The sequence below is a fragment of the Phalacrocorax aristotelis genome, chromosome 9 (assembly GCF_949628215.1).
Source record: "Phalacrocorax aristotelis chromosome 9, bGulAri2.1, whole genome shotgun sequence".
NCBI classification, from domain to species: Eukaryota; Metazoa; Chordata; class Aves; order Suliformes; family Phalacrocoracidae; genus Phalacrocorax; species Phalacrocorax aristotelis.
In genome coordinates this window covers 2,397,676-2,469,764 of record NC_134284.1, presented here as the reverse complement: position 1 = coordinate 2,469,764, position 72,089 = coordinate 2,397,676, and the positions used below count along the sequence as shown (strand labels likewise).

The window sequence follows — 72,089 nt, the reverse complement described above, 5'->3', positions numbered from 1 at the left end:
AAACTCCGATATTTCCCCTTGAAATTCCATTGACTTATCAGCATCTGAGCAACGCCTTTTTCTGCTACTACCACAATTAAGAGAACCACCTTACTAGGCCTGATTCAAATGCTGTTGCAGTCAACCAGGAAAAAAGAGCTAGTCACCAAAGAGCCATCACACTGAAACAAATATCATTTGTTACTGATCTGAGTTATGACTCAGACTAATGGATAAGAAAAAGCTCCATTTCCCATTGCTCCTTAATTATATTTTTTAAAGAAACATTAAAAATAGTCCTGTTTCAACTTATTGAAATATAAAGCTTTTGTTTCCTTCAAGCTGGAACTTTTTACAAAAGTAAGGTCTTTGAAGACATAAAATGATTAAAGACAAATCAGCATTGTTACAAGATATTACAGAATGATTGAAATGAAATGTTTCATCTTCTTTCAGCTCACACATTTTTCAGATTTTCAATTTGTGGACATTATTCAGATTTTTGCCTTTCATCCTGATCCGAGGGGAAAAAATATTTGCAGCTCAGAACTATCTGCAGTAGCAGAAGGGAGTTTCCTATTCTGCTTCAGTCCCATTTGCTTGCTCTCTGTTGTGAAGTTATTTGCTAAGGGCTACTTATTCCTGTAACTTATAAAGGCCTTCTAATGGAAGAGCTGGGATGAGGCAATGGAAGTTGGTAAGTAATTCCTGAGTATGAAGACCAAAGCAGCTCATAACTCGTGCTCCCCCCCTTCCCTTCTGCTCTATTCATTCCCCAAACTGGCATTATTCCTTGTATTTTTTACTGGGCAGACACAAGCAAAGCACCTTGCTAATACACGAGTCTCAGCCACGCTCAGAAACCTTAATGAAGGACTGGTTAAACTTCCTGCAGACTAGGTTTCAAAACATAAGAATAATTTTGAATGCAATTAAAAGTCTTAATAGATTTCCCAAAACCAATCCAGAATAAAAAAAGTTCTCCTTTGGCAACTTGCAAATAATGGAGAAAATTCTGACCACAATGCCTCTGAAGCTATCCCTAGAGTCAAAATGGAATTTTTATTGCTGCATTGCCTTTTTAGTCATGCCACCTTTTAGCACTTTTAGTTCTAGAAGTAAAGGCTAAATCTATGAGCAAAAGTTTCTGATGCAGTTAGAAACAGATTATTCAGCCTGTGTTGTTTATGAACTGCAGGCCATGCCATTTCTTTTTAACCTCTGCATTGCTAAGGTTTCCAGGAAGTTGTTCAGTACTGTGCTATGTATTACCAGGTAATTTTACATGATACACTAAGGGCGGCTATCATTCCATGCTGGTGGAATTCATCTGTGTCCCTGCTTAAGGGTCTCTGTCAGTGACTGCAGTCACATAAATATAATGATGGTGGAGTGGCTCCAAATCAAAGATGTGGCCAGCCAAAACCACATCATAGCTCAGATACCACAAACTTACCTCATCATCAAAAGAATCCCAATAAGAGAAGGTTCATTTGCATCCGATGGTGTACAAAGGCATCAATCAGACGTTATATCTTAGGACCTCCAAACTGCGGTTCAACAAGTGTGTTATTAAAATAGATTCATCATTATCTGCCTTCCAGAGAAGAGCCTGGGCAAAGTTCTTAGTTTTCTATCAGATTACTTCACTGAAGACAAGCATAAGCTGTTATAATTTTAAGACCAGAAGAGCTGCTCACAACCACCCCACCCCATACCTGCGTCCTGCACAAGCAGTGATGTGCCTCTTCTCAGATGCTTACAGTATGATGGGATAGCCAAAACAGGACAAGTAAAGCAGCAGCAAAGTGGTAAAGTGGTAAAGGCCTACCACCACTAACGTGACAAGTCATGGCTGAGCTATAAACAAGTGGCAGGTGTCCTTGCAACCAGCCCAGCACCTTATTATTTCTATGCTGATGAAACCAATTAGCCCTGTATACATACATTTCCACTGTTACTCTTAAAAATCCCTAACCAAAGTTGCATGTATTCGATAATGCAGAAAAGTCCAAATTTAAAGCCTTGCCAGGCTTAGAAAATTGTAGTGTGGTTGAGATAAGTCTCGTTAAAGTCCATGTGTTTATGTGCTAAAAAAGATTTAAAACATAGCTATCTCTTTTTGAGCACACATATAGAAATAGTAGAAAGCAAAAAATTAGTCTTTGGTTGGTTAGCGCCATTAAATCTGCAAACACTGCCATTTCTGGCTGGGAATAGGAGTAACAACTACCATCCTCTCCTTCCTGCTCTTCATAAATCTGTATCCAATGTCCTGCGAGTGAACATGTACAGACTGTATAAAGAAAGGAGACATAAATTTCACAAGTTCTCTACACAGGATATTTTGCTCCCATATTAAAGTCAATAATAGCCATCAAAACCCAAATCACCTGATTTCACCTTTATGCTAAGAAATGTTGGTTCGGGTGATCAGAATCTAAACATGGTATTTAAGACCTGGTATCAGAGTAAAAGGAGTCAAAGGCTAAAAACCAGTGAGATCTGCTTTAGGTCCTCTGATCAGTATCAATATTTTGAATTACATCTACAAGGGACTGATTCCCTGAACTCATATGTATTTAGTTCCCAGAAGTATATGCGGACATTTGCAAACACTCCTCAAAAGATACCAAGACACAAAGCACTTGCAGGAAAGTCTCAGATAACTAACCTCTGTTTCAAAATTACATATGCTTACTATTATCCCCTGAGGTCAGGTGGTAAAATATTAAACAGCAAAACCGATCCGCTCCCTCTCTAACCAAGACTAGCACTTCGGGGTGCTTCAGGAGGATTTTCACCTGTGTGCATGCAATGCCATGTCTTTGGGCATACATGTATAGTTGCATACGTGACATATATGCATGCACACACCAACGTGTGTGTATACAAAAAGTATGCGCTACATATATTTGCAGCATCTATTTTGCATACAGATTTTTTTTGGGTTTATTCTGTTTAAACCCCTTATCAGCTTTTCCCATTCCAGCTTTTTTGTGTATGGTTATATACCTTGTGTTGTACTTTTGCCCTTCCTAAATCAAATTTTTATTAGACATTTATTTCTCATTTGTTTCTGGTCTCAAACTATTCATCTAAATATTTGATACTTTCATAAATATTTTTCCTTAGACTTGACAGCTAGCAGTTATATTGATTCCATTGTATTTTTCCTATAAGGCTTATTTATTAACAAACTAGCCTCAGGCCAATTTTGTATGAAAAATAATCCTACCTTTCTCATGAAATATCGATATGTGTAGGGCTTTTTCCGTAACCTTGACCTCTGTGAAATAAGCCCATGTCCAGTTTGCTGTGGCAGTCACCATGTTGTTTAGTGGATCATTGCTATTAAGGGGATAAATCCAGTGTCTTGGCAGTAAGTTAAAGTATGGTTTGGCAAATATATTTAGGCTTTGATGCTATGAGTTGTCATTTCCAAACACGAGTTTCTGGGTGGTATTTTAAAGTTATGCTGTCTGCTGCTGTTTTCCTGGATATGATAACACTGCATGTGTCTGTTTTGTTAGAGGCCGTGCTTTATGAATACTGCACATTTACTGATCTCTTCTTATGACCCTGTTTCCCCAGAAGTGGAAATGACAACAAATGAGCTCATATTGCAAGGACTCAAGTACCTCAAGGTACCTCGGAGCACAGCCAGGCCCCGGATGGGAGCAGACTGAGCCCGCAGTGGGAGCCATCAGAGGGGAATAACTCACCCCTGTCCTCTCTTGCAACCAACCCTTGGGCTCCTGGATGCTGAAAGCCTGAAAAGGCCATTTCCACCCTCTTAGCTGAGGACTCGGGTGTAAAACTGCATAACTCACTGCTTTTTAAGGAGAACTTTCCTGCATTTCTGCCAGGGGCCACAGATGGGAGGCTGGCTCCCTTGGCTCGCGTGCTCCCCCAGCACACACTACCCACAGCCCTGTGGCTGATCGCTGCCCGAGGGTTTCACTCCAACCCAGCACATTGAGGGCACCCAGCTGTCAGAGGAGGCTGGAGGGGAAGGCCAGCAGCCCCAGGGCTGCCCCTTCCCCTCGGGGCACACCCACAGCAGCAAAGCAGAGCCTTCCCCCCGGAGCTCCTGCTGTCTCTGGGTCTCTTGGGCATTTGGCCTCCCTGCCGGCACCGCTCTCAGGCACGGCATGGCCCCTCACGTGGTTGGTGAGGAGCGGGATGCGGGAGTAGGAGATACAAATGGGAAGGTCACGCTGATTTCACGTTGGCATGTGCTGAAATGGAGAGATGGTGGAAACAGCACTTTCTCCTACATTCACACTCACTGCACTTGCCTTTGTAGCTTTGGGAAATTCTTTCCTCACCTTTCCAATAAAACGTCTACTTTTAGTATAACAAACTTGCTCAGCTATCCTCAGGTACTAAACACTGAAATAACCTGTTTTGCCTTCCTTAAGTCCATTCTGTTTCAATTTTGTATTCTGTCTTCTGGACCAAGGTGAGACAACATCACTCTTCAGATAAGTCCTCACATATTTTGGTGTATCTATTATCTGCCAACAAAGGATTACACGGGTTCCTCTGCTGAGGCAAGGCAGCAGCATCTCAGGTAGGGGAGGCTGAGATTGCGATATGGTGTGGTGGCCTGATATAGGATCTTGAACTTCAGCAGTTAAGAATGGCAGAAATTTTGCTTCAGAAATGGATGTTCAAAGGAATTTTGCTTTGCACAGCAGCTGCAGCCATGAATCTCAAACCAAAGGCAGAGAGAGGAGAGATAAGGCATTCACATGAAACCTCCAAGGAATTAAGATAATGGCATTTCCAAATAATAATAATAATAATAATTTAAAAATCAGTCTTTTTCAACCCAAATTTTCAGATTTAGCCTTAAAAGCACTCCATCAGATAAATTCAGCATTTCACAGCAAGACGACATTTTTCATAGAAGTCTACAATGAAAAAGAATCAGTTTAGAAATATGGAGGTACCGAAACCTCCATCCTCTAGTCAGTTCAAATAGTCAAAATAGCCAGTTTAAATAATCAGTCAGATTAAGCAATACAGGACATTTTTACGTTTTGAGCCTGTGAAATGTAGTCTCACTTTAGTAGCATATTGATGATCTGTGTTTAAATTTTCAAAAACACGAAGAAAATTTATTTTCAAATACTAGATGCTCTCTTACTTTCTGGAAAAAATTTGAGCTCTAATCTTGTGTCATTCTGTCTTGTGAGTTTAATTTTCACACACTATTGTTAACTGTACATCAATTTACAGCTGCAGAAGTGGAGAAAAAAAAAAATTTCAATGCAAAATTTAAAGTAATTCCAGCAAGATTTATATAAAAGACCAAATCATGCCAGGATCCAGCAACCTGAATCTTCAAGGGACTCTGGGGAAGTTCTTCTCCCCATTTCTGCTGCCGCCACTCATGAGCATCTTGGTTTTTCTCTACAAAGTTCATTCCTTGCTCTGCCAAAAGACTGCTGGCAAACATTTTTTTGCATGAAACAGAGAGTCTGTAATTAAATACTTGTAGATGGTTGAACTCAGTGAGTTATGAATGCTCTGGGACATATAAACAATCCTACAACAAGAATTGCTTCCATAATTTGAGTCAACAAAGTGAATGAGTTCTAAGCACAATTTAATAAAGTCTCTAAGACAACATAGCTACACTTCTCTCTCATTAAAATGGTCTTATGAGAATACCATTCTTTCACAATATCTTTTAAAAGGTGGGGAAATCAGCAAGAAAGGAACATTTTTTATCTTTTACTCAAGATATAAGAGTTAATGTACCTCAAAGCACAGCTCAGGCTAAAGAACAAGTGTGAAACCTATAGGAAGTACCAATAATTCTTCTGGAGGCAGGATCTGGATATTTTTGCTTTTTTTTTCCCTCCAAATAATACCATCCCTTATTTCTGCAGATCCTGAGAGACTGTTCCGTTCCCACTTTTGAGTTCTGCAAGTGCTGGAACAACTTGTGTTAGTAGGTCTATGGTAAGGTTGACCAGCTGCTAACTTTTTGATTGTGATTTTGTCTTATGCACCATAGAAGCTTTGCAGCAACAAATGAAAGACACAGGGAATTTTTACACTGTTTGACTGAGAAGTGGAGTGAAGCATTTGTGCATTCTGTGCCATGATAATACAGCTAGGTTGCTTTTTGGTTCCAATACTATCTTTACAACGTGAAGATCTGTCAGTGCTGGACCAGGGTATTTATCTTAGCCAGTCCTTAGCATATTTAGCAATATGTTGCATTGCACAAGTGTAAGTCTCCCATACTGATTCTAGTTTCTGAGCAGCTTTCCATCAGCTCGAAATCTGGTGAGATATTGGCTGTAGTCTATAGGCATAAATGTAAGCATAATGCACTTGCTACTCCCTAGGAAAGCAACATGACTCCAGCCTAAGAGCACACATCAGCTCATGTGGTAGGAAGCTTAAAACAGGTTGTGAAATGTTGAATATTTGGGTTTGATTTAAAAAAATATATTTTGACACTTCTGAACAGATTTTTTTCTAAACATATTGGTCTCTGAAAATGCCAATTTGGGATGAAAATAGTTTTGAAAATATCAGCCTTTTTCCCTAGGAAGGAGTTCTCATCTGTCAACTAGCTGTACCATCCAAAACTACTCAAGGGCAGAAATAAGTAGAAAACACATGTCCTAAATAGGTACCTCTCTGTCTAATGCTGAGCCCAAGGAGTTTAGCTCAAATGGGAATAATTTGGATTGGGCTGCTTGCCTTTTTTTAAATGGCCTAATTTTGCAGCAGTAGCCATGACTATCATAACAACCAAAACAAAGAAAAACATGGATTTGGACTCAGAATTAGTACATTCTGTCTGCCCATGAGGGAGAAGTCCAACCCAAACCTTTGCTCCCAAACACATGCTAAATTTTCAGGAGGTCTGACTGAAGATTCATAGCTTCTAACTCAAGTTCCTCTCTGTTACCAGTAATTCTATCAGATAGATATGGCTATGACAAACAAGCTGCAGGCTTTCGTATTTCTCTAGCAGGTTTATGTTCTATGCCACCTTGGAGTTATTCAGTTACAAAGAAAGAGAGAGAAAGTGTCTTTAAGCCAAATTCTTTGTCCTCATAATTTTGGCAGCATCAGGAGCTTCTGAATTAACTTTGTAGTTAAGTCCAACAGGCCATGCTGCTGTGATATCTGACTTTCCTTCATTACAACTGATCACTGACAGTTCAGTCAGGAGGAAACCTGCGTTGTCCTTTCAACCCAGTGCTAGCAGGCTCCACTGGGTGTCTGTCTCCCTCCTACTTCTAATGCCAGGGCCTGTACAGTGTCCTGCATGGATTTCACTGTAGCAGCTCTGTTCAGTAGTTGCAGCAAAGGACTACCACCCCCCCCCACCACCATATTCAGATATTTACATTCCTTGTTTATAAATGCACTAAAGAGCAGCCAGAAGATCATAAAGGTGCATGACTCACCATCCTGCCTCATCTTTCCTTAAGGTAAGGAAATGTTTTTTTCTGCCTATCAATTAAAAAGAGAGAGAGAAAGAATTTGAATGAACAACAAACAAAACATTGTAGGCATGACACAACCCTGTATGGGTCTCTGAAAGTAAACGTGCTAAATATTGCCTCCTTTTTAAAGGAAAGGTCTTCGATCTTGGGCACACCCAGATTTAAAACTTCCCACCATTGTAGCTGAGGCTGATAGGCAATGGACCTCCTGATTGAGAAGGAGCCTGCTCTCTCTCTTCCCTTCCACTCCTTCAAGGTCTTTTGCCAGGTAGTTTTGTAGTTACCTCTGTCAGTGTTAGATTAATCCTTTCACCACCACCTGCTGGGTCTCTTTGCTTTCTTTTCCCTCTTGAAATAATAAGTATCTTTGAATAAGGTTTTCTTGTTTTACAGTAGGGTTAGTGTTTGGACTGGGGAAATACTTTAGGCAGAAGATTATTGCTCACAATCTGTATTTTCTGAAAGAAAAGTAGGTTGTTTCTTGGCAGCACCATCTGTGAGAAATGGGATCCTCCCAAACATTTGGGAAAAATCCCTACTGCCAGCTCCCACACATCGCATTCTTTTTCCCTCCGTATTGTGTCATCTCTTAAACCAATAACTAAATATGAAGTTGTAGAAAACAATGACGTCAATTGTAAACCTTACTCATGTACTCACCGTCCTGGGTGTGAGGGCCACTGCACTGCGAACATGCCAAGAAGCTGGAGGCACATGTTCCTCACTGAGGTCCCCAGCACGGGGCCTTACAGCTGTCCATGTATGTAATAGCCTGGTACCGCTAGACTACTTCCATCTGCGAAAAGCTGTAGGAAAAGGGCTTATTACATCTGGGAAGAGTGATGCTTCAGATGACAAATCTCATTCAGGTCTGAGATTGTCCACAGTTCAGAGCAAAATGCAGGACGTTATTAGCTGTACGCCTGTAAAAGTTGAGCTGAACGTGGAGTTAAAAGCCCCTCTCTAAAGAAAAGGCTGCTACGCCTTTTGGACGTACTTGGATACTCTTTTCTTCCAGCCTGTGCATGAGTTATTTCTTTTCAGGTAAAAAAGGGAAGTAAGTGATCAGTTTCTGAAGCTTGAAACAGGTGAACTATGCCTAAGAGAGAGATGATGGACACAACCACAGCATAGCCTGTTCCCTCTCGGCTCTTTCCCCTCCAGCTTAAAAACAGCCCAAAAAAATGAAAAAGAACTGCAAGTCCTTGACGTGCCAGGGAATGAAAAGACCAGTTTTTCATTGAATTCATTTTCTACACAGAATTTGAAGAAAAAAATGGAAATTAAATATTTGGAAGAAAGGCAAGTTCTTTTCAGTTCTTCTGGGAAATAGGGAGAAATGGATCTTGAACTTCTTACTTGGAAATGCCTCTTCTGTGAGGAATCAGAGAAAATTTTGAGGGACAAATTGGAGCTGTGATGGATTACTTGAGGTGATGACTTTTCAGTGGAGAGGAGGAAAGGATGTTTTTAATTTCAGGTTCATGGAAAAATCTCATAAAGAAGGAAAAGAGAGGTAAACATGAACACGAAATGACTCAGGGGATTTAAAATGCAATGCAAAGCCTAAAAATGTGACCAGTGACAACCAGGCAGAAAAATGATAAATATAAGTAGTCATGAGAAGCTGGCCTGATATAAATGGCTTTAGGAATCTGAGGGGGAAAAGTACATTACATTCGAGGTGTTTAACCCATGTTCTAAATAAATGCTTGGTAAAGTCACTTGGTTACATATTTCTGTTACTATTTTTATAAATTTCCTTTCCAGAAGCGTCTGTTCTGGACAGCATGTTTGACCTCCTGCATAACTCAGGCCATAGGGTTTCACCCCATCATTTCTGCATCAAATCCAAAACCCCACAGTTGAATTAGAGCCTATCTTTCACAGGGGCAGGACACCCTGCAGAAAAGACTCCAGCTGATGGTTAGCAGAGCTGTGACCAGTTGTGTTTGCTGTTAAAAGCTTCCATCCTGTTTCCAGGCTGAACCTAGCAGCTTTCAGCTGCCAGCCGTTGGGCCTTCATATGCCTTTGACTACCAGATTTAAGAGCTTCTTACTCTCCATTATTGACCTGTCTTTTTGGTGTATTATCCCTGGCTCTCCAAATTCCATCCACAGAATGTAAATGCCGGTGCATTGTAGGCTATGGGAGAGGAAACCTCCCCTATTCCACTGTTGGCACTTTGCAATACCTGGTTCAACAGAGATAAAAAACTGCAGAAGATGATGGTTTGAGGAACAGAACTGTGGTACATAAAAATGTTTGGCCATGTAAATGGCCGTGAGAATCAGTGATGTTTCTGGAACAAGACAGACCTTCTTTATACACTTACTTTATATGAAACATAGCCGATCATGATTACGTAAAATAAGTAATTATATGTGTTTAAAATAAGGGAGGGGATCTTATTTCTTTGACAAAGTTTACTACACACCTATCTATATGCGTATCATTAAAAAAGCAGCTTTTAAAGATCAGTGAGAGAAGGAAAGGTTTGTTCAGCTCTAAACATTTTGTGTTCGGACTTCTTTACAAATGTAGCGGTAACTCTGCATTTGGCATGGATTTGGAGTCTTATTTTACACAAACCATAAATTAGCATATGCATAAATTAGCATATGATCTGTCAAGCATATGATCTGTCAAGTTGCAGCCCAGACTGATTTAAGATTCCAGTCAAGTTCCTTTGAAATAATTTTTGTGGTTTTTGCACTAGCTTCCCATTTTTACCTTTTTGAAACAGAATATAAAGAGTTTCATATGATCTAAGGGGTTTGGTTTTTTTCTTAAAGTTGCATCAACTTTGGGAATAAATCTACTTTAATCTACCTAGAAGATACAAGTCCAGTTTCAGCCACACGTATCAAAGGTTTGCTACTACAGATTTTTCCCTCAAGCAGCTCTATAGTTTTCTTGCTTGTATTGCAAATCTTGAAAAATAATTGTGCTTTTTTTTCTTTTCAGAATCCTACTAGGAAGACAGCTCATGTCTGACAAGAGTATTTTCATCTTGCTGTGTAAAAAACTCTGGTCTTAGTATAAAATAATTACTATGAGCTTATTATTGTGCTTGGCTCAGGTGCTGCAGCCAGTGCAGCCTGGATGGATGCCTAATGACATGCAGCCACGTTGCCTGACAAATTTGTATCCAGCCACAGAAGAGTCTGAAAAAAAGTATAGCGATGAATTCCTGCAGACGGCTAGAGATAAAAATTAAAAGCTGTACGTTAAGAAGGACAGGCAATATCAGGTGTATATAAGATTTTTTTGGTGGTCTTTACTACTAATAGCAAGCATTATCTGGATCTATGAATCAGATACTGTGAAATAAGTTGAACTCTTTAAAGGGAGATATCTTTGAAGTTTCTTCTCATCACTAAAGAGGATTTCTGCTCTATGGATGTCATTATTGGAAGGTGCCTCCTGCAGGAATTTTTCATTATTCACCCCTCGATACCCCCTGCAAGATCTTCCCATAAGCATGTTACCTATTGTCAGTTTTCCCATTGAATGAAATGGGGGATGGGGCGAAAGCCATCCGCTGCCAAAGGTAATCCGCCCATGTTCTGCACCAGTAACAACTGTGGGCAAATCGCTCTTATGGAGCATATGGGATATCAGAAGTAGATCAGATTAATATGGTGGTAAAACACTTCAGTTTTTTATTTATTTAAAAATCTCTCATGTCATCTTCTAACTGTTTTCAGTTTTCAGATCGCTGGAGAGCCTTAACCGATGAGCCCGTTGCTTGTCATCCTTAGTGCTTTGGCAGGTTGCTACAGAAGGAGACATACAGGAAAAGCACAATAACTGCTTTTGCACCTCCAGAGTTGAAGTATTACCATGTTTGTTTACAGTGTTAACTGCTTGCCTGCCAGCCATGGATTGTCTCTGCTACATACCCTCTTGTTAATCCAAAAGAAAACAAGAGCAGAAGAGAACTATTCAGACGTTCCAGCTTTATATAGCTGCACTTCCATTGCCATAAAAACCAAATAGGAATTCTTTCCACAAAATATTTCAGTGAAAAAAATGACGGCTTTGGGGACTATTTTTGCATACCTGGCATCACCAGCCACTGTGGTTTCAATGAACTCGCCCAGGCTCCTTCTCGGGCTGTATGGGCAAGCTCAGCATGAGGGAATTCCAACCATACTGTCTCTTTCAGGCCCTTCTGCAAAGGGATCCTGGCAAACAGCAGGTCTTTTGCTTTCTTCCTAATATGATGTAAGCTGTAAGCAAAAGAAATTGCATTAAAATCTTACCAACTTTTCTCTTCCTTTTTTCTGCCTCCCCTCACAAGGTCCTGAACACATGCTAGAGCTCAGCAGAGGGGTGATGCTGGTTAGAAAAATCCCTTCAGTGTTTATTGTGAGTTACTCCCCCCTGCTGTTGAGCAAATCACTTACAAGCTACTCTTGATTTCTTCACATGGTTTTGACATTTTTAAATATTTGCCTGGATAATTATCTGGGAGAATTTTTGTTCCGCTGTTGTTTGCCCTGATGGTTCAGTCATCATCTTTTGTGTTGTATAGCAGGTCACTTCATTCATGAGAGACCATTTTTTCTGTCTGAACAAAATAACAGATATATTCTGGATAGGAATTTTAAATGGCATAAACAGTTGGGGTAGAATTTAAGGAATTTATGGGATTAAGAAAAATTTTGTGGGGTTGTTGCCATTTTCTTATTACTCACAAATCTCAGTATGGCACCGTAAGTAAATGCAAATTGTGATGCTGCCTTTTATCCATGACAATATGAGCAAATACAAACAAGGAAGAATTTTTTTATTGTAACTTTCTCATCTCTAGCCAAAACATTATTTCTTCACTGCCACTCAGCATTTGCAACTGGATACTTCTGGGATCAGCTTGTTGAAGAGAAGTGTGGTTTGCAGTTTAAAAGTATACAATAATGTCATTTTCTTTTTGAAAGTGGGCTTCTGAGATATCTGAAGAAATATACGGGTTCCTTCTTGGACTTTGTTCATGGGATGTGGGGTTTTGTCAGTTCTCTCACTGCCTGAAGGTTGTGGAATGAGCTGGTTTTGCTCATCAGTCACACCCCAGCAACTTCCACTCGGTATTAGAATCACATCGGCCACATTTCTCAGAATGGCTCGTGGCTGTGTCTTGCCCCACACTGGTTTTCATTAGGAAGGCCCTGTCCTTGATCTGTTTAAGAAGTGAATGACTTTTCACTGTTGTAGTCACAAATACTCACAAGTTCCGACAAATACTGATGCTACTTGTGCACTCTTTTTTGTCATGCAAATAGGAGCAAGACTGACTCCTGTTCCTTCCTTTAGAGGCCTTCTGGTCTGGCAAATCTGAATTTGCTTTGCTCTGCCATTGCATTTTGGATGCTTGTTAAATCCTTCTATGTACTTGAATGTGCTCAGCTGGATTAGCCGTTCTTCGGTTGGTGGTTTTTCTAACTGCTGCGTTTTAATTCTCCTCCCTTTCTAAGGCTTTATCTCCAAACTAAATTTCTCCTCTCAGCCTGACTAGGTTAACTGGACAGTCTTAACCGACCTAGTCTTAACGGCCTGCTTGGAAGTGGACAGCTGACATCCTGGTTGGAAGCCACAGTCCACTGCCTACAGGGATAGTCCTCTGTTCTAGCAGCACTTTGTCACCTCTTTTATTTTTTATTGTGTGTATGGGGGGGGAACTCTGATATTCCTGTTGCCTATTTTTCCCTCTTATGGACAGAGTTTGTGTGAAAGATGGAAGATTTTTTTTATTTATTCTTGAAGAAAGTGCTGACAGCTTCTTTCCCAGGCCAACAATAAACAACACTATCCTCTGCTCTCTCTCGGAGAGGCATTTACTCGATGTGATTCTGTATTCCAAACCAGGAGGATGACGTGGATCATTTGCCTCTTAGTGATGCCTGGTAAATGGTGACTTGGGAGAGTTTCTTTTCACTTTTGCTACATATTATTTTATGGTGATGTCTTTCAGGTCAGAAGTCATCACAAGACTGTGCCTTCTCTTTGACACTAGCTGTGGAATAGCCACAGGAATGCACATCGAGCAAGGTGCCAGGAGGGTACAGACAAATCAAAATGTTTTAGTGAGTCAAAGAAGCTCCTCTGGCTGAAGCAGAAAGTATATACAGGGAGCACATACGTTCGCTAAACAACAATGTGGAAACGTGCAGAACGCGGTAACAGGTTACAAACAGCATCGTGGCTAGAGTGGACGTAATGGAATAAGAAGCACTGATGGCCTTTTTCCTTGTGCCAAAGTTAACACAAAAAAATGATTGATGTTGAAATTGATGATCTCCTAAAAAAGCTTGGGTTTGATGAAACAGGACATTTTGATGACCTTTTATCTAATTGATAGTACTTTGCAATGGTTAAAACAAGCTGAAGTTTCTCGCTTCAGAGAATATTTGACAGAGCAAACTAACATTTTTAGGTTTGATGTCACCTGAGATATTTTAATGACAAATACGGTAACCAGGATATTACCTGACATTCTCAGATTTGGAATCATTCCTAACACCATCCCGTAAGGAAGACTCAAATTTTTATAACACTATGTAGTTCAAAAGCAATTGCTGGCTTTCATTTCTGCTGGGTTTCATTTAGTGTCGGACTTGTTCATCTCCGTTTAGTAGAAATACACACAGATGAAAATAAGCAAGGGATGTGCTATCATTACCATGTTAATCCAAGGGGTTTATTTTTATTCTGTTTTCACTCTCTCTTTCTTAGATACACATTGTCCCAGCTTAGACAAGTGAGCACTACAGTGAAAGGGCCATTCTTTTATTATACTTTGGTATAAGTTTTGTATACCCGTTTGTGACAGACATTACAATTCATACATAAATAATCCTTGCTCAAAGAGAAAAAAATAAAACAAAAGAATTATGTCATTTGCCTCTCCTTTCCCTATTTAGTTAAAATATTAATTCTTTGTACTGCTGGGGTTCCTAGGGACTCCTGAACTTAGCCTGTGGGCCAGTTATGTTAAGCACTAAACAAACATATAATAAGAAGACAATGTCTGTGTCAGAATTTAGGGCTGGGGGCAAGTGCGGGAAAAGCCAATGTATCACCTTTATTGAATATGAACAATAAAACAAATTAATCTGTTCTTACACCATTGAGTATTTTAGCTGATTCATATTTGTAATTTAAATTACAGTTCCTAAATACTCAGTGCTGTAATAAAAATCTCGATATAATTTGAAGCCAAATTTCTTGAAAAGCGTTTGAATGATTTGTGGGCACTTTCACTGTAAAACTTGCAACTAATTCTCACAGCATCTTTAACATATACCTTATCACTGTTTCTGCCTCATCAAAACTAATAAACTCCACGAGCCACGCATAAGCAGCACAGAGAATGAAACGGCTCATGTTAATGATACATTTTTGTAAGTATTTTTCAAAAGTTTTGTATGCTATAGAACTGCCCTCATTCTCCTTTAGCTAACACATAAAGGCAGCTGGATGCTTCTGCATGTAAGTGATGGCTTGAGGCAAATAGTGCCAGAACACGCCGTTGAGATAAATCAGTATTCTTAGCATAGCATGCCTTCCAATTTGAGAAAGCTCTGGGCATGCTGGAATACTTTATTTTCTCTCCTTCACATTTTGACTGGGATTACCTGAAGCAGGAAACCATTCTAGTACCCTTCAATGTTAGTCCATACTTAGGGTCCTTAATATGGATGCTGCCTGTTCCACTTATGCAACATAGTTCAAGGTCCCAGGGATGTCATGGCACCGTAGACAAGCAGTGGCAATTTATATATATATATATACACACACACACACACACACACTCTGGACTGAATGTAAGTACTAGTTGTTACTGAAGACACTTTTAAGAAATAGTTAAATCCCTGGAAGCAGAAAGAGGAAATGGCAGTGACCTCTGGCACAAACACCAGCAATACTAGGTAGGAGAAGACCATATATACCAAGACAAGTCTCATACACAAATAAGACAACACTGGAAACAACACTGGCTCTGAGGTGGCAAAGGGGGAAGAGTGGGGGGTGGAGGGGTGTGTTATTTGATGCCTTCTGTATTTGGAGTAACACGACTGTGCTTTCAGAGTAGCTAGAACTGTTGGGAAGGAATGAAAGAAATAGGAAGCCACTACCGTTGAAGAAAAGGGTGACAACACATTTACAAGTGGCTGCCAGAAATGCTCTGTTGATAAAGAACTTTTCATGCACATTTGATATTTCTGCCTCCTGACAAAAATTTACCAGTGACTCTTTGAATGGAAATGTTCAGTGTTCTAAGCTGAAAGAAGTCATAAATATACCTTTATGACTTTTCGGAAATTTAGTGAAAGCAGAGGGTTTCTATAGACATTAGAGATGATGGTGTAAAATTGGGGCGTATTTTATTTTTCTGCCTCAGATTTCTAAAGATTAAGCTTTTGGAAGAAGGGTCAGTGTGCTAAATAACATGAATGATTATTCGAGTCACAGTTTGCTGAGAGAAGTAAGCTGTATTGCAGATCCATGACATTTCTATCAAAAGCATAGAAAAAATAATGAAATGCTGGATTTTTTTAACAAATTCCACCTTATTTAAATAATTTCCACTTTATTTAATTAAAAAGAGCTCAACAAACCAAAGCAAAGCAACAAAGAAAAGAAAAAATATCGGCTCTGCCATGGCAATGTAGCAACCAAATTTAGATGCCGAATACACGCGATTATGTCATTGGGAATCTATAACTTGAGACCTCAGTGCATTCCAGTCCCAGTTCCTGTTCGGGGGAGATGAGCACTGTGTTCACATACGGGTGTGCCTATATATGGCTGGAAATCCCGGGGCACAGCCTCCCGGCTGGCCTCTGCGCCCGTGCAGCTCAACCCTCCGTCCATAACGGGGACAAGCAGAGCTGCCACAGCTTGTTCTGCCGGGAGCCTTCCTCCAGGAATGTCAGGAATGTCCTCAGCATTTATTCAGCAGGCAGTTATTGACTAAAGACACACAGCAGCAATTGCATGTGTTTCTTTAACACAGAAATCTGTGTCTTTTCAAAATAGAGAGATGTGCTTCTTAGTTATGTGGGTAGGTGATAACTTGTTTTCAATGATATTAAACGTTTTAAACAAGAGATCAGCTTTTGTATATCTATTTTTATTGTTCGCTTCTTGTATACAAACTATTGTGGTCTTTTAGCCCCACTGTAGCAGATATCAATTTCTGAAATAATTTTAATATATTTGAAGCTAACAATAGTCACAAAGATGAATTAATTTTTTCTTCACGTCATCTTGGGGAACGGCAGATCAGAATGATAAGTGATAAGTTTAAAGATTGATTTTTTTACAGGCTTGCTGTTAAAAACAACCAAGATAATAAGTGATTCATGTACGTGCAGAGTGCTGGGCAGTGAGGGAGGACTACAAATTTGCCTCTGAGACAAGTCACGACCCATTCAGAGTGTGAACAGTGAAAAACGAAACAAAAATCTTTGCTTTATTTGAAGAAATGGTTATATTAGAGATAGGATAGATTAAGTCACCAAGAGATGTAAAACCCATAAACAGCTGCATTAGGAAAGTGCTCAAAGAAATCCAAATAAATTTTCAGTGTCTTACAAAAGCATGTTCCTCTGGCTTCCTCAGGGCTTGTTGTAAGTGCTGAGCACTCCAGCCTAAAGGCAAAGGGTCCCGGTAACTTCAACGGTATTAGTATGTGTGTCAAACTAAAGAAGCCCAAAAATTCTCTGAAGATTTGCCACCTTGCAAGTTCAAGCATTTGCAGCAGCTGTGATGCCAACTGCAGTGTATATGTACAGCCCAGAACTCAGAGACAACTGGATAAACTACTGGCCAAAACCAGTTTTCCTGTCCTTTTCTGAGTTGGCATTATCCACAGAGAGATTTTATGAATTAAGACCATATTCAAAGTTAGTGGTTAGTGAGGCACATGTACAGCTTTCCTTTCTCATCTCAATATGTGGCATGTACTTCTAGCATATCACTTCTTTTCACGATGGGAGGCGTATATTCAGTCTATATGGTTTTTTGGTTGTCTGGTAAGTTGACTCCAAGCCTGAAAAGACAAGATTCTGCATAAAAATACATAGTACTCCACCATCATATCTGTATGAATGCATCTTTACTTATGCATTTTATAACTGGAATATGTGTAAGGACAGCAGAGCACAGCGGTACTCCCTGAAGTGGGTACCTACTGCAGCTGCCTGTTGCAGACTATGATGTTTTTGCTTCTTTACTCTGCAACTTCTAGGCTGGTGTCAATTCAGGGGTTTCCTCCCTTGCTCTTGAATCACCAAAAAAAAAACCCAACCCACAAAAAAGGGTCCATGAATGTCTAGTGAAGATTCAGCTATAGTAAATCTTGTTATGACTGAACTGGAATAGCTGTTTTCTTCAAATCCTAAAAAAAGTATCATTACCTAAGGAAGAAACTGGCAGTATAGCTGTTCTCATGGAAATCCTACGGACCTTTACATAAGTTTAGTCCCTACATTTATACATATATATGTGTTTGTGAGTGTGTGCGTGCGTTCTTTGGTGTATGCATATTTCCGTTTGTGCAGAGTATAGCTGAAAGGAGATAGATCACATTTTAGAGGCTTTTACTTCACCAAAGAAGCAGTATATAGTATTCTTTGCTTATACAAACTGTGACCCAAGATCTGACCTAGGGTTAAAACTTCAATGCATATCCAGATAATATCTTTATTTTAACTGGTCTGATACACTGCCAGTTCCACATAATTTGACTGGAAGCCAGATATTTGCCAGATTAGCCAAAGGTGTCTATGTGCCCAAATAAAAATGAAAAAAAAAACACATTTGGCTTTTGGTCAGTAGCATCACATTACAATACAATATACATAAACACATACATATGTATGCCTGTATTCACTGTTCCAATTTCTATATGGTCAGTGGTTTGAGGAAATTGATTCTTACTCCTGGGGTGGAAGTATGTATTTCACACCTCATCTTCACCAGAATTACTCCTTACCAAACATTTCTGATTGCACCGTTTCTTCTGAAACAGTAAAACAGTAGGCCATGAATGATTGAAATTTCACTAACTGAACCACTGAAATAATCAAATGCTCCTTTATTGTTAACTTTTGTTTAGTTTGACAGACCAAAAAGAGGCATTAGGGAACTGGTATCTTTATTTACTTAATTATGAGAGTAGAAGCCAGATTACATCATCTTTGCTGTCTCTTCATTGGTAGAAATTTGTGTAGTTTATCATTTTTTAGATTGCTGAAGAGTTAACACACAATCCTTTATAGCAGAATAGCCTCACGTGTTTTTCATTTTCTGGTATGGAAACTCACAGAAAGATTACTGCTGGAATGTTATTAAAAAGACTGATATGCCTTTGAAGTGGAGTGCAGCCTCTGTCATCATCTTTTACCAAATACAGTACAAATCCTAATTAAACACTTTTCATGAATTTTCTTTTAATAGGCTTCACTTTTAGAACAGGAAAAAGAATGCAAGGTAATGATTTGAAAAGATAAAATACCACATGCTATTTTACAGGAGCTGTACGGTATCTCTAAGAGAACACGCTAACTCTGCAGGAAACCAAAGTAACTGAGCAATAAAATGTGTCGTCACTATCTGTTATGTCTTGGCAAACGTGGAAAGAATATTGCAAAGATCTCACCAGAAATATTCTTTTTATTGAATAAAGTGAAATAGGCATGAGAATTGTCGCTTCATTTTGCATTTCCTTCTGATAACAAGTTGCAAGTTTGTATATTTACCATGGTTTGCTGCTGCAAATCTAGGCACCTCCTTATAATCTGGAAAGAGAAAGAGCTATGTAATGCTTTTTGTGTGTGTCCGCACTGACATGTACATATATCAAGTACCTTATTCTCCTCGTACTCTTCTTCTCAAATAGCTGCTCCTGGCTATTGATCGATATAGGTTGGATATTGATTCTGTATATTGGTAAGGAGTGTTATCTGCTCTGTTATATACACAAAGACACTGATGAACAAGCCAAAGCAAAACAGAGAGTACTGTTGCATCCACCCATATTCTAACTGCACAAGATCCCAGAGGTTTTTTGGGCTGCTTTGGCTACATGTCCACCCAGCTTACACCTCCCATCATGCTGGCTTAACAGAGTGCAGCAGCCCCAGAGGTGCAACTTTACGATTGTTTAATATTCTTAGTATAATTGGGACTGAAAACAAGTCTAAGTACAGGAACAATAAAACTAGACAATGTTCTAGATTTGAAACTAGTTCCAGAGTATGGGTTTCATAAAGGTAGGGCAACACATCTCCTACATATTCACCCATGTAACTGTAATACGAACATAGAAACACAGAATTATGTAGGATGGAAAGGATCTCTGGAGTTCATCTGGTCCTTTGTACTGCTCAGAGCAGGCCCATTGTGCAGTACTTTATGGCAGCATCAGCAAGGCATCTTTTAAATCAGGCCTAAAGGCCACTTCCATGTCAGATCAGTTCTGTAAAGAGTATTAAAGAGTAACTTATTTTCCCCATAGTCAAGGGATCCAGAGGACACAAGAACCTTACTGAAGTGTTACAATACTAATGAGTAAAACAACTGAGAAACTGCCACTGCTGCCATGTTGCTTCTGAGCTACAATATAGCAGATAGGTAAAAAACCAACTTAGCCTGCATCCAGGAGTAGTATACAAGCCAACAGTAAAAATATAGAAGCTCTTTCTGGTTGTTAAAAGGCAAAACAGCAGACAAACCACGTAACATCAGCCTCCTCATGTACCAGATGAAGCATGACTACTTCAAGAAAACAAGGCATACCTCAGATGCATAAACAATAGCTGTCCATTCTACAGTATAGATTATTTTTATATCAGTTGACAGAATTAAAATAATCTATGCTGACTTTGGGTAGGACAGTCACCTTTTTCATTGTTTAGGAATGTTTGGGATACACTAATAATGGTAGAAATCCAGATGATCTTAGACAGTGGCATGGAATTGTAGTTTGTTATAGGCCTTTAATATATTTGGCTGCTTCTCTTCATGTAGTAAAAGACAAAAACAAAAAGGTCCGGAACACAGAGCTGTAAAACGGCTATCGCCTTTAACTGCTGTTTGCGTACAACACCACAAAAAGATAATAAAAAACTATAAAACATCTGCTCTTATATGAGATCTTACTCCAGAAATTGCAAGAGTTGCCCAAAGTTGAAATTTAGTCAAACTTTTTCCTTCTACCTGCTCAAAAGTTACAAAATATAAGTAGAATTGCAAGGATAAAGGGAAGCCACGAAGGTTTTGTCTTGAATTCTTAATATATTTGTCCTTTATTTCTTGGAAATGCAGGAGATCTGGCTATAAATGTATGGTAAACAGCATCCATCTGGTTTCAATACTAAAATGACATTTATATAACATGGATTTACTTTATTACTTAATGGAGGATAACTATGACACTGAAATAAGGAGTATTAAAATGCTGGTTTTGAGGATTAATGAAGAGATACATATTTTTAAAAAGTTGTGTCTGCTATCCTGAGTAAATCTGGAATAGCTGCTGATCCCATCCATTGCTAATGAAGTCCTACATACTGAAGGACTGCAATACATGCTGGACTCCTTTGTTCACCTCAGCTCGGGAGCAACGTTTCTCAAATTTCACATTATGTGGAAATCCAAAAAAGTTGAATGCTTTTAACTTAGCCTATCTTATTTTCTATTATTTTATTTTGTGAGAAGGTATGCACAGCAAAAAACATCTGCTATGCTAAGTGACTGTACTGCAGGTTGTGCTGACGTGACATGTCTCTACCCCCAAGTTTACCTTTCCTTCTTCTCCTATGTTCTTTTGGGAATGATGTACTGTTTTAGTGCTGCCTAACTTATTTTTGCAGTACCTTTGTCCTACCGGAAGGTTAAACAGGAGTAGGAAATATTTGCTCCCAAAAAGCAGAAACTGAAGTTTATAATGTAAGAAAAAAAATTATCTCCCTTTTACTGTGGTTTGTTGAAGATTGTTTTCTTTCATGTTTTATAATAAACCGTGGCATTTAATGATGCCTTCAATAAACATCACTAATATTTTTTTCCTCTTTAGATGCCAATGACTAATGTATTCAAAGAATTTATGCCACAACCACAACTACGGCTTCCCACAAAAACAATTTCTAGTTAAAACCTCCGTTCACTCTAGCATTTATTTGATGATCAGAGATTGTCTGTTGTCTTGCAAGCAACAAAGTGAGCATGTTCATCAATTAATGGATATATTTAGATACCTTTCTTAAAAACTTCACCCCCTTTGTTCGGTTAAAAAGGAGAAAAGAGACTCTTAGATACATCCCAGCAATAGAAGCTGAAAACAGTTTCTTCAGATGACATGCTGCTGATTTTTAAAAATAGTTTGGTAAAATGGGACAGACATGCCAGGGCACTGCAGTTAGGGCCCTGCCAAGACCATGTGGTGCTCTTATTTTCTCTGTTAGAGATCAGTCGTCCTCAGGGTTCATCAAGGCAGGGATAACTCTTACAGACATTTCCAGGCCAAATATATCAGATGTTTGTGGGTGTCGGCCTAGGCCTAAATGATAAAGTGTTGCCATTTGTGAACATCTGATATTCAAACTTGGTGTAATTTATCATGTTAAGCAGGTGGCATGTTCAGGGAGAATGAAACGTCATGCTGCTTCTGTGCATCCTGACCTTTTCTGCCAGCCTTTCTATGGAGGCTGTGACACAGACTAAAGATGTCTTCCCCACCTGCCGCAACAAATTCAGCGCCTCTTCCCAGTAACTGTGTTCCTGTTCATTCCAGTAAATCTGGCAATGACAGAAACAAATCTTTTCCAGTCTGGTTTCCTAGATGCATGAGTGTAGAGGGAGGAATTTAAACACAAACCAGAGCCGTTGACTAGTCATCAGGGAAACATTTTATATACACAGTTAGGATTCCTTTACCAAGCTTGTACATTAGTATATTCAATTTACGCTATGCAGAGCTCACTTCCCAAATGTTGTACGGTCCAGGTCATTTCCCTGACCTTGTTTTCTGTTTAGGATATAGCAAAAGGGTAAAAGCTTCTCATCTCCCATAGTAGCTGACTGCTTCCTTTATGGCAGGGCTGACAAACCTACAGCTCATCAGCTCTTACTTCGTACAAATTACTACATAATTTTGGGGGATATTAACATTAGATGCCACAAAGAAGTAGGAAAACATATGGCCTGCTAACAGTGTTTGAAAGGTTTCTTCAGTCCTCAAGAAGGGATAGGGTCCTCATACATACTCTATGGCAACTCATAAAAAGAATGTGCAAAATGTACAAACCATGGCAAAGTCAGGAGGAGGCCCTGAGGTGTTTGGTACCTCATCCTTAGCCAGGGGAAACTTCGACTGGCTTTCATGCACTAGAGAGGGTAGGTACAGTGCCATTTTATAATCTCAGCTGCACCAGTTCACGCTCCTAAAATTACATTACTTTCAGCTACTGCTAGAATTAGAACTGATTTCAAGTAATAAGGACAATTTTTTTCCCGCATATGATTTCAAAAAGCTTCAGCAACTACTTTAAAGTAATGAGATTTTTGATCCAAAAGAAGCAGAGAGCAAAAGAGTTAATAGATTTTTCCACTTATTTTCATCAAGCTCAGTCGCAAGTAAACTCTCAGTTCAGCTGTCAGGAAGACAGCAGCTCAGTTCTGAAATGATGGAAGGTGGAACCTGTTCATTTCCTTCATGCCTCTTTATGGGCAAAAGTTCATTCTCTAATAATATGACTGTGGAAAAAGTTTGAAATGTTTCGATTGATTCAGGTCTCCCTTGTAAATCAGGAATTTACTCCACTGATACAAACAAAGTCTCAGCATTATGCAATTGCTTAAATCAGACTATAACTGGTACTCTACATTTATGTTAGCCTGAGTAGTCTTACATTACTTTAACCTTTTAATTCATCAGTATTCAGATTTTGCATTGCTTTGCAGGAATTTATATCTAAAAACTGCAGCAAGGAATTTGGTGGGGGGGGGGGGCAGAAGGAGTTAATATTGAAATGCAAACTATTACAACTGAAAGGATGTTCTCCAGCTTCAGTTAGTTTCTGTGATTTATATCCTAAAAATAAAAATGAGTAGCTGAAAATAATACATTACAACAAAACTCAATAACTTTGTCTCTTATATTCTCAGTCTTTGTTGCTTTGCTTGGAGACTCGGTACGTGGAATTTTATCTATAAATCAAACTCTTGGAAATAAACTTGCTGAAATCACAATCAGAGTCAAATATTTATGTGATGATTTTTGTGAGAAGTTCAGTAAATATGTTGTCATCAGCTAGAGTCTCAAGAAAACATCCCAGGTTCTTTTTTCTTCAACTTGGAAAAATATGATTGAGTCATGGACAAGAAAATTATGCTTGACAAAACAGCTACCTAGCAGGTCTGCACAGGAGCACCGTCACCACACTGCCCAGTTTTTAAAAGTTTCATAGTGCTCATATTACTTTGACACTTCCCACAATTCACGCTTGGACAGTCTTTTACAGACCTTCCGCCTTCCTCCCCCATACTGATCCAATTTGGTCCTTTTCATTACTCTCCCCTCCCTATGCTTTTTGTCATTTAACCCTGATGGTTTCTTGCTTTTTATCTTAATCACCCTGCCTTCTCCAGCAGCAAAAATTCATATCCCATTTCCATACCCTTCTTTTATTATCTTCTTCGCATATTGTTTGCCCTCACCCTTTTCCTTCCAAATCTTCCCTTCTCCACCATTCCTGTTCCTACTTCTGAATCTCTCTTATCACCATTCCTCACTTTATACCTACCTGTTTCTCTCGTCATCCCTTCTCTGGCTGTATTTTCATTGCTTGCTGCCTGACTAACAAAATTTTAGTTATCCAGATTTCCTGAGCTTATGCTTTTTAGTGCCTGGCTTTCAGAGAGATGAGATCCATTTCTTTCCTTCTCTGTTTATGGCATTACATTTGCAGCTACCCTGTCTGGCCTAAGGAGTGCTTCTCCCCTCGTGTCCTCTGACATGGATCAGATCTTACTTGTTTAGATACTGGCGTATAGTGCCAACAGCCACATTCCTGGTACTGGCTGATGGATTCCTTTCAGTTCTCCAGCAACCTTCCTCTTGAACAGCCTCTCTTTCCCTACCCCTTATCTTCTGAGGTGTTTGGGTCCTCAATTTCTAATTCCATACACTGGCTAGCATCTGACCAGTGTTCCCAGGAACCACGGCAACATAGGTAAGCACATGGATAAAGAAATAAACAGCACATGTCCTATTTTGTTATGAGGCAACAAAAGCTGCCATTTTTTAAAGTTTTCCTCAAAAGCCTCAGATGTCTATAAGTTAGATATAAATTAGAATTTAGAACACACAGAAAGCATGAGAGATTAAGAAGCTATGTATTGAGCATTTTACAGAGATAGGCAATCTTGGTCCATGCCGGAATCCTCTCAGGTTTTGTGGGTTATCTGAATACGAACACAGACAGGAATTCGTTTTGCATCCTTTACAAACAAGTAGTGAAAAGAAAAACGAAATAGTAAAATTGCAATGAAAACCACTAGTCTGCAAGTCTGTGCAGTCGCCTTCAAAGCTTTAACCTCCTGGTCAGTGGAAACCTCTGCTCACGTTCAGCTGCTGACAAACAAAAGCAAAGAAGATGTCAGACTTTATGAGTGAGACAGGAATGAACGTGGAAAAATATGCAACTCTATGGTCTAAAGTAATGGAACAGCTTCACCGTAAATATTATGATTAGTTCTGCGTATTCCACCTTAAAAAAGGAGATTCCAGGATTATAGCAACTCTAATAAAAAATAAAAGAATAGATAAACTGTTCTTTAAGGTTTATAGCCTGCACAGATTCACAGTGGTTGTTGTCTGTGGGGGGACAGAAACCAGTAACTCCACCAGAACCTTTCCTAAACACAAGCACAGTTCAGTTTGGGTAGCTAGGTCTCCAAAATGACAATTAGTTTGGTGACACCTAAAGAGACTTTGAAGACTTTTTAATACAAAAGGTACTGTATCAATGGAGATTAATAAACTTTGCCTATTGATAATAGTTATCTTAATTTTGTTGTTCAGATTTCCAGAGAATGAACAGCTACTGGCTTAGTGTTTAACTCTGGATATTTACATAAAGCTTTTCCATGTAACCCCTCATTCCTAAGAAATAAAGCATGCCTGTTTAGAAAAATTCTGAGGCACATTCCTTTAAATTTTCATCTTAAACTTTTTCCTTGCTCTCTATTTCTATAACAAAAATACAAAGTTTAAAAGCTCAGCAAACTTATAACTGAGGTGCAGACAACTGTATCATATTTATTCTCCTTGCGTTCCCAATGGTTGTTTCAGAAACTCACTCCTTTGAGAGTCAGAAGCTTTTTGACTTCCAGTTTAAATTCATGCTTTGTTCTTCATATTGTATGTCTCTTTCTTCCTCACTGATGCTTATGCTGGCATAAGAAAACAACTGTACGCCTTCTCTGATTTTGTTTTGCTAGATTTGATAAACTGTGTAATTTTGTTCAAGCCCCCTAAGTTTCCTCCAACATGGGGGAGCAGAACTGGACACATTTTTCATCTTGGATTTGGTCTCCCAGTGCAGCGTGCAAAAAAACATTAATACATTCTCTTGAAAATGCCTCACCTGGTGCACCCTAAGATTGCCTAGACATTTGACTTTTTTTTTTTTTCTGGAGATTTAGTCATCCTGTGATTGTTAATAGAAATAAATTTTTCATCTTCTTTTATTTGCTTGAACATTATCCCAGCCTGCTTGATCAGGCATTTCAATGCAGGCCACAGTAGTTCAGCTCACGTATATTTCTTTTTAACTAGTAGGCCTTGTATGGGAAAGTTGAGGCCTGGTTACTTTCTGTTAGTCACAAGCCCCCTGTGGATTTTATTAATAAATTGTTTGTTGTTGCCGTAAAAACCAAATCACTGACAATATTAAATCACTAATTCCTCTCACCACTTCTTGTCTGTCAGAAGCTGAACTACCAATTCTGCCTGTTAGTAGTTGGACGCTTGTTTTGTAACTGCAACTATATTTTACTGGTAGCAACATAATTAATAGGGTTCTGCTAATATGAAGGTTTCCTTCAACAGTCCCTATGCACTCAGCCTAGCCAAAGTATGTAAAAAATCTTCCATTTTTCCTCTACCAAAATTTGTAAGAACTGATGTGTCAAAGATGCATGAAATTTTATGGATTTTTAACATATAAAAGAGAAGCAAACTGCACATTCCTGAAAGAATCTAAAGGAGTCAAGGTTTTCTTAATTTGCAACATAGAGAAAATAGCCTTGTTAGGTCTGTGTTCATTTCCACAAAAAAAAGTAGTTTACAACACGTCAGATAACACTCCAGACTGCTGAGACTCAGAGTGCCATTTCATTCAATGTCTTCATATACATAAATCATATAATTTTTAAAAAGTCATCACAAGAAGGATCCTAGTAAACATCTGTTGCATTTTGAACTTGAAGTCAGAACAACAAAAACAACAGCACAGCTGTAAAATGTCACTTAAGTAGCAGGCCCATGGATTCCTTTCTAGCTGAGTCAATAAATAGGTAAGGTTTGCACGTTTAATCACAGATTGAAAAGTTGTGTGTGACAAACAGGACCAGTTGCATAAGGGAAGAAAAATCCTACATGACAGGAAGTGATATAAAAGTACATTCTGAGAGTTTTCTGGTTCCCCAGTGAAAGAGTCACTAATTTTCTATCAGGGGAGGTTGAGTCATCCTGTTCTAAGTGAACTGAACTTTGTTTTGGAGAAACTTGTGCCTTGTAATATTTTGTCTTTTCATTTTTCATATCATGGTTTTCCATTTGCATTGGCACTAGATCTGGTATTTTGGAGATAGTGAATAAACTTAGAACACTTGCAATTTGAGCAAAGGAAATAAAATTAATCATGTTCTTTACACTGGGTTTCTGATCTTACTACTACAACAGCAAAGTTCAAAAGCTGGTTAGGTAAGATCCAAATGACCAGGCAGAGTATTACTGGAAAGTAAATCTTCTGGGGTTCGTGCCTAAAAATAAAAATCCTGTTAAATAGTATGTTTAAGTTTGAAGAATTCTCACACTTATAATCTGATTGCATTCCATAGTTCATGAAATTAAAATAACTCTATGCAAGATAAAAATGTACAAAGACCAAATAAAGAAGACGGTACCACAGTCATTGAGAAAAAGGTCTAATGCAACCTCAGCAGTGAAGAGTTTGAACTTCAGTTTCCAGCGGCAGGGGCTCACACACATCCCAGTAGTTGCCATTAAAACTACCTAATCAAAGCAATCTGCACATTAACCAGTATTTTCGAAGACATCCCTAAGAACAACTGTTCAAATCAGTATTGATAAAAAATCCTTGCCCAATAAAAATTGTTCTCTTCCTAAAAAAGTTAGCTTGAGTTTGGCCTTAAAAAATCATACTTCTGTTCCACAATGAAACCTATGGTGGAGAAATATACAGCTGAAGCAAGATCCAAAGGGGCAGAGATGCATTCCCTCTCAGCGTTTAAGCATTTCCTCCACCACTCAACACCGTACTGGTACGGGGCAAGTTTTCACTGCTATTGCCACGTGTTCTTCTTGCTAGACACACAAAGGATTTATGAGGTCTTTCTGGCATGTTTCACCAACACTACATTCACTTTAAAATAAAATAAAGATGTTTAAATAAAAAGTTAGTTTGTCCTGTATTTAAAAAGGCAGAATCTATCATATATTTTATAATTAAACTATGTTAAAAATTCCCTAAGCATTTTTGCAATGTTTAATTGCCACTATTTTTACAGTGCATTTTTCCTTTGTAGAAGGAGAATCCCTAGTACTCTGGTTCTTAGAAGATGATAAACATTGTAAAGAATAGATGTCAGAAACGCTGAAGACCTCCAAAGTCTAACATAGCTTTTTCAAAGACAATTTCCAATCTGTTTTTTAAAATTATTTATTAGGATCTGCATCAAACTTCCTGGCATTCACATGGAATGGGGAGTTTGTAAGTTTAAGTGTTGAAGGTCAGGTTGGATGGGGCTTTGAACAACCAGATTTAGTGAAAGATGTCCTTGCCCACTGCAGGGGAGTTGGACTAGATGATCTCCAAAGGTCCCTTCCATTCTATGATTCTGTGATTCTATGATTCTATTCCAACCCGTTCTATGATTCTATGAAGCATGGAAAAGGACAAAAAAAAAAACCAAACACATCTTTCCACCTTTTGCTGTCTGGGATCAAATACTTCAGGACCAGGCATTATAAATTACCAGTTTGAAACTCAGTATGTAAGGAAAAGGAAAGAAACCTCTTCCAGGTAAGATTTATTATTTTATCCCTTTAAATGATTGATATTTGAAGCAAGCACGTCAAAGATTTGGAAAGTGAAGACTCTCCCAAGTAAACAACTCCCTTTGCAAAAGCAAAGAACTAAAGAAATGTAATGAATCTTCTTTATCACCAATCCAGACTTCCACGCTTATGCTACCTACCAGCCTATACATGGAATATGAGATATCAATAGCAGTTTCCACATGAGGCTGCAGGACCAAATCCAGTGACATCAAAGATAGGGCACATTTTATAACTGAAGTAAACAGATTAATTCTAAGGGAAAAAAATAGGCAGTTGTGCAAATGTCACACTATTAACTATTGTTTCAGCGGAGTGGTTGGGGGGTCCAAGCGATGCTTTGGCAAAGCCCTTGTGTGGAGGGCTAGCTGCCAAGAGCAGCTGTGCAGTGACAAGTCTGGAATGTCCTCTGAGTAAGGCTGGCTGCAAATCTCCGAGGACTCTGAGTGTGGGAGGTTCTTGAATAGCTTGAGAAATATGAAAGCCCCATTCAATAATTAAAAAAAAAAATCATTAAACTTAGTCATATAAGAAGGAAACAGAAAAATAAACTTCTAACAATGTTGCTGTTTATTCACCCTAGAAAAACAAATTTTGTGTGTGTTCAGTATACTTCCTGCAAGGTTCACTTTTTACGACGGGTAGCTTTGTGAGGGTGGGGTTAAACAGCGTATCAAAATTTAGTAAGTTAAATTGCGTTCAGGATTCTGAACTGTCTATAACAAAATACAGCTTCATATTCCTACACAGCATAATATAGTATTCCAGCTTCCTTACTGGCTGGAATTGGAGCTTTCCATATATTTTACAAGTGTTACTGTGCTGCATGAACTCCTAATGCTGCTCTCTGAGCTCAATACAAGGGGTCACTGATTGAGTAATGAGGTTAATCACTGTAACATTGGTATAAGCCTACTTCTCAGATATATAAAAACAACTTCTGTACCAATGTCCTGCTTTGCTATTTTGAAATCTAGTCAGAGAACATGCATTCCAGCCCAAAGTTATCTTCAGAAAAAACATTCACATATCACAAAAGCCTTTTGAAGAGAAGCGACGCAGAATCATGGAGAATATATTTACCTAGACTCTTCTACCAACTCCTATTTTTAACTGCATCATATAAATTTAATTTAAAATAGAAATGAGGCAGCAATGGGGAGGCCCTGAACAGAAATTATTAATGTCACCATGGAAAGAAATGATTCTGGGAACTAGAAAGTTTCTGAAAATCCCAGAAAGTGAATGGACAAAAGTCCATGAGCTGCTGTTGCAACATACTATGGTTTAGATACGTGTGCTTTAGTTACATATAACAAAACATGTCTCCAGCCAGATAATGCTGTAAAAGCTGATACATCTCAGTGTAACCGTACAGCAGATCTGTTGAACTAGCAAGAAAATATATTTGCTTGCTTTACCATATTCCCATGGGCTTTGTAGGTAAGAACCTCTCATAAGTCCTTCCATACGCAAAGATACGTGCGGCACAGGGCATTAACCTGGGGCTTCACAGAGGTACAAAGATGCAACACTAAGGAACAAAACAAAAGCGCGGTTAATGAAAGAGGAACTAATCCAAGCTGTGGTAATCTTCAAACACAGACCAGAAGTAGTCAGGAACAAAGACCCTCATTTAGAAACTGAAGTTCAGCTGACTAAGTTTGAAATCACTAGGTACAAGTATTTAGTGCAGAATGATCTTCCTCCTGTAGATTTCAATGAATTGTTGCACAAAATTGATTTTTAATAGATTAAATTATAGGGCATTCCTCCTACAGTCGATAGAGTGATTTAAGAATTTTTTTTCTATAAAGTTGTGTTCCTTTATGTGGTACAAGACTTGATGCATCGATTTAGGGCATTTGCACATGCATCAGCTGATGTGCGATCTGTTGAAACCAGCTTGTTTGTAACCAGCCTGAGTACGGACACCTCCATCACCACGCAGTGGCCACCAGTCAAGGCTATCAGTGCTCTGTAGGGAGCCGTTCTCTCCCAACTTCAGACTGACAGTAACTAAAAAGGTGTGAGATGTGGCTTCTTTCTTAAAACTGCAACACTGGTTATTTGCACATTTTTTGACTCAGATGTGTTTGTACATATAAGGCTACAGGAGTGTAAAGTTCATTGTTTCCTTGGAGAGAATTGCAGTATTTCTGCTTGTCTCCCCCTCCTATATTCAACACTCAGCTTGGAAGCAGATTAGGAGCTTTCTGTGCTATAACACAGCCATCTGTAGGATGAAGCAAAAGTGTGTATGAATGATGTAGCTGTGGGAACAGCAGCTTGAGAATATATGTCATAAATTGACCTGAACATGGAGAAACAAGAATTGAATTAATGTCGGTTAAATCATTCACTAATAATTCATTCTGCACTGCCTATTGGAGGGTGATAAATGAAAGGTTATCCTGAAATTGTAAAAACCCCATATATTACTGGAAATTAATAATCCCTTTGACACAGGATATTTATAAGGAGCGATAAGAATATCTTGTTAGAAGTGTATATATTGAAAATATCAAAAAAATACCTTTTCTGTGTATTCCAAGCATGATCATTATTTTCTGAAGGCGTTCAGACGCCTTCAGAAGTTTGCAACATAGCCACATCTTAAAATCTTAAATGCAAGAAAATTCCAAGTTATAATATTAAATGTCATTTAATATCTAGTGTCATCCTTTTTTATTCTTTCTAGCATCAGGGAGCTCTACAGGACCTGTTCTAATGGGTAAAGAAACACATTATATTCAGGATGTTGGTCTTCCAAAATATTGTATACAACCTCATCAGCATTGCCAGTTTTTTGGCACTGACGTCTTCATGCAGGTGTTCCATGTGGGAAGTATGTGGTCATAGTTTCAGCTTTGCAGAGAGGACTAATTGACTTTCACACAGGATTTTGATATTTCGAAATCTGGGATGGTTCCAGTTTGGAACAAAAGCCAAACATTTCATAATTATCTGTGAAAGCAATAAAGCTTCAGTGTGGGAGCAGGTCATCCCCTAGGCTTCCCCAAAGCATTGGTCCTGTGAGCACTACGATCTCTTGAGCCAGAGCAGAAAGGGGGATTGCCCTGGAAGGCTGCTCCTGATGGACCTGCTCCGGAGCTGCACCTTTCAGCTGCCGGCCCCCGGCCCCAGAGCAGCTCCCTGGCTGCCTGGCTTCTGAGGGAACAAGGGGAAAATGCCAGTGTCTCAGCAAAACATTTCAATCTGTCTGAACTGGCAAATTCCTACCAGAAAAATGTTTTGTCAGAAGTTTTCCAGTCTGTTCCATTTGTAATTAAAGGCTAGTGTCTTACTGTAAAGGAGATTACTGTGCTGTGTGCAGCGTGCTCCCGGGTAACAGCAACCATGCTGTCATTTCGGTATTAAAAAAGTGTGTGTGTGTGTGTGGGTTGTTCTGGCCCTCTCCATCCCAACTTCAAACCATATAAAGTACCAAGCAAATTTCCTCTTGCTTTAGAATTCCTTCCCATAAATTAAATGAATGCTAAAATTGCTTATAACCTCTTCCACACTGGCAGAGGATTCTAAGAAGAAACTGCATCAGAAATAGTACAGGTCTGCAGCAGGAACAGTAATGAGAATGGCCTGGGCCACAGCAGGCAGGCAGCAGCTGAATCCTGGTCATGGGATTACTTTGCATAACATATGACAGAAATTTTTCTCTTGTGGTAGTGAAGGAGAACTGTTTCAATGCACCAAAAATAATTAAATACAACTTTCGTGAAACTAAGTCTCGTATCTTTACAAACTCTTTATGCCAGTTTATCTTTATTGCTATTTAAGAGTGATGGTTTTGAACATTTGAATGCAGTTTTCCTCCTTGTGAACTAGAAAGCTGGCATGGCCCAGCAGGATGCAGACTGAAAACACGCAAGCCAGACTTGGCCTTTAGAGCCATGCAGTTCCTTGCATGTTTTATTTAACCTTTTGTTTCATTGCTGTTGATAAATTGCATAGAGAAAGAACAATAGAATACGAAGTACACAGATCTTTGGGATACCCAGCAAAATTCCTCGTGGACTGCCTAATGGAATCCTTTTCTTTTTTGTTTTCTGTTAAAAAGTGAAAAATACTGAGATGAAAGTTTTTAAAATAGACAATTAGATTTTTCATCAAATAAATAGGACAGTGAAAAGTGTCTCCTTCTCTTGAAATCTTTTGTCTTTTTCCAGAAATACAGTTTTTATTTTTGGTTTGGGGACTTTTTTTCCCCTGAATGGAAAGTTACATGTATTAATTTAAAAAAAAAAAAATATGCTTTTTTAGTGTATAGCCCTTATCCAAGTTAATGTATGGTGTTTGTAATATATGATGTATATAAGATGTGTAAGATGTATATTGGGAGGAAAACAACCAGTCACAAAACAGGGAGCACCAGAAGACACTCTACATCGAAGGCACAATCCATCTCAGAGCGGGATGGTGCAGGACCTGCTCTCCTGAAATGTACATTGCACTAATTTGTTGTCTACCACAACAGGTTACAGAATCATCCCTTGCTGAGTTGGCCAATACATATAAGGTCACAATGAAAACATATTTCTGCTTGTTTTTCAGACTTCTCAGTGTGGGACATTGGTCAGAGTTGCAAGAGACTGAAATAGACTAACAAAAATAGTGCCCCATTAGCTTGCAATTGCTCACATATGCTTGATCAGAACCTACTTGGCCATGGTCAGAACTCAGTGTTCCTCACGCACACGTACATATTTGTCCCCCTAGGCCACACTTGCCTCTTTCTAAATGCAGCGATAGAGGAGGGGGGGTGAGGAGGGAACAGCATCCCACACGAAAACCAAGCTGAGAGCAGTGTAGTCAGAGCTCTTTGCCAGAGTAATGTCAACAGACAGACAGAGCAGACTGTGGCCTGCAAGTAACAACCTAGATTTGATAGGGTTGCACTACTGAAGTTGTACCAAAGACAAAGATTTACCAGCTTAGACATCTTTCTTCCAGGTACCCACATAACAGCAGATTTATTTCATTTTTGTGGGCAAATATTGTGTGATCCCTCCCATTCTTTTCCAGTGAAGAATATTGATCTGTCCTATCCACTACTTTTCACATAGCAGCTGTGCCCTCTAACCAAAGAAGGTAGGAGGACACTCCCCTGTAGGATTGTGACTAAGCCTGTCAACCCCGCATGGAGCTGTGTGCAAGATATTAAGAGAAAAAATGGTATAAGACTTTGGAGAAGGCTTAGAGCACTTTCCATGGAGTTCACTCACCTCCTAAGCAAACCCTTATTATGTGCCTGAGATGGAGTACTGTGTCCAGTTTTGGGCTCCCCAGTTTAAGAAGGGCAGGGAACTGCTGGAGCAAGGCCAGCGCAGAGCTGCCAAGGGGATCAGGGGCTGGAGCATCTCCCTTGGGAAGAAAGGCTGAGAGACCTGGGCTTGTTCAGCCTGGAGAAGAGAAGGCTGAGGGGGGATCTCATCAATACCTATACATATCTAAAGGGTGGGTGTCAGGACAATGGGACTAGACTCTTTTCAATAGTGGCCAATGACAGGCCAAGGGGCAATGGGCACAAGCTGGAACAGGGGAAGTTCCACCTCAGTATGAGAAAAAACTCCTTCCCTGTGGGGGTGCCAGAGCAGGGGCACAGGCTGCCCAGGGAGGCTGTGGGGTCCCTTCCCTGGAGACATTCACACCCCGCCTGGACGCGGCCCTGTGCCCCTGCTCTGGGGGTGCCTGCTCACGCAGGGGGGTTGGACAAGATGAGCTCCAGAGGTGCCTTCCAGCCCCTGCCAGTCTGTGATTCTGTGATTCTGTGATACAGATAATATGGCTAACAACAATTTGGCTCCTCTTCTAGGTCATATCAAACTACCTCACAAAGCACTGAGGTCTCTCTAGAGGTGGCTGAAGTGGTGATGGTGTGAGTTTGGACTTTGGTGGAAGAATAGTAAATCCCACTCTCTGCCATTCACCCAAACTGGTAGTTTCACTGCTTTGCTACACCTTTCATATCCAGTCATCCTTTAGATTCTTTATGAGTTTATAGTTCTTTTATGTGCTCACCTCGCTGTTTTTCACTAACTTATCTGTTAGCTGCTGTAGCCTGAAGAGTGTCAATCACCATAGGACTAGTGGTTGTGTCCAACACAGGATCATTACAGGACTAACACTATGCTGTAGAAGTTCACAGTAAAGAACCGCTGAGGTGGTTTTGTGAAAGGCTTTTTGCATCCCAGTGCAGCCCCGATGAAGCTGAAAGATAAGTGAGGTTCCCCGCCTTCCAGTAAAATACACTGGAGTAATTGCTAGCTTCTGCACATGAGGTACTATCTCATGGGACTCCAGACCAGCAGGGACAATGGAGCTCAGGGATGACAGAAGTGAGTAAAAGCGGTCCTCTCTATTAGATGAGAGATGTTTAACTGTGAATCCCATTATTTAGACAAGATGCTTTCTTCCACAGAAGTTAAAAGAAATGCAAATATATCACCTCTGTGTCCTGAGATCATCAGAGCTCAAATGTGATTGATGTAAGTCCTAACAGGAGCTAGCTGAAAAAAGCTTATTCCTATGAAGTGCTTGACTTACTGCATTGTTTTCCCAGAAAAGGAACGGTGTCAAGGGAGAGGTATGGTAGAAAGTGTGCTAGGTACAATGTCTAAGTGCTGGTGAAAAGATAAGACACAGGTAGTCTCCTTTGGCCCATCCTGTTTAATGTCAGTGACAATAGAAATGTAATAAAGATTATGTCAGACTAACATGAGAGCAAGTTTGCTCACAGAACTGTGACAGCATGCACAGGGAATCTAGAGCAACAGTGAGTCATGCTGTTGAAAGAAAGCATTGACGGGAGGATTGAAGAAAAGGAAACTTTCTATACAATTTCTTAGCAATGTAGAGTGGGAGGAAAAAGGCACCCCACCCCCCCGCACCCCCCCACCCCCAGATGACGAACTAATGCAGACACTAAAATGGAAAAGTAAGTTTATTTACTGAAACCTGTCAAGCTGAATTCCAGCTTGGCATATCTCTCCCCTCCAGCCGTCCTATACATAGGAGAAGAGCACTTATCCTGTGATATATAGCTGGGGGGTGGGGGGAGAAAAATACAAAAAAACATGGGATAGGGAGATAAAGTACCACATATTTAAACCATTTTGGATTTGTTCCATGAAAAAGATTTTTGGCTTCATGCTCTGAGGCTAAAGCAATGACATTGTCCCCATCTTCCAAAACAAAACAAAAAAATTGAGGACAGTTATGTGAACGTATGCAGCTTTACAATAACTGCACTTCCATTGAACCAGGATCTTGCTACTTAGCATATTGGTGTTTTTCAGGCTATCCAGAAAATTAATGTTTAGAAGAATATATACTATTGATTCTGGCAAATAATGCAAACAGACAGAGAGACACACAGGTTTACACACAAGCACTGATAGGCCTCTTTGCCAGGATGGCTGCCAACTGTGCAGATCCAATTATTTATCACGCTGCCCAAACTTGCTTTCTTGTACAGCCTTCTTTGCCCATCTGAACTCCTGTTTCTTACCTTCTTCTAAAATTAAAAGGTCACCGGGACCAGAACTTGCATCTTTTTTGAGGGGGGTCTAGCAGGGTGAATGTCCACAGAAGGTTACGGCTTGTAGATGCAGTAAAAACATCAGCAAGCAGACCATGAGTTGACACTAAAGCACACATATTCTGACAAGATTTCTTCAATTTTTAAAGGCTATTTAAAACAAAACCAAGCAAAATACTACTCTTCCAATGCTATAAATGACCATACGTTTCTTAAGGTGCCACACATTTTCCAGAAATATGACAAACCTGTTGCGTACTTATTAGCCATCCTTCACGCTCTGGGGGATAAATCACACCTACCTAGAATGTCTGTGGCTTCTAGATAGAAAAAATGTGACTGAAATATGAACATAGTAATACGTGTAAATATCATAAATACACTTTTGATTGTATATTAGAGGATGCCTTTATAAAGCTTATATATTATTTTCTCCAGTTCAATTGTTTATAGCTTCTGGTTTTCAAAATTATGTAAGGAACATCAGGGTGTTAGCCAAAACACTGGAGGTAAGGGCTTCACTGTGTGCACTACATCATTAGTATATTTTAGATGACTTTTTAATTGAGATTTTTTTTCCTAATGGGCATAAGCACTGTTACATTAGGTAACAGCAAGGATTCCCTGACAGGAAATTGCACCAGTGATGAACAACTCTGATAAGAGATTCCTACGAAAGTGATAGAAATCACATTAATGTGATCGTTAATGTGAACACATGAACACTGAAAAAAAATGCAGCTGGCCTTAGAAATTTTTTTATACGAGATGCTAATCTACTGGTAAAAAAAAAAGCATTCAGTAGGAGTCCAAGTCGCTAAAGGCTTGCTATTTAAGCAAGTGCTGCTCCTTAAACATTTGCTGAACACACAGATCCTGAATCCGAGTGTAATCCTCTAGTGTTTCTCCTTTAAATCAAGTCAATCATTCTCTCTTTATCTAGAAAATAAAAATTATTGTGGATTGGACAATTTCCTAAGAGTTTCAGGGATAACAAGAATCCAGATAAACCAACAAGGCAAAGACAAGTGTTTTCTGATTTGTATGGAAATTGAGCACCTGCAGCTTAATGCTGTCTGACATACAAAGATGTTCTGATAGGATCTTTTATTTTATTTGGCTTGTTGGCTGTGATCAATCTAAAATGACTGAATAGCAGCTCTGTTCCTGTTCTAGCAATCCTTTCATGCTTTTTGAAAGGTTGGCATTTTAAAGGTCACGGATGAATAGGTTAATGAATACCTTTATAAAAAAAAAATGTGTTTGTTTAAAGACCTGTGCATCTCTGGAAATCTCAATCACAACAGTACTCTTGCTCCTCTCTCCTGCAGGCCAAACAACCTTTTTTCTGGTTTATTTTTTATCTTCTGTGGGTAAAATTACTTTTTTCTTTTTCACCAAGCCTTGGATGTTGCAACAAAAACTGCACTAGTGACTTTTTCTTATTCTTTTTTGATCTAGATTCTCACATGAAAAAAGCATGCTGTACTTATCAAAAAGATTAGGTTAGGCAAAGCCAAGTATCAAGTATTGTAACATTCTCGTCTAAATTAATTCTCCCTCTTCATCTTGTTTTTTACATCTGTTGAAATATGGTTTCTATTATGGTTTTGGAAGATTTCCATTTACTGTAAGTTTCAGACAGTATTGATGAGGTCACTCTTTACTTTGAATAGCTCTTTGATAGGAAAAAAGAGAGCACAATGGAATATTCAAGAAGAATGGATTGCAATACATTATTAAATTAATCATATGAGAGTTGTATAGAGATGAAACCTCTCTATAGCCTTAGGGCATAGCCCTAGGGGACAGCTGTCCCACAACTCCACATGGCAGTGGGTTCTCATGTAATTGCAACAAGTGATGTTGCTTACTGATAGATAGCAGCCATGGGAATTCTGCCTACCAAGCCGCTGCGTACAGCTGTATAAACCAGATAAGCAGACTGGAGAACAATAGGGTAAGGTGTGCTACCCCCCCACACACCTTTCTGTAGAATAGCTCTGCAGCTAACACTTAGGCAGCAGAAGACACACTCTCATATTGACTGGAAGTGGCTGAAACACGCATGACCCGATAGTCCCCCGAGAGCAGACTTGGATTACAGCCAAAAGCCTTATCTAGGTGTAAGTTATGATTAGACATTCAAGCTGAGGCTTCAGCCAGCTTGCAGTTATGTGCTGTTATTGGAGAGGCCATCACACTGTTTCTGTGTGCCCAGCCTCATCTTTTAACCTTCCTCACTGGGAGCCCTGGAGCAGCTATACTGCTGTGCTGGGTCAGATAAGCTCACTGATTTGTCTAAAAAGTGACTCTTTTTTGAAGTTTTAGTTTAGCATAGGTTATTTATTTATTAATGTAAACTATACTTGAGAACATCAATTGCGTGTAAGCAGAGCCCCAGTGTCGTCATCTAGTAACTATATCCCATGTAGTCAATGGAAACATCTGAAGTTGGAAGTACTGCTGTACCGTATTCCTCGGCTAAAGGATTTTCATGCAGCAAGCATATTTCATACAGCTTCTAATTAATTCACACACTGTGAGGTGCACAGTGAAGGTCCCCTGTCTTCCAGGGCTTATAACTGCTTTATTTGAAGAATCACCTTTTCACTTTTGAGGCAGCCTGGCAGCTAGCTGATGAAATGGCCATACTTGACACTCAAGCTATCATGAATAAAAACCTCTTTTCTTCATAAGAATAGAAATTTGGCTGAAGTGAGTTAGCCAGAAACCTACAACACACTGGCTTTTGAATTATGTGTAAATGGTTAGATTATTTAAAAAAAACAAACAAACAAACAATTAAATCTATTTTCTCTGTATAGTATATTCTTAATATATACTAAGGCAGTTCCAGGAACATGGGTTTGGTTTGTTAAAAGATATTTTATGGAAAATAATTGCTTAATTTGTTTCTTTTTCTTGCCAGAATATTTAATGTTTAACATAGACCGCACTTGTTAAGTACTTTAAATGAACATTGTCTCTAACACTTCTTTCAAAATGCTGTGTAAAAATATCCTGTTACCCTTTGTCTTTTAAGTGCCAAAGTATTTCCATCAATATGTAACGCATGCATATATACTTACACCACAGAAATTGTTTTAGTGGTAAGTTTCACGCACTCTTCAGGATAGCCTGTGAAGGATTTGGCAATCCTTCATAAAAAATAATTATCTTTCTTCATAACAGTAGTGATTTCCATTTTTGTTTGTGGCAGATTACAAATGGATCTTTATTTCTAAATGATTAAGTTTAGACCCCTGCATGGTGAAAACCAGGTATACTTTGGTATACCAGGTATACCAAATTAACTTTGGTATTTAATATAAATCATCAGTAATCTAAATATAGATACACACTGTTAAAGTGTAGCCAAGAAAAGTATATTTAGAGGCATACATTGAAGAAGGAGCATAAACAGGACAAGGATATTTAACACAAAACAAGGCCATGAAGAAGCTCCATCTGTAAAACCGTACCTTTTCTGGGAGACCACAGATCCTTAGGGATGTGCAGATTCTTGAAGTGGTTTGAAAGGAAGGGTGATGGACCAGCTGGCGTATACACAAGCACACCTGCACTGGAAAGAGTTTTAGAGGAAGTGGGATTATTTTCATAATTTAAAAATTTTCAAGATATACATTTAAAGGATAGGGAACTTCCAAGGAAAAATGTTTTATTCCCTTCAAATGATATTATTAAATCCTGAATATGTGCTTGTGTATGTACTAATATACACTCAGAGGTATATACAGTTATGCGTGCCTAGATGTAGAAGGAAATATGATCTTAAGCCTGAAGACGCATCACAAAACATTTTTAGAATAGTGAACTAGATGAGAAAAATTATGAAAGGGAATGCATTTCAGATGAGACAAATTCAGTTTTAAATCTTTTGTAAGTAATCAATACCTGTAGCAGAGGTAAAGGAGCACATAGATTTCTTCAAGAACTTATTCTGATTAATTTTAATAAATGCATGAAATCTAGCTGATTTTTGCGACTAAGCTCCTCTGCGATAGTCATTGGAGAGGAAGAAAACTGGCATGCTTAAACATAAATTTGGCTGCATTAGTAGGAAATCTACCGTAGTCATAAATGGAAAGTATTCAGACTAAAATGTCAGTAGTAGAATATGACAGAAGTCAGTGTTAGAGGTCCAGATTTGAAATATTTACACAAATATAACGTAGAGAGCAATGTGGAAAGCAAAGACTTCCAAGTTTGCAGATAGCACTTAATTAGCAAGTACTGCAAATAATGAAGGAATGTATGGTCAGAAAACAGACACTGAAATGGAGAAGTTTGAGCTGTCAGGTGAGAGAAGCTCTAATTACAAGGCAGTTTGCAAAAGGTGACATGCAGAACATTTTTAATTTTAGACTTTTCCGAAAGACTTATTCTTTAAAAGTTCTAGTAATAAGTAAATACATAGTTGCTGCTGTTGTTTATTTTACTGTTGGGGTTTTATTCAGAGACGTCAGACTTCTAGCTGTCACGGAACTGCAGTCATTCCACTGTCCTTTGCAGGAGCTTTAGCCTAGGTATACCAAAACACTCCGGCTTCTATGGGGATTTTGACAAAACAGAGCCCCAAATCACCATGCGACTATGCCACAAAATAAATATCTACCAGTTAAGTTCCCCATGGTGCCTGATGGTCTGTGTTGCGTGCTCAGCACAGCCTCCACCTGGGCAGTAAGTCGACAGGTAGCTGCTCTCTAAGTCTTGCACACCATGCTGAGGCTCAATCAGAACCAAGGAGGCAGAGGGATGTTCCCATTCCCTCGTCAACAGCTCAGTCCCCAGGTCAGCTACGTTCAACGCTCAACCAAGATAGGTGGAGAAACAGGTTCTTTACTTGTTCAAGGATATTTCTAAATCATAGAAATGCTGACCATTCCAACCTCCTTGTCACAGCAGCCCTAGCTCAGGTTGGCTGTGGCTTTGTTTAGTCAAATCTTGAAAATCTCCAGGGATGGAGATTGCCTCCTCTCCTCTGGGTACCTGTACTGCGCTACTAGCTTGGCTGAAAAGTTTCTCCTTCTAGTCAGTCTGAGCCTCTCAGGCTGCAGTTTGTGCCAACTTCCTCTTTTTTATGCTGGCTACCACTATTGAGAAGAGTTTGACATTTTTCCTAACTCCCCTTCATGTAGTTGTAGGCTGCATTTAGATCCCTTTCACTAAGGAGCCAAGGAGCCCTTGCTTAGCTAACTAAGCAGGTCTTCTGCTGAAATTCCCCATCTTCCTGCGCAACAGGATAGGTTGTTCCTGAGCTCTGAAAGAGTTTTCTTTAAAAACCAGCCAGTTCTCTTGGGCACCTTTTCCCCTCATGGAACCATTTTGCCTAGCAATTCCCTGAATAAGCCAAATTCTGCTCTCCTAGTCTGCTGCTTCCCTTCCCAGGCTTCATCCAGATCCTGGACTCAGTCACGTCATGGTTGCTGCTGCCTGAGCTGCCCTCTCTGACTACATTTGTCACCAGTTCTTCCCTCTTTCAAGCAGCAGGAAAAGTGGGGTTACATCACTACACCAGTTTGTCCCTCTAGAATTTGCACTGGGAAATTATGGATCAAAATAGTCTCCCTAATGTTAATGTTGTTTTGTCTGCCTCTTTATCAAACATGGATAAATTTGGGTCAATATTTAATGAAAACTGTAATATGCCGCTGTAAGCAATATATCATTGCAGATGACTGTCATGCTTAAAAGCTTATTCAGCTGAAATGTAAACCTTAAGCTGTGGGGTCTTTTTCCCAGGGACTTCACTTTGAAGTTCTAATATTTCAGTAAAAGGGACTGTACATACGATTAAAAAGTTCGCATTTTGTTTATGACTTAAAACTGGACTGAGTCAACCTCTGCATATGTCAAAGCTTTCTTGAACATGGCCTATAACTACATCACTATCTCTTTCTTCCTCCAGAAAAAGTAACCTTTTCTTTGGGAGGGGTATGAGAAGGAAGTTTCTGGAGGAACTGGATTGACTCCAAAGGATACTATTTTCTTGCTTCTTTATGAAGACAGGCAAATTCTCCCAGAGAAACCAGACTCCTGTTCAAAATTCAAAGTAGGACTAAGAGTCAATGTCATGTAGTAGTCATAGCCCAGAAGCTGAGAAACATAATTAAAACCCACTTTCACTCTGGGTACATTATTAACCATTTGCAGACCAGTTAATATCCCTGGTACTTTAAAAGAGTGAGAATACCATAGAAGTATCTCTGCCATTGCTTTGAAGTCCTGTGCATCTCACAGGCATTACACGGAGTTCCCCAGCCTCGGAGTGCATTTTGCATTTTGCGTTCACACATTTTTGATTATCATCAAACAGACAAATGACAAATTAGTAACAGGCAACATCCAAAGATAACACAGCTCCTTGCTGTGTTATTCCAACTTTATTTCACTAAGCCCCACTGATTTTGCGAACATGGTAATGCAGCAGTAGACTAAACTGTAGCGTGGACTAAGCAAAGGAAAAACCCAGCATGTGGCAAGTTAACAAACAAGAGTTCTGAGGTCAGCTGGTAGCTCTGGTTACATCTGTGCTGTCATCCTAGCCTAAGGTTTGAACTTACACTTGAGCCCAAATCTCTTAATCATCAGATCTGCCTGCAAGTTAGCTTTTACTTTCTCTCCAGCTGAGAAAGCCAACTGGCTTTCCAGCTAGGGAAATTTAGGCACTACTTTACATCTGTTCTGGCAGCAGAGATAATATGATTCCAGAAAATTTTGTTAGTGAATTTATGACCAACTTTGAGCAGGTCTACAGAAGTTGATACAGGTGATACAGACCTGTTGTGACCAGGCTTTAAAAATACTGAATTTTCCAAGACTTTAGCCATGATTGAGTATGTGACCAAAAACATCATCCACACCTTTTACTTATTACTGTCTATTTCCAAAGACGAGTGTCTTGTCAAGGCTTGAAAACATTCTGCCATGCACATGGGCCCTGGTGTTCTTCTACATCATTTCCCGACACAGCATGTTTCTGCTTTGAAGTGTGCCACAAATATCATCCTCCAATGGATAATGGCTGCCCTCGCAGAAGCAGTAAACAAAACCTAACAAATATCTGGACAGAAATTACTCACCAAACAAATTATCACAGGTTCACATGCAATGCAAAACCTCAATCTTTTAAGTTGATTCTGAGCTCTCACATCCAGACCATGTCTAAGTTTCTTTCCATGTGCTAAGCTAACACCAAGATAATGCCTCCTACATCTGTACACCTGCAACTTTCACCCAGACTCTTTCAGCCTGGTAAGTTTGTCATCTTTCTCTCGGGACCTGAAAATACAGTAGTTTCCCTACTACCGTCTATGTTACCTGTATCGCCCATCTCTTCGGATCCCTCTGCAATTCCTCCCTCCTACATCACATTAAACTGCAGGACTCCTCATTCACTGTCCTGGTTGTTAACTCTGCTCATGATTGAATGCTGCTATGTTTCCAAAGAAGCACATGTGTGATTTTTCTCAAGGTTCCCCCTTGCACTTGCAAGTGTCTCACATGATTTACCTCCAGGCTTCTTCTAGGGCTCTTCTGGGTAACCATACTCAGAGGAAAGTTTGGCAACGCTTGGCTACTTGTGCGCTTCGCCCCTTGCTTTTGCTATTGATCTATAGTTCACATTCCACTCCCCTTTCAACAGTTTTGTTGTTTTATGACTCACAGATTCAAAACTCTTTGAGGTATATGTTTTCTTCTTTTGTTTCATGCTTAGGTAGTATCCAGTATGATATTTTCATTACTAGGCCTTCATATATAAAGAACCATGTGTAGCAAGGAGTTCATGTGTGTAAGCAGAGCATTTGTGACTATTTTGTTCTGGACTAATGCATCAGTACAGAAATTGCATAGTGATATTTGGATTTCCCAGAGATGCAGGAAACCGTAATTCACACAACTCTGAGGATGCAGCCTGTCCTTCAGAATCAGGCTGGCTGCTCGCACAAATGTAGAGGGAGTTAGTTGTGAAAATGCACTTCTTTTTTCAGGAAGAAAATGGTCATTCAGGCTGTCAGTCTGCAGTGGTACTAGGAGTCTTAACTTTAGGCCAGCATGTCACGTGGTGGACACAAACACATCCTGCCCGAGGAACCTACTTCCCGTGGAGAGCGGTGCACTTCAGCTCCACTCAGCACCACATGCTCCGTCGTTTTCCAGGCAAGCTAAGATGCTGAATAGATGTGCAGATGACAATCAGCCGGGCAAACCAAGACCAACAAAGGAATATACAAAATGAACTTCCATCCAGTACTCTTGGCAGCAGCCTGTTTATGATTTGCAAGAGTTGTTGTTAATTCCCACCCTGGAAAATGTCACTATTTCTACAAATCCAAAGAGATGATTTTGCTGGTTGGGCACCTAAGGGTCAAGCCCCTGCCTCCAAGAGTATTTAATCAGTCCTATGGAACTGCTTCATCTGGTCACACCGAGGAAGGCGTCTCCTGGGCAAACCCAGCTGGAGAAGCAGAGCTAGGGATGCCTTCCAACCCTTAGCAGCACTTCAGGCATGTGCCCTGGGAAAGACCTGCACGTACTGGCTCAAAAGGAGCTGTGGTGCTCTCCAGTCCGCTCCCCAGGCTGGAGTGTGGAGAGGCAGGACCCATAGCACACAGGGCCTGCCCACGCTGCCCAGTCCCAGATAATCCTTTGGATCAGTGGGTTTTGTCCTGTTAGGGAATTCCTTCAGTGGCTTGGGTTGGTTTATGGATGGGTGAAACATCCCTTTTTTTTTTTTTTTCCCCTCTTTCATTTTTACCTGAGTATGGAACTAGGAACATTTCAAAACACTTGAAAATGCTCCAGGGCATGAAAATGAATCCCAACTAGATCTGATTAAAAGCACTTAGTTGGAAAAAAAGAATAAATTTTACCCTAGAAATTAAGTGAATTTCTGTATCTTGATCAATCCTAGGGAAATATATGAAACACTTCCAGTCTTCTGATTTACATTAATAACTGGCAGCAGATATCCGCCGTCCCTTACTTCATAATGCTTGAATGAATACTTCTAATCTAAAAATGTGCCCTTGGCTTTTACTTACAGATCAAGAAAATTAATAAAAAACAATGTTGTGTTACTCTATGTTTTTTAATGACAGTTAAAAACAATCTGAAATTCACAAAATGTTCACATCTGAGCAATGAATCCAATAAAAGAGAAAGTGGGTCAAACTAAAGCCATCTAAGGCTCATCCTGAAGTTAATCAGGGTGGATAATATTTTCCTTAGTAATAGTAACTATTTTCCTGTTGATGGAACAATATTATTTTAGTTTGCATGTTTGATTATTGGTTGAAATTATTTAGACTGATGCAAGCTCCAAAAACGACAGTTTTGCACATGAGTTCAGACTGCTAAACAGAAAAAGAAAACCAGAAAGAGGATGAGGGATCAATAGCACAGTCCTGGAGTCCTATGATCAGTAGAAATTTCCTTGAAAACAAATGGTTTTTTTGAGGGTCCTTGCCCTAAGGCATGGATAAGCTGAGGCTGTTTTTAAAAAGCTCTCCGGCAGCTGCCAGCGGAACAAAATGCCTATTGGTCTTAGACTGTCAGTAATGTGGTGTTTTTAACAAGACAGAAGAGCGCATTATTAGAAAAGAGTTTGTTGAACAAAGTGCTTACACCTTTTTACCTGAGGGGCTGTCAGTTTATGATACTGCCTATATCACTGCTTGGCTTTCACAAATAAACTTATATTTGCAGCTCTGATTGCTCTGATTTGATTATAATTAAGCATTTGCACTTTTTTCTAGCAATGGTTAACTAAGACCTTACCTGGGTATGGAGGCAGTTAATGAAAACTACTGCTATGGTATGTACCAATACAAAATTGAAATAAATTAAAATGTTAAATATGCCTTAAACAAACCCCAAAGAACCAAGAATCTGAACAGTTGTCATTCTCAGCATGTGATTTAATACTACTTTTCAGGTGTCTGTACTGGATAGATAGTTTGAGAATAAAATTACTCAAGATCCAACTGCAAAACAGTATTCTGTAATGTAGCCCAGAGTAACAAAATATTTTGCTCTTCTGTTTTATTTTATTGTTGTCTCCTATGCAATGAAACTACTAATTATGAATATCAGTTAACACAGGGAGTCTATTTCTTTCATAGAAGTATCTGTGAAAGGATGAAACACTGTTAAAAATCCGTAAAAAGAAAGTTTATGATGATAGCTTTAGAATACAAGCAAAAATTTCAAACTAAACCCTGAAGTCCTTGTATGGAGTGGGCAATCAACAATGTATAAATAATTTTAATAGGAATTTAACAGTACTGTGGAACAAGTGACATTTCATGGCCAACAGGGAGGTCATTAAATTTTTCCACCCTGAAAGGTTTCATCTGTATAGATTTTCTACCTTTTCTCAACCTTTTATTAATCCTTCCAATCATGTACATTCTTCAACTCCTTTCTACAGACAATACTTTGACCAAGACCAATTGCTTTTATGGACCAGGTTTTGGATCCAGGCTATGTACCCCAGGATCTTTTTATCAGACTATATTTATATGCAAGATTACATTATTTTGTAAAAGCAAAACAGATTTTCAAGTTTGGGACACTGTTGTGTAAGTCTCTGCATATCCAAAGGAAAAAAATATATATATTCTTACAGATTCAGAGTTAGTTTTATTTAATGTGGCTTTAAAAGTCAAAAAATAAGGACCATAGTCTCAGCTACTCATTTGAACTCAGTGAGGACCACCAGAGTGCCTCAGAGGGACCTACTCTTTAGAGCTGCATACGTCTCATGCCTGACTGTAGAGAGTGCTAAAAGCATTATCCTAGACTCAATGGATACATCTTGGATAGTTCAAATTAGATGAGATTAATCCCATCATAGCAGTCCAACATCTACTGTTCAAAATACCCACTGTTAAAACAGCCCCAGATTCCTGCTTTATAAACTGCAGCATCTTTGCAGCAGAACAGGATACATACAGATCTGTTATTGTCCAAAAATCAGCCACAGTTAAAACCATGGGCCACACAACTTTATTTTTATCCGACCAGTACGAAAGTAGATGGGGAAATTCCAAGCATAAACTTTCATGTTTATTTCTGCTTTCAAGCATACTGTATCTCCATTTTTTCAAAAAGTACGGTTAGCATAAAGGTAGCACGGTTTTAAGCTATCCCATTATTTTTGCTAAGTAGACCCGCAGGTCGGTCACACCAGAAATTTGTTTACTAAGCATCATTAACAGTTAAATGTTTTTGAAAGTTCATATGCTATGAAACTTATATTACACTGTGTGATGCTTTACATTCCGCTGCAAACATTCTCGTTAAACACAAACCAGAAGCAAATATTAGTGAAAGATTTTTAAGTCGCGCAAAGGCATCTCCATATATAGAGCATACGACTGATATGATCAGCTTCTCAGAGACAGGGCTTATGTCTGTTAAACAGCTTTTCCTCAGATGTTATTTTATGACACCTTAGAACCGTGTTCTCCCCTTCTTTATATAGTTTATATTTGTGCAACTGTGTGGAAGACAATAGTTGAACTACTGCTGCTTAAACAAGCAGCTCTTTCTGTCTCTGTTGCCCTCTTTGCCTTCCTGACAATCTGATCAGGTCAATCATTTAACCTCACAGTTCAGAGATCAGCTAAGGCTTGCCCTCATTTGACCCATGTGAACAATAATAAGACCCCATTTCCAATCGGCTTTGCCATAACCAACCCGGCTACAATGGCAATTAACTTGGCAAGGTTTAAAGCCACTTTGAAAATTGTTCAGTGTCTGAGGAATGTTAATAGCAGAACAGCTGTTTTCAAGAATCTCACACTTTGTATTTCTTGTGTTAAGAATTTTACTAATTCCTCCCTCATTGTTTGTTCTCATATGACATAAGATATAAACAGATCTACTGACCTCAAAAATGTGTTTTCTTGCAAAGGGAGCAATTAAGAAAAACAGTATTTAGTTAAAATGCCTAAAAAGGTTTTGGTTTGTTTTCTGCATAAGGGTCTAATTTGGTTTCTTGAGTTTCTACTAACACATGCTTTGAGCAGGGGCTTGGACCAGATGACCTCCAAGATTCATTCTAACCTAAGTGTCTTCAGTTGTTGAAGTAAAAGTTGGTTTAGACTCTTTTCTGCTCAGTACAGCACAGGCTGTGAAGGAACCAATTCCAGCTGCTGAACTGCACTAGCCCTGACTTAGTGCCTCAGTTGAGTTCTAACCTGCTGCACACAGGGCTGCTTTATATAAATCAGAAGGAAACCCTACCAGTTTTCCAGTGAGTTACAAAGTTCGGGTTTCCAAATCTAGAAGGTCATGAGAGCCTAACACCTGGAAACCACAGCATTCATTTACACTGCACACTAAAATACAGCATTAAAAATATAAAAACGGTTCCAGTAATAAGCATTCACACATTAGTAAGTTGTCAAGATTGTATTCATAATGCAGCACTGCTGAGTATGTGCATTTTGACAATATTTAGTTACAGGACTGCACAGTACTATTTCCACAGGACTCCTGCCTTCAAGTTCCCTTCATGGTCCTTTGGCATTCAACCCCCAGTTCAAAAAATTAGACTTTCCAGGGACTCAGTACCAGTCCAGGTTCCCCACAGACCTATTTTACTATATCCCAATTCCTGTGATCTCCATTTCCCTCCTTATAGACAGATGCTTCAAGTCTCAGTATTGCCCACCAAGCTCCTTGTCTTAACACACTACTCCTGCTATCACCTCTGGCCGCCTTCGCAGTGAAAACAGAAAGCTTTGTGCTTTACTCTGCTTGAGCAAGGAGACTGGGAATGGTGGTATTGAGGTCTCGCTGCAGGCACTTTTGGTACCAGTCCCTGTCTTGGTCTACTGCAAAACAAGCCCAGCTCAGTACAAGCTGATATCTTGATCAGTACACATAGGAGTCCTTCAGAGCTGTGACGCCAGAAGTCTAGCTTTCCTCTACTCAGCATTTGCAAACTGTTTGGTGGGGTTTTTTTGTTTTGGTTTTTTAATTGTGTTTTCTCTTGAAAGATTCTTAATTTATTCAAGATGCAGTTCCACGTCAACAACAAAGAGCACGGGCTGGACACCTCAGTCACCTGGACACCTGCCAAATTTTATGTTTCTGTTTCAAATCATTAAAATTTCACACAAAAGAGGTCATCAGAATATTTTGATATGGACAGAATGATGCGTTTTCCCCTAATTTTGTTCTTGGAAATAGTCATTTTGACTGAATTTTTCCAGAAAGATTCAGCCTGAGGCAGATACCCAGTATACAAAAATTCAGGCCAAATAGTTAAAGTTTGGCAAAGTTATAAGCAAGAGAAAAATGATTTGTAATGGAACTTCTGGGCAATTTTAATAGATGGTGCCACCAATCCAATCTACAACACATACAAAAGGTACTTAAAATTTTATGACTTTTCTGGAAATCACTAAGTTTTTTTTTCATCTTCCAGAAATAGCTTGGTACAAATTTTCTGGGTTTGCTGTCTTCATGAATACTCCAAGTGACTGCTGCTGAACACAACTAGATATATCGTTGGAAGTGTGAGTTTCATCAAGGAAGGACAAGGATGTCTTACAAGAATGAGCAGGTGAGGGACTGGGCATGCGCAAATACACATATTCACAAGATGGTCCACATCCTTTGCACTGTGACAAACATTTCTAGAAGAAGAAATTACTTTTGATACAATTCAGAAGCAGGAAAGTTTTTAAAATTGCTGCCAGAAACAGCTGGACTAGAGGTAGCACTGAACATTTTTTGCATTCATATGAAGATGGAAGTGTGAAGTTTCATACTACTTCAAGATATTAGTAAAAATAGCATTTTAAGATTATCAGCATCAGTTCTGAAATTACAATTTTTAGGCAGGCATACTTGCATATGTACATACGCTCACTAAACAGAACCTTTTACTCATGTATCGTTTTGCACTGTAAATTCAAGAATACTTTTTTTATAAGATCACTCTCATCTCTTCAAAAAGCAGAGTTTATTCAGGCCTAATGTAACCCTTTTTCCTTATGATGTTGTTGAAATGGAATTTACTTGATTAACTTGTTACATTAGTGCTTAATTTAGTATGAGCAGTAGTCCTTGTACCTATTTTCAGCACTTGTCAGCAAACTGGTTGGTTAATTGCTTTCAGAGACTTTCAGATATCTTGCAATATAAAGTCAATGTAGCAAGCCTAACCTGAATAATTTTTAAGCCCTGAAAAAGGAAATCCATGGTTTATGACCAAAGGCAATGGTCGCATAGTGATTATGCCACTTGTGAACTTCTACTTCGATCAGGAAGAGCAAGCTTTACTGATGAGATTGTTTTCTCACCCTGTCCAGAAACTTCTTGTCTTCTCTGCCATGGCATCAGGTCCACTGATGCCACAATTCCCTACCCAACAGCAACTGAACTGAGACACTCGGTTTGGTTTGCACAGGTCAGGTGGCCCTGAGACAAAGCAAGCTTTCACTTCCTGAGCCTGTGCAGTGTCAGAGTGGCTGAATTTATTCAGTGTGTTCCTGAAACTAGGCAGTCAAAAATAAAAACTTATTTTTTGCATTATTTTCTACACTTAAAAATAGTTAAAATTATAAAGTGGCTAAAGTTTACCAGTATCTACAGAGAAGTACAAGTGTTTCAAAACATTAGTTGTTAAATAACAGAATGAAATAGGCGGCAGAAGCCACGCTCTGGTCATAGTTTTGTACTGTTTCCAAAATTGTGAATAACTAAAACACAACAGTTTCCATTCTCACATCTCCTGTCCTCTTGTAGAACATCTTTAACCTGTTCTCTCCTCATGCCACCCAGCTGGAAAATGTTCTCGTGGCCTCAAGAGACAGAGCAAAGCTTGAGGCGTGCACAGCAGCAGTATGGCTACCCGCACTGGCAGCACCTCACCCACATTGCCACTGCCAGGGCTTGAGTGGATATTGTACTATTTAGGAAAGAAACAGGTCTTTAACCTGGCAGCACCACTGGGAATCAGCTTGTCTTTGTTAAAAATATTAGGAGTTTGGTTATTTACTCCAAAGCAATATGCCCTGAAGTGAAACCGACTTGTTCATGGAAATTAAAAATAAAACAAAATAAAAAAGAGTGGTCTCATGAGCATTGCCCAGGGAATGTTTTGCTAATTGCCTGTACACCACCTGCTGCTTCAGCAGATGAGAAATGGAGTCTATTTAGACAAAAGGCAAGAAGATGACGTAGGCGAAGAAGGATTATCAATGCATGATCTTATCACCAACTCATAAGACCAGTTTGTTGGCATAAATATGTAAGAAAGAGTGAATGGTGCTGCATGTTGATTGAGAGGTACTGGCGGATGTCATATCACGCATGCGCAAAACAACCTTCCAGCAGAGAGCGGTGTGTGTGTACTGAAAGAACACCCTAACAGCGTGGGAGACAGTTACAGCTGGGTCAGCCTCCCGTTCTACCTCGTTCTGTGAATCAACAGGTTTATTTCTGCAAAGAGGGTAAAACTAGGCCCTCAAAAGAATTACAGGAGTGAATATTTCCTGCACTTTCCTAGAAGTTGAACCTTCCCAGTTACAGTTTTGTAGTCCTGTGGATCATTTGCTACATTGAGATTCACTGCCACAAAAGCTTTACTCCTCCTTCAGGAAGACTGAAGAACTTAAGTGCCTAGATTATTGAAAGGGGAAATTAGGGTATGTCTGTATTACATAAAGCAGTGTCGTGTCTGAGGTATCTAGGTTATCTCCAAGCATGCTGCACAGTGCACTGCTAGCTCTTGCCCCCAAAGCACGGCAGCCTTGTTGTCATACAGACTGTGATTCTTGGTCTAGCGTATCCTGCCTAGGCCAGGGAATTTCAGAGCAGTAGTATATTGAAATCTGAAGTATATGAAATCTGTTTTTAGTCTTCTTGTAAAACCACGTTTTTACTAAAAAAAAAACCACCCTGGTGTCTCAGCATTAATTTAATGATGCATGAATTTGCAGAAGTTACATTAAAAAAGTAATATAACCTGATGTTGACAAGGTACTTTAGAATTTATAAAAACCACCAAGGACAGTGCAAGGCAAGGAAATTCCAGTTTGGAAGGGGATCGGGAGCTAAATGACCGAGTTATAAAGGCTCCTCCATGCAAGGAGAAGAATACTGTCGTATTGAAAGAGTATTTCTTGGCTTAGAGGAAGTAGAACTGCATTTCCAAAAAAGCAGTAGCTGCATCAGTGACATAGAAGCCTAGTTATTTGGGGAGTAGAGTATTTTTTTTAAGTTTCAGTTTATTGTCAATAGCTTTGTGATCTCAGTTCTGCTGCTGTTAGAGGGACATCTTACACACAAAATTCCCACTGACTGGCATTCTTGTAGGCAGTTTTAGTGAAGCGGCTCAGTATTGAAGTCCACTTCTGAGGCTTGAGGCTTGTGAGAGTTGCTAGATACAGTCCTCTTTTTTGTGTAGATGTCAAAAGCTAATTACATCCAGGGCTATACACCAAATATCAGAGGTTGGCTAAGGTAGTTACTGCAGGGACATGGAAATAGAAACAATAAAAAGGGGCACTTTCCAAAGACTAGCATCGAACAGAAATTCCTCTTCTTTGGGGACAGGTTGCTATGCAGCGACACATCCTCTGAGTAGAAGAAAGCAAATCATCTTTTGCCTTGCCCACTAAAAAGATTATTCCTCAATCATTTCCCTTTTTAAGTATCTAAAATTAGCATTCATCTTATTTAACATAGATAGCCCTCTTGGGAACAAGAAAAGTTTACTCATTAATGCTGCGTTTTCTGAAAACTGATTTCATTGTCACAATCAGTGAGAGCCTAATGAAAGGGCTGTTTGTGTTGGAGCTAACTTTTAATCTTCAGAGAAGTCTGTAAAAGCAAAGTCCCTGAACCAGCACGAACTCTTGGCAGCTGTATGTTCTTTTGAAAGTGCTGAACATGATGAACTTAGCCTTATGGTTCAGTTTGCTAATAATATTTGCATAAGAAATGAAAAATGAATCTACATCTGAATATAGTCAGTGCCTTTCTGAGAAGGAGAACATACAGGGACGGAAAAGAAACTCGCAGTTGAGTTTTCTGCTTTGGATTGGTGTAATGGAAAATGTTATTCCCCAGTCACCTTCTTGACTCCTATTTATTACACAAGGTCCTCTTGCTTTCCAGTTCAGCTTATGCAGGCTTTCATGTTTCTGCTGAACAATTTCTTAGATACTGTAGGCCAAAAAATTGGATCTGCTTTTTTTTAACATATAGCCAAGTTTAGGCCAGACACTCAGCTGGATAAAACCACAAACTCTCAGAAGACTCAGTATCCCAGAAATTGCATTTCCTCTGTCTACCTACTGATTAGCGAATTGCCACAAGATCTTTAGCCGTGTTCATCTCCTTTGCTTCATTTTTCTAACAACGAAACACCAGAAATCCATATCCCCAGGTTTTGTTCTTGAACAGTGGAATTCTCATAAACATTGACTTTCTGATGTCCGCGCGACACAATAGTTTCTCAAGCTGCATTATTCCTGGATATAACGGAATCACTTTTTCTAGGGCAGTTGAAGGCATTCAGTACTTCTGAGGACTGTATTCAGTAGGAATCGTGGGGAGAAGGGCTTCAGGATCTGGCAGAACATTACACAGTGCTCCGCATCACTTAAGCGTTTCAGATTATGAGCTGACACACATGTTCCTTTTCTGAGATTTCAAAAAGACCTAAAAGTTATGATTGTAAGGCTTAGCTTAACTGACTTTTTTTTTCTTAATCCAGACATTGTTGTAATACATTTTCTGTAAAGAGAGAAAAAGTGTGAATGTGTGGAGTTTTTTGGGGCAGTGGAGATGAAAGGGAAGTTAAAAGAAGCTGACATCCTCCCTGAAGGACTGTTTTCATACTTATTTTAAAGCCTGGATACCAGCACTGGCATTAGTTAGAAGTCATGCATGCCACCAACATAAATAGGCTATCTATTCCTAAACAGGCTCGGGGAGAGAATTAGCCTGAATTTTTGACTCTTCTGTGTGTGTATGTGTGCATGTATGTATGCAGGTGTGCACACAGATGCTTTTTTTTCTGGTATTGCTTGAATGTCGTTTTGCTGCTTCTTGTGAAGTATCTATCGCAAGTACCGTTGGCTGAATTTCTGAAGCAATGGTTAGACATGTAATATCCAATAAGGTTGCTATTAAAATAAAATTGGGAAGGATTAATGAATCAATAGATTTTGACTACAGAGAGTGGGAATCATATGCTTATAGTAACAGTATTGTTTGGTTCTCTTCTTTCTGCTGTTACCTTGGTGATTTTGAAGAGGCGGAGATGGTATAATTTTCCTCAGGTAGGAATAGGGTCATCCAGTTCCCCCTCCCTCCCTCTGTCTGCCTCTCTGCCTCTCATTCATTTCTCTCACTTTTCTTTCTCCTGTTGAGGAAAACTTGTTTTTTTGCATGACTGCCAGGAAAGCTATTATCTACAACAGCTCAAGTGTCAGATCTAGCCTTTCTAGTATTGACAGGATATTTTGACAAGTATCAAGCATGCAATTTCAGCTGGCATGAGGTCAAAATAGTTGGGTACTGTACCTTGAAAATCAGGACGCTGTTTCTTTTTTTTTCTCTAGCTTCTCTGATATGACAGTAGCAACAGTAGTAGATAGAATAAAAAGAGTAAAAAAATAGTAAAAGGTAGAAGTAATATTACCAAGTTACTGAAAAACTACTCAGCATACAGGCATGTCTACTATGCTACAGTCAACATTTAAAAAAAAAAAACCAAAAACAAAAATACCCACCAAACCTACAAAAACTGCCGTGAAAATTTCTGACTAGAATAGAATTAAAATCTCTTGCATATTTTATCAAATACATCTATTTTAAACAGCAATAATTGCACAGGGACTCTCCATTCACTCCAGGGAGGGAGACAGCAGGGCAGGAATGGCTCTGAGAATTGATAGTGAAATATTGGCTTCTCAGAAGTCACTGGGAAATTCCTACTAAACTTCAGTGGGAGCAGAATTTCTGCCAGAAGTTACAAGGGTTCATATAGAGGAATGGCCTTATTTCTACATTTCTTTGGAGACTAATCTGCATTTGTAGTTCTAGTATGCTGGATAACGCAGAAGCAGTTTTCTTGCTGACTCAGACTGTTGGATGTTGAGGTTGTCTAAGGCAAAACCACTCCTAACTCAGGGTAAAAAAGAAAGTTTATTTGCAGGGTAGATTGTTGTCAAAGAAATATAGGAATCTTGCTTCTTCTGCAAATTTTTCTTACAGGTTTAAGACTGCTCTTCCAAGAAATAGTAAGGGGGCTCAGCTATGAAGGGGCTGGATTTCTTTATTTTCATGCACCAGCTTGCACAATGAGGCTAGGAAGTAGTGTAATAGAAGTCATAAAAGCTAATGAGAAGACAGTAGTACTGTTGGTAAGGTGTTCACTGCTTTTTTAAGCAAAAAAATGTAATAACATCCTCCACAATTTGCAGTCTCCAGTTCCTCACCTTAATGAAACACCTTCTGTATGGATGAACAATTTGCCTTTTATGGAAAAACACTTCATAATGACTTAGTTACCAGCACAATAAAAATAGATAGCTGGCTCCATAAAGATGGGCCTCCATAAAGGTGAAGGTTTCCTCTGCTGTAGGAATCCTGAGAGCCAAAGTTTAATCAGAAGGGACAGGCCTGGGCGTGCCTTTTGAAGCTTGTTTCTTTGCTGTTCTGAAAAAGAATGGCACCTTCCCTTATCTAATTGCCTACAGGCATATTTACAAAGAAGACATCCCCCAGCTTTGAGATATATGTGCCTTGTCAGCCACAGTGAGATGATAGATGGTTACTGCTGCACCAGAGCAGCAGAAAGATTTCAGTCTAGGTGCTTAGCTGTCCCTCCACTCTGCTTTCTGCACCAGTTCAGAACCACAAAGCCTGTTGTCTAAGGTTTTGCACTGACAACATTTTCCATGGAAGTAAAGGCTTCACTTCTGTCAACTTCAGGTTGAACAGGAAGAAAAAAATGTTTGGAAAAGAAAACAGACTTGTTACTTTGTCTGTTTTCTCACTCCTTGGAAGACACTTCTAGTAGTTCAAGTTGCTAGGGACCTATGAGAGAAAAAGCACTTTTAAGTGAGGGATAAAAAAAAAGATGCTTGTGGCATGTATTTTTCCATACAGATAAATAGTAAAGCATGCTAAATTACACATTAATGAAATCTGGTGCACCACCATTCTATAAGCTTTGACTGTTAGTTTGAAGTAAAAGGGAAAAAAAAAAAAAAGAACAAAAAAAGAAAGATTTTTTCAGTTTAGAGTTGAAACCATGACATTAATATTCTACTTCAGGGTGACTGGCACAAGTTCTGCAGGACCACGTTGCACATTTTGGACACATGTTTATTGTTTTAGTTTTGCCATAGCTGAAAAGAACTAAGAATAGATATATTTTACAGTCGACATTAAACAGAGTGCTTTAAATTTCACCTGCAAAATATACTAATGCATTCAGTTGTGTGTGAAAGGCCTACTTATGTCTACACAAGCAGATCATGTTTTAGGAAGCTCTTATATAAATTAGCTCTCTAATGATCTCAGTGTACCTGAAGGCTAGCAGGAAGGGGGAAGTATAGCAAATAACCTCATTCTGATCAAATGAATTGATCAATTAATATTAAACAATGTTGAAACTACGTTACTTCTCAGGATATAGTACAAGGATGCTGTTTTCAGCAAGCAGAAGCCTTGCTTTTTCACTATTATTGTAGGGGACAAGTTTGAGGGCAGGATGAGGGATCACAGTGCCTAGCACACTTTCTGATATGCTGAAAGAAATACGACTAATGGAAATACCCAAGGGCACGTTAGCAGAACCCGTGTTCCATCACCAGCTAATCTATTACTCATGAAGAGTAGAAATTTTACATGTTGCACTTCTGAAATGCATCTAGAGAAGAACACCAATGGTCATTACTGAGCCGATGGGTATCAGTGCTGCAGTATACTCATTGCCTTCTGTAGTAGTTCCTTTTCTTGTTTCTCTTTAACCCTTCCAAATTACTGGAAAAGTAATGGACTAAGCAGGCAGTAAGACACAACACGTAGCGCTCTGTCGCTCTGTCCTTAACATAAACACAGAGTTATACCTCTCTGATTACATGGGAAACTCGAGGGAGAGCCAACTCTCATATCGTAGGAATGAAACTTTCATTAAGGCTGATAAAAATGTTGAACCCACATGAAAGCAACTAGAGCCCCTGACCTGAGAAACAAACACTTCTGCCTTTTGCCATTAGCACACCTATGAGAATATTGGCCTATGAGCTCATGAAAGAGGAACTCTGAAAACAGGAGGTCAACAGACTCACAGTCTTTCCTGTTTCCTGCCTCAGAGCTCTCCTGCTGGGGCTAACTACTGCCCCTTACCCATTTCCTGACTTGCCATAACCTAACTCCCCTGGTTTCTCTCCCTGTCATATAAGCTGATGGAGAAGGTCTCCCCCTGGAGTTCTCCTTTATTTGGCTCGTCACGTCTTTGCCAAACTAAACTTTCTTCCAGGCTTCCCCAATTTCTCCTACTGCTCCCAGGGTTTAGCGGAGCCATGAATGCTTGGCTGAGCAACCACTAACTTGACCCAAATCACATTAATATGTTGACTTGACAAATTAATAAGTGTACTGTTCACCATCTCTTTACCTGTTTTTCTTTTTCAAAAGGCTGCCAAATGGCTATCATTAGGTAATGGCAGAGATGCTGATTTCTTCAACAATCCATGTGTCTTAACCTTAATTTTTAGTGAAAAACAGTAAGATTATTAAGGTGTTAAGAGTTATCTTCAAAATGCTCCCAGTCAAGAGAAGACAATTTCGACCATGCCATGTTGATTTGGTATCCACTGTAAAAAGATTGCCTCACACAGTCTCATTTTTAGACAAAAAATGCCCTGCACAACTGACCCCAGGGTTGCTATACACAACAGGGAAGCCAGGCAGAGTATATAGTGTTTTCTCTAGGTGGGTTTAGTTTATCCAGAAAGTATAAGAATGCTGTGCTCTAAGTCTCTGTTTGGTATCTTCTGTGCTTTGAAAGAGATTTTCTGATTTCTAGCTACTGCTGGAATATCTTTGACTTGCTCTATATTCATCAGGTTTCTCTATAGTTGATTATGTGACTTTCTCCTCAGGGATGTTTGACAGGTCTGTAATATGAAACAAATAAAGTTAATCAACTTTTAATAAGAAAATTGTCAATTTTCCTTTCTCCAGAACATTATCCTGGAGGCTAAGGTCACAGTTATGTGGAGAAGAAGAGAAAAAGAGGTAGGCAGTTACTGCCTGGAAGATTAAACTACCTCTCTCCCCACAATTGTCTCATCAATACATACTTAGTTAAACCCTGTGCTCAGCTTGCATTTAGCTTTGACATATGCTACTTCTGTTTAGACCAGAAGCATGGCTTGTGTGCCTAATCTTTCTAGCTATATCAGTTCCTCTAATAAGGGATATTATCACTACCTACAAATCTTGTCTTGCTTAAATCCTTGCACTACAATAGCTACACCAATACTGCATGCAAATAAAAGAACCTGTCAGAAATTACTGTTACCTCTTCTACACAGAGCGTAACAAACCAAATCAAATATATAAAAAATATACTGTTATGATGAAAAACTAACTCATGATTTCACACAACCATATGTTGCATCTCCAGTTACAATGGAAATTACAAGTAATCTAGCAACCTCATTCCAGAAAGAGGGTTGCATGGGTGAGTCGTGTCCAAAAATGCAACATCACAACACTAACAAAAATAGGTGCACGACTATCTCATCACCACACATGATCTAAGACACACTGAATTTTCTGCTAATTCAGTGTCAACCATTGACACAAAACTACTGCTTTAAGTGTATCTTGTCCGTGAGACATGACTGTATATAAAAAGCAGCTTCTTAGTCAGCAGAAGAGTTCTCTGTCTGCATTCAGCATCGGAGCTGCTTAGTTCCCAGACAAAAATAGTATCTGACTACACTTAGTTTCTATAGCACTGCAGAGTTAATTCAGAGATAACCAAATTAAATGAGGGTTCCTTTCTTGTTGGTCCATGTTTGAGTTTCAGGCACAATTACTAAAAGCAATAGGATGGCAGAGCAGTCAACTCAAGTGTTTGTCACCATTAGCACTAGTACTGATCCACAGAAAAGAGATCTTAAATTGGATTTACAAGGCAGAAAAGTACCCTTGGGCTAAGGTTAATTTAGCCCAACTGATCTAAAGATTCAGGAGACAATATGTGCAGATGCTGCCTCACAATGCCATCCTTGACTAAAACCATGTTACTTTAAGAAATGTGTTGTCCCTGAAAAAATTCAGTGTCTTCATTTACTATTTCAAAGGATTAAGAACCTGGGAGAAATGAGGACAGCAAGCAGCAGCATAATGAACCTAGGCTCCAGGAGATCTGATTTCAGCTTTTTTTAGGGTTTTCTGAAGAGCAAAGGGCCTAGAAAAGCTGGCTGGCTTTCAAAGACAACCTCCTGAAAGCACAAGAGTAGTTCATGCTATTGTGCAAGAAACCAGGCAGGTATCTTAGGAGTGAATGAATACTCAGCTAAATGGGGAACCCTTGACTGAGCTCTGTTTTGGGTATATGTAAGGTGGATGATTCTAGCAAGGCTTTATAGAGAGTCAGTCTCCCATAGTTCAATTTTAGAGAGATATAGATTGGACGAGTAAACTACAAAGTGGATGGAAACCCAGTCAGACCACCAGGCATCACTGGTGGCAAGCTGAACAGGAGCCAGCAGCAGACCAACAGCATCCTGGATTATATTAGCAAGAATGTGTAACATTCAGGAAAAGTGACTGTTCCCCTCTATTTGGCACCTGTGAAATTGTGTTTGGAGTGCTATGTCCAGTTGTGAATGCCCTTGTACATACTAAAGTATGTCAAGTGGAGGACCACAAAGATTATCAGGGGATCTGGGAAGTGAAGAGAGAAGCAGAGACAACTTTTGTTCAGCCTGAAAAAGAGATCAAAGGGGAATCTAATTGTCTTCAACTTGCAGGGGAATAGAAGGTGTTACAGAGAAGATGGAGCCAAATTTTTCCCAGAAGTGTATACAGTGGAAAAATGAGATACAATGAATACAAATTACAGCACAGGAAATTCTGCACAGGTACAAGGAAAAAAAGTCTTCACAGTGGAGGTGATAAATCTCTGAAACAGGTTGCTCAGAGAGGTTGTGGAATCTCCATCCTTGGACACATTAAAAGTTCAACTGTATACAGCACTGGACAATCTGCCCTAACAAGTTTTGAGCTGCTTTGAGAAGCAGGTTGGGCTAGTTGACCTTCAGAGGGAAATTCTAGTGTAAATTACCATATCATTCAATGAGTTAAGAGATCTTCATCTCTTCAGCATCTTCTATTGACTATTATAAGCCACTCCCACTTAAGTTGCTGGCTCCTGTGACTCCCATTTGGAGGATGTGATATAGCTCTTACAGAGCAAAGTAGACCTCTAAGTTTTATGATACCAGGCCTCTCTAGAATCAGACCTTTAAGTTTTATAATATTTAAGGTCTCCGAAAAACTATATAGAATATACCACAGCCACTGCTATGCTAAAGCAAATTAAACTGAACCTACTATATTAGCCTGGGTACATGGATTCACAACACAGGGGTTGTAGAATCACACCCTGTACTATGATTTAATTACTAGCACCAATGCTGAGACTGATCTGCGTGTTTGTGGCCATATACCCTCTGGTAACCAGAGCATGGAGATTTAAATCAGCCACAATGGCGAAAAGGGGAAGAAAGAGGACAACTTTTAGTTTAAAAACACAACTTGAGGGTGGTTTCTGTTAATTAAGAAATTGTTGTGGTTGTATCTGTGGGTTATCTTCTGTTTTTTTGGTTACAGAATTTACTTGCTACAAAGTCTTGGCAACCAAAATCAAGTCTGCAGTTATTTTTAACATATTAAACATATCACACTAAACCAGATTCTGGAAGTTTTAGTCATCCTGAGTAGAGTCTAGATGGAGCAACGAGAATCAAAGGCATGCCTTGAGGAGAAACCTATAGCTCAGTTTGAGCCAAAGTGGCAAAATGAGGCTCATAAAGACCTGCTAAGTGAAAGAAGTAAAATCTTGACTAATCAGCTTTACACTATGTGAGTCACTTAACTGCTGGATATAGCAGATCATATTTTGGGGAACATAAGTATTTTGTGTTTTGATCCAGGCCTGCTACCTTTCACCGAAATACCTATGTTTTAAAGTCAGTTTTCCCCATTTCTTTTCTGCATCTTCAGATTACAAGACGATAGTGTGGAGTACCTAAAGAAAAACATTACTTATCAAGATTTTACAAAATCAAAAAGGAAACAGTCTTGGGTTTTTTAATGTATTTTCCATTTCTTACTCGTTGAATTGCCTGGAAACATGAGTGAATCCACCTTTTGTGACAATGCTTAACATACAAACCAGAATACTCTAGCAAGTTGCTTTAAAAAATAGCTTTTCTAACCAATTTTTTTTCCCCTGCATGCTCTAAACAGTACTCTGAGTAGACTGCTGGCTGGGTGCCATTCAGACACGTAAAGGCACCGAGACTGTGAAATTAATAATGTTAATAATTTTATCGGGCATTTTATGTTGCAGCATGTTTGAAAACACTGAAGGAAAGTAGATTAATGGTTCTTTTTATCTAGCTGTTTTTAAAATAATTGCAGCATAAGCCAAGTAAAAGAAGGTTCCCTCTTAGAAATCTATGTTAACCCAACCATTTATCCATTGCTATTCTTAACAAGATCAACAGTGAGTCATAGCTAATTTTCCCCCTCAAAATTAGCAGTGGTATCCATGTACAACCCTTGGACACAATTGGAGATACCAGAGTCAGGTTTCTTTGTGGTGTTTTATAGTCAGACCAATAAGAATAAAGGCATTTGAATCCGTAATGAGCAAACTTTAAAAGTATATCCAACTGGTTTGGGCAATTAAATGTGAATGCAACCATGAATCAAATGTGCATCTTTCTATACAACTAGCCTATTACATATTAATACCACAAGACAGAAGACTTTGTCACAAGAATATTGAACATTGACTGCTGATTAAATTAGTGCATCTGCATTGCTTTGTAAACTGTCCCAAGAGGTAGACCAGAGACCGAAATAAATGTCTATGTATGAAAACCGTCTTGCTCAAAGTAGGCCATGCTTATGTTCCAGAGAGAATGTAGGAAAACCCCGAATACACTCAGTTGCAGCCCTGCCAAATCAAGGCTTCCAGCTATCCCATCAGTCTTTGCAATGATAAGCACAAGCAGAACACCTGAGGATGGTTTTGCCCTGCAGAGTGCTTGGAGTCCACTCTAAACTTTGGCGTTAGCTAAATTTTAGACAATCTAAGCTGAGGCTAAATGCAGACTGGTGGCTACCAAGGATCCTGAAATTCATACCGCAGCTGTGGGGTCAACACACTTTGTGAAGTTCAAACATGACACGAAGAATAGAGGCATAAACCACTAATATAAATGTCCAAAATATATTGAAACAGCAGGGAAAATAATAAAGAAAACTTGGCGCTTCATTTTTCATCTTTTTTGTTCTCTTCTTTCTTCTGCCTTTGGGGGTTTTTATGCTTTCCCTTCACTTGACAGTATAACTTCGTTTAAGCTCATACAGCTATTTACTTTGCTTAGTAAATCAGAAACAACTTTATGAACTAAGTCTTCTCTCATTTAATTTGGCTTCACATTAATGACTTCATGACAAACTCAGTAAGCACAGAGCAGAGAAAGCTTAGTCTAGATGATGCCTAGTCATTTGTTACTGCTTTTAATTGCACAATGTATCAGAATTTGCAACCAGACAAAATAAACTTCCTCTTTTTTTTGGTAGCTTGCTACATTCACTTTCACTGAGACAAATATCTCTGTAAGATCGCAACATCACAGACTCATTCAGGTTGGGAGAAACCTCAGAGAGGTCCCTAGGGTGGCCTTCTGCTCAAAGCAGGGTCAACACTGGATTCAAATCAGGTCATTCATCCCACAGCCTCTCTAGTTTACCAGTTCTAAGGAAAATTTATCCCCATGGAGAAAATTTTTCCCTACGTCTACTAAGAATCTCCTTGTTTCAATTTATTATCATTGTTTCTTATTCTCCCACTGTGCAGCTCAGCCTTGCTCTGTCTTCACAGTAACCTCTTTGTAGGCATTGGAAGGCTGCTATTAAATCTGTCTTGTATGCAGGCTGAACCAGCCCAGTTCCTCAGCCTCTCCTCACTGGGTAAATGCTCCAGCCTCCAGCCATCTCGGTGGCCCTCTGCTCAACTTGCCGCAGTTTATCAATGTTTCTTGTGTTGGAGGCCCATAACTGGATGCATTGTTCCAGATGTGAGCTAATGGGTGTTGACTAAAGGAGTATAACCAATTCCTATGGCTATGCTCCTATTGATAGAGGCCAGTATGTGGTTAGCCTTCAGCCAATAAGCAGGACACACCTCTTGTTCACAAAGGCTAAATCTAGGTAAGACACGTGAAATCTTGCTTGGACATATACCTGTTTTCTGGCTAACCAGAAGGAACCAAAACTTTCAGCATGATACTACATTCACCTTTTTTTCCTCTGGTAAGAATAAATTAAAACCTTTTCAAGCATAGTCTAAGTAGTAGCACTAATGTACCAAAATTGTCTATGTTTTAAAGCATTTGCTATTTTTTGCTAATTAAAGTCTTAGTTTTCCATACATGTTACAATATAAGTCATTAATACAGGAGAGACATGGACTTTACTTTGCTTGGCAAGTTTCAGAGCGTAAAACTCCTTAACTTTATTTTACACCTACAGTCTTCAAGCCTTGGCAGACAGTTTACAATGGGGAGATCTGAAAGTAGGTAAAATTTCTGGCATTAGACTAGAGTGTAGTGTTTAAAGCTCAGATCCAGCGGCAAGCTGAAACATGGTTTGAGAAGGATAACTTTGTTGTTTTTTCTCACAGTATCCCATAGAGTGCGTGCCAACATATATAGAGCCAAATTCTGCTGTCAGCTATACCAAAGTAAATCCAGAAGTACTTCAATGAAGTTCATTGAATTACACTACATTCATGTTTATGTTCAGAAGAAAAATGCTCCTTAATTTCTAAGACAAGCTAGTCACAAGGTGTTATGAACACACAGCCTTTCAAAGCTTAGAGATTTATCAAAAAGGTAGGTCTTGCAGAGTGCTGCAAGAGTTCCTGGGTCAGGGCCGAGACTGTAGATTATCAAGTTGCCATCTGTGAGGTAAGGCAGAACAATTATCCCCGTTCAGAAACTTAGCCAACCTTGGCTGTAGCATGATGCATCACAGTTCAAGCCTCTCTTATGTAGGGTCTGACATGTGAGGGGCTGGCTGAGAGCATTCACAGAGACAGATAGGTTAGCGGTTGGACTCGATGATCTTACGGGTCTTTTCTAACCTTAACGATTCTATGATTCTATACCATCAGCTATGGACCCAAGCGTAGCGTGCACTACCTTCTTATGCCACAGTGACTTTATCATGCCTCTGAGTCCTGAATTTTCTCATCTGCAGAAAAGTTTTCTCAACTAAGAGCGCTGTACTTCTATCTCTACATCCCCCATGAGAAGGTCTGTAACCACTGAGCTATATAGGTTGTAGGTATAGCAGCATGTAGTTATACTAACTGTAAAAAGGTGAGGTAGAAGGGATGGTGTTAAGTTCATCAGCCAGTGAAGGAAATAACCCCATGTTTTAGAAAGGATGAAGAGCATGTGACTCAGCTGAGTGTTGATGGTCTCCCTTTGTGGGTTTGTCCTGTTCCTCGCCCTGATCTGGCCCAGCAGTACTCAGTAAGTTTCATGCTGTCTCACACCCATTGCTCATGTCCCCAGATGAGTCCCTGTGCTGACTTACCAGCACTCCTAGAAGTGCTGGGCGCTCCTTTCTGTCTTGGCCTATCACTTTCCATTCCTCTCTACCCATGAGGAGGTTGTGCCACACTGATCCCCCCCACCCCAGAATGTTCTACTCTCCTTATCCCACTATTGACCACCACATAGATCACAGCATACATAGAGGTCAGGCCAATCATAATAGCATGTCTCTTTTGAACGTGTTTTAGGCAATATACTCTCAAAACGATTGTCGTGAAAGTCTCAGACCAGCAAAAAAAGGACAGTTAGGGAATTGCAGACAGATGAGAAGACAGGGCTGCCTGAAAGAAGCAGATTGCTGCACCATCCTTGTCAAAGACACTTTGCACTGAATCCACTTTGTCCCAAATACCATTCACTGACTTGTAACAACCCAGGTGGCAAACACTGGAATCTTTTGCCCAAGGGCATCCAAGCCTACGCTGCCTAGATAGTGCGCTCATCACCAGACAGTAGGCTGGGCTGAGGAAAGTGAGGACTCTCCAAAAACACTAATGAGCCTGTGTTTGTAGGCAGCCAAGAAAGCAGAATCTGCGGTACAGTCCAGCCACTGACAAGGATGGGGAGTTCGGTGTCCTAGCCTCAGTGCCTGGAGCTTGATCTGCACCTGGTACTCGATATCCATTTGCGTTATCAGGCCAGTGAGCAGTAACCAGAGCAGAGCCCAGGGCTCACTCTCAGACGAGTAGCCTAACCACTAAACCACAGAAATCCTCTCCTCTTAGTGCTTGCTTTCTCTCTGTTTACATTGCTCTCTATACAGTAGAAATACCTCAAAAGAAGGGGCAGAGCTCACTATCTGAGTGATTCACTACCCTGTCCAGGTGACATTCTCGTGGATCTTTCAGTTCAGATGGAGTGCCAAAAATACAAGCAATAGAGTATAGTACTCACCGCGTATCACATTGAGCTGCTTTCTGAGCACATATTATTGATAGATTTGTCAGTAACAAGATTTTTTTTTTAATAGGCTGCTGCAGGAGAGGATGTTGTTAGTAACTTCTAATTTAAGACAAGATGTTAAACTAGCCTGGAGACTTTAACAAGAAGCAGCATTAGTGAACCTGCTTACTTTCAAGGACAGCAGAAGCTGCACACGTGGCTGCTTGCATTAAAGGGCACATATCTTTGAACTCTGGTCCAAGATGAGTCCAGCTCAGACAATTGCCATAAATTAACCTCTGTCTGCAGTTAGACAGCTGAGCTCATCTAAAACACTCATGCAATCAAAACATGTCCCAGAGGGGTAGTTCAGCTTCTTCATCTCTTTGCTCTGGCTTCATCAGGTTGGGACCTGTTTGTAGGTGCAGTGTCCTGCCCTGTTCCTTGTGCCAGCTCTGACTTACTAGTGAGCCAGTTCATTACAAAACCAGCTGAAAACTGTTCATTCTTCTGCTGGATGAGTTTTGTGTCACTTCAGAAGCTGAATTAGCTTTTCACTGGGGATCCAATGAAATGCAGAGCTGGCAGAAGTGAGAAGGTGTCCTATGAGCAGTGGAGCAAAAGGAATAGGGAATTTGGTGCTTTGGAAAAACCACAGCATTCCAGAAACCGCTGCATTCTACTGGGTGCTTAAATTGAGAGTTTTTACAGAAATGAAGTAGTGCATTTCAATCTTTCGGAATGAAACTTATAACGTAATGGAAAGGTATAATCATTCACCAACAAAAAAGTCAGGCCAGAATCACCAACAAAGATGTTATGGGAAGATCTAATGCAATAACTTCAGTGATGTAGGGATTCATACCAAAGAAAGACCTAAATAAAGTGAGTTTGTACATACTCCATGACTCCAGCCTTCCTTCATCTTACCCTGATGGGAGACAAAAGTCAAGAAAAAACCCCAACCTATTCAAGATGAAATAAAATAACCTCTTAACAACTGCACAATCAAGTGCAGTTGTGTTGGCTGGCTAGCAGTAATCCTATGAAATAGATAAGAGCACATTTACACCAGAAAAACCTCTATTCAGTGCAAAAGAATGCAATAGTGAGCTTCTGTCTGAAGCCAAAAAGCTAATGTGTAAAGCTTTTTGAATCCGAAGAGTCCTGTGTTACAAATTGGACCTGCAAAATGCCGCTGACGTGTCTTAAATTCTTGAGGTATCCAAAAGATCATTCTACACAGCAGCAGTGTTACAGCATCAATAAGAGCCTGTACTGAATTGGGAAACCATCAGTTTGACTCAGCACTCATGTCATTCTATCTTAGATGTGCTATCTCCTGAAGAAGAGAAAACCCTTTGAGGTAAATCAACTGAGGTTTGTCTCAAATAACCTTTTTTTTTTTTTTTTAACCTCCTTCTTATGTCTGCTAGAAACCTGAGCTTAGTGGGCTACTGAACCTACAAAAGGTCTTGCAGGATTGAGTAGAGACTTAGAATTACGCTTTAGGCATGACTGCCACATAAATCCCTGCTGAAGGTAGTCACAAACTTAAACAGTTGAATAAAATTGTTACAAAATGAAAGGGCTAGCAATGTCAGTGCACCTCATCTTCAGGAACTTGTCTCTGAGTGACTGTTTAGGGATTTGCTAAGCAGCATTTGTCATAATTCCCTATCCTCTCACTCCTGTAGGGAAATGCTGCCAGTCTGCCTATGCCAGCCTGGGGTCCTGGGCAGCAACTTTGACTCAGATCTCAGTCAAGAGCCTAAGTCCAATCAGTATCTAAATATTACACTTGTTCTTGCATAGCATCTCAAAGCCTTTGACATTTTGATCCTTCAGGTTCTCCTAATTTTCTATCTGGAGGACAAAAGCACCCTTCTTTCTTTTTGTTTGTAAATGCAATTTCTTCCTCATTAAGCCTCTTCTGAATGCTCCTACACAGAGAAGTTCCCTAATCTGCTCTTTTGGTTGCATCATGCTTGTCTTGGAATTTCACCAGTCATTAAGTATCATGACCCATTTACTCTCTCTCATTCAGTATTGAAAACAAGCAGTCAGTTCCTTCCATCAGCCATCCCAGATGATAGTTTATATTATATTTGAAGGAAGCACCCTTTCTGTTTTCTTCCATTCTTCTTTGAGGATTGTCCTGTACTAATCTGCAAAGCTGTGTGACTACTGTCCTTCAGTTCCTCAGTTCTTAACTAGTGTGAAGCCTATGAAAAACTTGACTAGTTTTAAGGTGTCAGCAGTAAGGACTGCACATCGACAGGACTGACAGCAGGAGATCTGCTTACCCAAACAGTGGCATTTTAGGCATTGTGTACCTTCCGCTGCTGCTCCAGAGGGCTGCCAAAGTCCTCATAAGTCCTATGTCAGCCTTGTGCAGTTATCTCGGGTGGTGGAAGGCATCCTGAATGACACTGGACACCTTCATTTAGGCAATGGAATACCTCTTATATTGTCTTGTTTCCTTGCACTGCCTACCCTGCCTTTATCCAGAATTGTAACATATTACTTTAGGGAGGGCTTGAAATGCAGCAGCAACTACCTATGAGAACTAAAAGTCCTGTACAACAATGCACACAAAAAGGATGTGATGAAGGCTGCTAGTTAAAGCCAAGTGCTCCAGCAGGAGAACGAGCAGTGGCTGGGGTGTGATAACTGTGGGCAAGAAGTGGAATACTTGTCTCCCCGCAGACAAGCAAGATGTTGCAAGAGTGCCCTGAGGTTTTGTGGCTGTAATCGTTGCTGTTCTGTTGACAGTTCGTTTCTTCAATAAAATTGAGGCACAGTCTCCACATCAGCTGTTTTCTGCCTCTGGTACATCACTAGGAGTACCAGTGATGTACCACAGGTCACGCTAGTACACCATTGTATGAATGTTCATTAGGAATTTAATTCCAGACTGGGCTCATTTTGTGTGCATCCTAATCATGATCGTTTTTGCACAATATCATATCTAAGTTTTTTATTGGCAGGAAAAACAAGCAGCGTAAGTCTGTTTGAACAAGTTTTTACAGAAAATAGCCTCTAAATGTGTAAGTGTGGATTCAGAATTAAAACTTGATTTGTAAGAGTTAAAATAATTCAGTCATAATTTGGTCAGAAACTATATAAACTTCACCTTTCTAAGCAAAAACATTGAAAATGCACACTAACAAGATTAACAGCAGAGCACTGAAACTTACAGGTTTTTCACATATTTTGTAATCAAACACTCTCTGAAGCCTAATTACCACATGTTTGATGTAGGTGTTGATTTTGTTGAAACTGTCTGTACAGCCAGTGCAAACAACCCAATAATCCTCAGCCCGTATTTGGCTCCATAACCATTTTAATGGCTTTTTCCACATTTATTGCTGGCAACATCATACTTCCACAGAAGCTGGGTTGTGCTTTTTGTGTTGGTTTTGTTCTTAATTTATGGGCAAGCTCTTTAATTGAACTCTTAAGAACACACTGTGCATTCAGAACCTTTGCAAACAGAAGATGCATTTGAGAAGATGTTAATATAATCTGCACTGTGGAACATGGATGCTCACTGTCTGGTGAGCACTTAAATTCAAATAATGAAAGTAATCAGAGTACTTGCAACTCCCTATTACATGTTTGTATAATTTGAGCATCAAGACTATCAGAGGATGTGTTCCAGTCTCAGAACAAATCTCTTTCACTTCCTTGCTCCCTAAGTATTCAAGGTTTTTGCCTCACTACTGCTTCCATCATCTGACAGATATATTTCATCATTTCTTACCAGAATATATTAAAGGAGTTTTCCTAAAGGTCAGCCAAAGAATCCAACTGTGACACAGACCTCCAATATGCTGTAGGAAAACAAGAAAGGGACAAGTGTGAAAACAGTGCAATATCCTTCCTGTATTTTCCGAGTTGCACCACAAACCAGATGACGTTTGTTTTAACGTTTTTTAATGGAAAAGATAATACATTATAAAGAAAACAATTCTGGGTAATAAAAATATTTTTTGAAGGAATATAAACAACATCAAAGGGATGCCACAGAAAAAGAAAGATCACAGAATTAAAACTTCAGTGTTCAGAATGAGCCATTTTTTTCTGAACGGTTACTTGTTTACACATAGATCTGAACTGTGCTGTGGCAGGTGTAATCCGTATCTTTTTACACTTCTCATTTTGCTATTTTTCACTATTAACACCAGATGATCCTCACCAGACGAGGATTGGTTTGTACGATCAGGGACTTAGTAGTCTGCAGTAAAATGCTTCAGGAAATTTTGGGTGACTAGCAATTCTTACATAATCAAAGTTGTTGCTTGATTTTGATATTTCTTATGTTCGTTCTAACAACACAGGCACAATTTTACTTATAAATGCACCCGAGTATTTAGATTCAATATTAACTCAGTAGTAAGGTTTGTCATCCTTTTGTACTTTCCCTCCAAATCTCAGTCTTTTTGCCAAACACAAGTGGAGAGAACACAATTTAAAAAACCACTATTGTCCGTTCCCCGTAATATTCCTTGACAAAGAAAATGGCATCTTGAGACAATGTCTTCTCTTGTAGCTCTTACACAACAAGTCTGCCCTATGAGTTAGGACATGATCAACAGATATCCACCCATGCAAGGACACCAAACACATGCAAAGTCTCATTGTGGTTACCATAGGTATGTATGACATCCCAAAGACCTCAGTCACAACAGCTGATACTCTTCATTTAAGAACAGACAAAAGCTTCCACATATGGGAATAGACACCAGTAGCCAAGTGTGGGTATAATAACAAAGAACTATATTAGAAATAACAGCATACATAATGGAAGTCAGGATTTCTACTGCCTTTTTGCAGGTGCAAGACAGGAAACCTAGAGCCGTGGGCACCAGCTGCCAAGGACCAGCCAGAGAACTGGTAGCTGAGCTGGGAACAAGCTCCAGATCTGTCCGCTGCCACCCATGTTGCATGGCAGCATGCTCTGCTGCATTCAGCTTTGCCTTCATGGCAGAGAAATTGGTGAGATTTAGCAGGCTTCTCAGTCCCTCCCTTCTCTGATGAAAACCATTAAAATACCAACAGAGACTGATTATCTTTTGAATAACAACCACGAGATATGACTGGAGAGGAGTGTATGGCAAAACTGTTTTGAAGCATTCGTGAAGGTGAGATGTAAATTCAAATTGTGGTTGAAGCCACATCTGCTTAACAAAAACTCTTGAAAGGACCAGCCTTTCTGTCTTAAAAACTGATTTTTGGTTCCCTGTGACAGTTATAACTGACCTTCTCAAATAATATTGCATCAATTTAAAGCACATATGGTCTCATCCCAAGGAAACTGTGGCAAATGTGGTGAGATTCCTAGGAAGAAGGAACGGTCACAAATGGTATACAAACCTGACAACTGCTAGCTGGATTATTCCTCTTTAGTGTGTATATGCCTTTACAAGATAAATGCCTCTTTAGAAGTATACAAGACCAGTTATCATTCCATCAGTACAAGTGAGGAGTTGTTAGGTTTATGTCACTTGGTTTTTTAGACACAGGGCTAGCAAGGATGATAAATAACTTCTCTGCAGGTGAAACACACACTGACATCATAAAATTGTGACACAAGCAGCGTGTAGGCTGGCCAAGCTAGAGCTACTTTTTAATTATTTCTGCTAAAATGCCAGTGATACAAAAATTTCACAAGTAAAACCAGAAAAATGTGCCTAAAAATACCATCACCTCCCGTCTTCATTGGACAGCATTTTCAGTGTTTCTCAAATTAAATGAGCCAATGAAAATGCTACACTGACAGCTTTTTGAAGACCTGAGAAAAAATGAGAGGGCTGTATTCTGTATGAGTGTTTTCCTCTGGTTGTTTGGTATAGAATGC

The 72,089-nt window shown here is 39.5% G+C and overlaps 1 long non-coding RNA gene across 1 annotated transcript; it reads right to left on the bottom strand.

Annotated features, from left to right (window-relative positions):
- Positions 1-19,339: 19,339 nt before the first annotated feature.
- LOC142061773 (uncharacterized) lies at positions 19,340-70,057 on the bottom strand. The gene is made up of 5 exons (XR_012662239.1): positions 69,993-70,057; positions 56,439-56,495; positions 39,884-39,984; positions 30,262-30,374; positions 19,340-19,412 (listed from the first exon to the last, which is right to left on the bottom strand). It is a non-coding gene; the product is annotated as an uncharacterized LOC142061773 (long non-coding RNA).
- Positions 70,058-72,089: the final 2,032 nt, after the last annotated feature.